At 40.3% G+C, this 72,089-nt stretch overlaps 2 protein-coding genes across 3 annotated transcripts; one reads left to right on the top strand and one right to left on the bottom strand.

Annotated features, from left to right (window-relative positions):
* The first annotated feature begins 15,890 nt into the window (after positions 1–15,890).
* On the top strand, positions 15,891–30,424 carry LOC131251697 (ubiquitin-like protein ATG12). 2 transcript variants are annotated; one of them, XM_058252585.1, is made up of 5 exons: positions 15,891–15,992; positions 16,093–16,151; positions 25,957–26,025; positions 26,134–26,196; positions 29,907–30,424. In XM_058252585.1, the coding sequence occupies exons 1-5, from the start codon at positions 15,959–15,961 to the stop codon at positions 29,964–29,966; spliced, it is 285 nt and encodes a 94-aa protein (XP_058108568.1). In that variant the 5' UTR covers positions 15,891–15,958; the 3' UTR covers positions 29,967–30,424. The 2 variants fall into 2 exon arrangements, with proteins under 2 accessions (XP_058108568.1, XP_058108569.1); XM_058252586.1 differs by lacking the exons at positions 25,957–26,025; positions 26,134–26,196.
* Positions 30,425–55,163: 24,739 nt separating this feature from the next.
* Positions 55,164–57,176, bottom strand: LOC131251696 (transcription factor MYB3-like). The gene is made up of 3 exons (XM_058252584.1): positions 56,950–57,176; positions 56,723–56,852; positions 55,164–56,176 (listed from the first exon to the last, which is right to left on the bottom strand). Exons 1-3 carry the CDS (start codon positions 57,086–57,088, stop codon positions 55,771–55,773), a joined length of 675 nt encoding a protein of 224 aa, XP_058108567.1. The 5' UTR covers positions 57,089–57,176; the 3' UTR covers positions 55,164–55,770.
* Between the last annotated feature and the right edge of the window lie 14,913 nt (positions 57,177–72,089).

Genomic DNA, 72,089 nt, shown 5'->3' with positions numbered 1-72,089 from the left:
TAGAGTGCAAGAAAAGTGATCCCATCCCAAATGTACACTGTACTGAACTAGAATATGATGAGTATTGGGATGACGATCATGAATGTGCAGCCCCAGTTCCCCTGGAATTAATCTCAAGTTTGGTCCAGGTCAATGATCAAGAAGTGCACGAAGTGAGCGGTCATAATGAGCTACTCCACTCACCTGACATATCTGATTTAAAAGTAGATGAGCTCATTACAACTAACCCTTCTATCTCTTGTAAGACATGTTTGGACCACTCCCTTGAATTACATGATGATATGATTCGGGAGATGGACGAGTCACTCGATACGACTCTGGAATTTAAAACCACACAGTTGAGGCCACCATCTGAACTATTGAATTTTGACGATTCACTGCCTCTTCTGAATAGTATCAATGAACAGAGTCCACACATTAATACTTCGTCTACTGACCCTTTATCTGTCTGTGCAAGGCTGGAGCAAGAGAGCATGCGCCCATCCACTTCAAAAGACAATGGAATCCTTTGGCTTATCATCACAAATTTCGATGCAGGAGACGAGTCACTCTCAGTTGACTTTTCCACATCTTTGAACTCATGCTTGGCACACCTTGTGGATTCCAACGACCTCATAATACAAGAAAAGGTGGACTCCTTGCATGACACTATCTCGGTGGTTGTCACGGACCAAGTGCACCCTTACTCTGAAGCCCCTTCTTCCTTAGATCTTAATGGTTTACCATTAAGGGAGGAAGAGCTGAAAATTGAACCGAAGTCTGAAACTTCGAAATATGTTGAGGCTACATCACTTCCTGAAAACCTTTCCGAATCTCATTTACTTGTAGTCTCTGATTCACCATGGGATACTAACTTTGAAACTTTTTCTATCACAGGTGAATCAGATATCCTTTGGATACCTCAAGCGTTTCAATGAAATTTTCTTTATGAGGTACATAAGTTTCTCTGGAAAGTCATGCTCCAGGGCGTCCAAGCCTATTGCAAAAAGGGCTTTTAGATGATCCTGTTGAGGAACTTACTGAGAAACTTATTAAGATATTGGCCGGAAGAGGAACCTTGCGGCGTGATCGAGTAGTTTTTTCTTGCTTTCATAGGATTAGGGTAGTTTGCTTTAAGCTGTTCTAGGATAGACGGTTTTATGCCATTAGGTTAGTTTGCTTCATGCATTGTTTTAGGATAGTTTTCTTTCATGTTTTCACTCTCGTGCTGACATGCTCTCACACTGCGATCTTTTGAAAAATTTCTCTCGTTCCTTCATTCAGGTATTATCTTCCCCTCACTTCTCATTTACTTTCATCGTCCCATGTGCATTGCATGCTCATATCTTTTACATTGAGGACAATGTAGGTTTTAGGTTGGGGGTGGGAGATTAGGTAACCTAATCAGTGTTTTCTTGGTCTTGAGCAAAAAAAAATTGTGAAATTTTTTGGAATTTCTTGTGAATTCGAAGTGATTTTGACGGCCATTTAGGGCACTTAGAATTTCAAGATACGTGATTTATGACTCTTGGATTCAGTATTTGTTAGATTTCACGGTTAAGTTTGAATTGTTAATCCAGAATTAGAAATTGTAAACATTGATTGAGTCATGATTTCACATGTCACATCTCACTTTCACATTAAGGTTTCAGTTTGATATTGAAGGGTTAACTTGGTAATCACTAAGCATGTAAGGAACCAGCCTGGAACCTGAAAAATTTACCCGTCATGATCAATTGAAGAAAAAGAAAATACATAGCCAAAAAAAAAAAAACAGATATTTTTGGAAAGGGTTGGGCGAATAATCTTCACCATAGGTTTGCTCCCTATCGGTGTAGATTTAATTCCCCATGGATGATATGTGAAAAGGGTTGGGTGTACAGTCTTCACCATAGGTTTGTTCCCTATAGGTAAGGACTTGATTCCCCTCCTTGGAGTGATCTATGAGACACATTTTAGTTTAGGTTTTGGGTGTCCTGAATGCTCTTATTGGTTACCAATGATATTATGAAATAACAAATTGAATCTTAATGTTGATAAGCCGAGATTACACTATACACCCATGGATCTTACTGTGCGCTTGAGGCCAGGAGAAAATAATGCCCAACATTCATGAATCCTAGAATTCTCGTATCTGGGTTATTTTGAAAAATTCACTCGAGCATATGGAAATTATCCTGTAGTTCTCAACTTATTTTTCGCATACTTTGCTCGGGACTAGCAAAATGCTGGTTGGGGGTTGTGTTGAGGGTCGAATATTGTATATTAGACTCCATTTATTGTCTGATTTTATGTACATGATAACGCTTAATGTCGTAATTTAATCGTGTTTTTGTTGCAGGATGTAATAAGGAGCGTTGATTGAAAAAGAGTATCAAAAGCGTGGATTTGACGCTCCGAAGTCACCAGAGCAAGGGACGGACTCCAGAGGACCAATATTGAAAAATTTACACGCCAGGGATTCGAAGAAATCAAGTCATTCACGTTAAAGAGGCCCGAAACTGGTGAAGAATGCAAGATCACAGGGTTCCCACCATCCGATTGGCTCGAAACGTCATACATGGCTGGGGACCATAAATAAACCATAAATATTAAATTTTAACCATTGAATATCTCTAGAAGTGGGCCAACGGACAGATCAGCCCATTAATCTCCAATTTTAGGCCCACGTACAATATGGATATGCTTCAAAATTGGCCTCGACGGTTTAAATAAGATGAGAAACAAGATGGACAAATTGGCTTTCTGAAGAACATCACAGTGGATTCCATATGTATAATGTGTGTACATAGTGTACACACGCCCGCCGAGCACCGGACCGAGTAAGGCAGGTCAACAGGCGCTGACCCACGTCTTCCCCTCAAGACGGTAGTTGTCATTTTCGGCTTCCTGCGTAACAAACGGACGCTGTCCGTTTTGTGAAAGTCAGTGGGCCACCTCTATCATCTGTACGTATGATCCAAGTCATCCATCTTGTAGAGGGCCTCGAAAGGATCGAACCCATACTGAAATTTTACGCCCAGGAATACACACGTGCGCGATACAGAGGCCACAAGCGGATTGCATTGCAACGTTCAAATCGATTTTAGCGTGATTGCTTCTCTGGACCGCATCAATGGACATTCAAAACCATCCATTTGTGAACGAAATTTCATCCTGAATCCAATGGACGGGGTGGATTTCCCTGAAAACACTTATGTGGGGCCCACCGATCACATCAGAGAAGGACGTGAGTAGGCTTACGCACGTCCGTGAAAAGCAACTTTTCCAGGCGGTTGCGGCCCACCATCTTTGATCAGATAGAAGATCTGATCCGTCCATTGTGTAGGCTATCAAAAACAGTCCCAGGGGACGTTGATATTACAGACAAAGTGCAAGGAATAAGGGAGTTTGAATGCCCCGAACTTTGCTGCAAAAAGTTGTTACGCGATGTTGCTGCGAAAGCCTCACCGACCGACTCCAGCTGCCCACCGCCCTCCAGCAGCTATAAAAGGGATTGTGGACGTGCATGCAAGGAAGTTTTTCTTTAGTTTTTCTATTTTAGTTTCTTCTTTCTTTCTTTTGAGAATTAGTTAATCATGCTTGTGGTTAGCTAACCTCTTAGCTAGGGCTAAGAGGTGAAGCTTGTGGTGTGATGGGTAGTGTTCTACTAGTTTGATTCATGTTATGAACTGATTTGATTCTGGTTTGATTATTAAGGAATGCCTTTAGTTGTTAATGGTTTGTTGTGACTAAAATTACAATAGATCTGCGATGGCTTGAGTATTTCCTTTTGCTCTTTGTGATTATAAAGTCAGGAAGCTCTGTTGTTTACTATCATCTCCTGGACATGGTTAGATGACGGCACCCTTCCTACCGTTCATACATCTCTCAGATTGAAGTAGATTGGTTTAATTTTGTTGTTTGCTTTGTCTCATGGGCATGGTTTTGTGATGGAATCCATTCTAATTTACTTAAATCTTATCTCTCTAAAACTAGATCAAAAGACGTTCAGATTTGATTTTCAGGTTATATCTTCCAACTGGATGAAGATGAGACTCGAAGTCTAGTTGAGTTCATGAATCGACCGTAGATCTCCCTGATCTCTACAAGTGGACCCTCTGAATCCCTAGTTTTCCTACCTTTGAATTCTACATATTTTAGTTTACTATTTCACCATTATTCTTCAAATCCACCTGATTTAGATTTCATCTTTTTCTAGTTCTAGTTCTAGTTATTTTCAGCTTACGTACAGGTTTCAGTCCCTTGGAATTCGACCTCGGTCTCACCAAGTTTATTACTACATCACAACCCTATACTTGGGGAGTGAACAGTCCATAGTCCTTGGACTAGGTAAGCAAATATTATAGTACTCCACTGTTTTCATTTAAACCATAAAAATTTCTCTTCCCTTTTCCATGTGGGACTATTCTAAAAAACCCCACAAAAGCTTTTTTACAAAACTTTTTTTAATATATTTTATATATTTTTTATTTAAAATATATTTTATTAAATCACTTTATTTTTATAACAGATTTTTCAAAAACATATCGGTGAACCCTACCCAACATCATTGAGTAGGAAGTTCATGCGAAAGGCTTTAACTGGAAATCCGCGTCCGGTACTATTTGGACGGAAGTGGATTGGCTGGTTTACCACACACTAGCTGGTGTAGATACATGTCATGCGAAGATGAAGACGAGCGCCAACGCTCATCATGTTTTAAGTTGTATGAACAGTTCAAATGGACTGCACCAAAAAAAGTAGTAAGGATAATGATTTTCACCATTAAAAAATTTATAGGGCCCACGGTAATGTTTATTTTCCATCCAATCTGTTAATAAGGTAAAATATGCATGGATGAAGAGGAAAAACAAATTTCATATGGATCGGAAACTTCTGTGACCTGTAAAAGGGTTTCAATGGTAGACGTTCAATCCCTCACTGCCTTTTGCAGTGTGGTCCACTTGATCTTTAGATCTATCTTATTTTTCTGCTCAAGTCTTTAAGACAAGCTCGCCAAATGGATGGACGGTTTGGACATAACACATACCTCATGATGGCACCCACAGAATCATATACATCGACCAATCCGCTTCAGTACAAATAGGAGGCAGATTGGCTACTGACAGGTTGAGTAGCGAAATTGGCTATCCCAGTGATGCCACCGAGTTCTGTGGGCTCAATATGACGTATGTATGTACTTTATCTACACCATCCATCTATTCGGAGATATAATTTTAGGGCATGAGTTAAAGAATGAGGCAGATCCAAATATGTAGTTGACCCACCACAAAAATTAGTGGGGAGATCAAATGTCAGCTTGATCAAAAACTTTTGTCACCTATTTAAATTTTTAATGGTGGGCATCACTCTACCTACTGTTTTCTATGGTGAGGTCCACTAGAGCTTTGGATTTGACTCATTCTTTAGATCTTTACCTAAAATCATCTTTCCAAATGTATGGACGGTATAGATACAAAACATACATAATGATGGGGCCACAGAACTTGGTGGCGTTACTTTAGTAGCGAGTCTCGCTACTCAACCTGTCAGTATCCCATCCGCATCCACAGAAACGGATTGTCTACTCCCCTGCCACCAGGCCCTGGCCAATGGTCGGTGCTATGCGGGCCCCACCAGGATGTATGTGTTTCATCTATGCCGTCCATCTATGTTTCTAAATCATTTTAGGGCTTGTTTGGATTTGCGGTTACAGGTGTATTGTATGGTATTAATGGGACTGATGTGACATGAACAGTGTTTGGTTCGGAGTAGCCGACCATGGAATATCACATGCGCAAACACAGCGTCGAGCCAAAACTTCTCACCGACGGTATTGTACTATCAGAGGCCTTCACTGCCATCTGTACACTCTCTTCATTGTGTTGTAAACATATGCTGGCGAATTTCAAAAACTGTAAGAGTTTTATCTCCATGAGGAGAACGGGTGATTTTCTTCACCACCTCCTCCATAGATCATCTCCGAGAGTCTGCCTATCGCCATCCAACTCCGAACCGGCCCTTCCGAAGATCCCTCTGTACATACAGTGGACATTATAACTCTCTGCAAGATTGCCCATTGCAAATCGAGCCATCGTGCATCTCATTCCTTTTGCAGAAAGCCAATCCATCAGGTACGATCATCTCCCTCCTGGAAATCGGGTTGGCTATATCCAACAACCTGTAACGATGATTGGAAAAAAGGTTTTATCTTGCATGGGCCTCTTCGATGCAAGGCCCCTCTTATTGGCGTGTATGCGGTCTCACTTATACACCCGGGACTGTCTACACCCTATTCCAGCACCCTCTATGCCTATACCGCCAATGGGAGGGAAATCTTATGTCCTCCAAATCCAACTTGGGATTTCACAGTGCCTTGCTAGTAAGTGTCGATGTTTTGAAAGGACGGGTGCTTGCTCTGCTGTATCAGGTAGATGAGATGACTTTAGACTATAAGATTTCAGAATTTGAAAACTTTATTCTTTTATAAAACCCTCTTTATAATATACCAACCCTTGAATAAGCTCTTCAAAATCATCTGTTAGAAAGGGAAGTTTTCCGTTCTCAGTAGGCTCTGCATCATCCGATCAGATTTGAAATAGAGGTATTACTCTTTCAAAACCCTTTTATATGCAAAACACACTATTTTATTGTTTTCAAATCGATTTCCTTAGGCCTTTTAAAGATGATTATCTCTTCATAATATCTAATCCATATTCAGCATCAATTTCCCTGTTATATGAATGGGTTGTTCACTGTATGATGTCTCTTCATTACAGTTAATAATGCATTTGTTAAATTATGGCCGCAAGGTTATAGGTGGCATACTTAAAGAGATTCAATGCCACCTTCAAGCCTTGCAGCTTCTACCATATATTGGTCAGTGCTGGTAGATTTAGTGCTGGTAGGTTCATCCATTTACATGCTTGTGTGTTAACAGAGACTCATGGCTTGCCACCTTGGAACTTTTAAGCTTCTAAATTAACTTCACGCTTTTAATGACTGATGTGTGTACTGAGAATTTGTAAATACAACTTCTGACAGTTGCATGTTAACAGGTTTGTTGTATCAATTTGTGAATTAGCAAGTTAAAAGTTTATCTGCTGAAATTATTTGATGTCCATACTCAACTTTTATGTATTCATCTCAACTTTCTGTATATCACCAATTTCAAAAAAATAATTGTTTACAGGCTATCAATGCCTATACAATCTCGACTATAATGGAAGTGTTTGTTGTATAATCATTTCATGTTTCAGAAGATATAAATTTACTGTCTATTTTAATTCCCATTCAGATCTTTTTTGAATTCTATTGAACTACAGTAGCTTCCGAAAGTGAGGAAAATTTCGATGAAAGGTCCTCTGGCAATGAATGGACTGAGAGTGAAATAGTTGCTGCAATTACAGCTATTGTAGCTTTAGTATGTGTAATCGGAGCGGCTGAATACTATCGTCGGTACTGTATAAAGGCAAACCCCAATGGTGGTCACATTGAAAGGGATAAATTCATCAGCCGAATAGTACGTAAGAGCGATAGTGACTGTCTTGCGCAGCTGAGGATGGGCAAGGGCCATTTTTTTGAATTATGTTTGCTGTTGAGAGATTGGAATCTACTTTTTGATAGCAGGAGATGCAGTATGGAGGAGTAGGTTATAATGTTTCTTCATACTATCGGACATAATGTATGTAATCGTGTCATTAGTCATCGTTTTACAAGATCTGATGAGACTGTAAGCAGACAATTTACTAGAGCGTTGGATGCTATAATCGGTCTATGTCTAGAGCACGTGAAGTTTTCTGAATTACACACACCCAAGGAAATATCCGACAACCCTCTATGGAGCCCATACTTTCAGGTATTGTGAGTGGATATATTGGAGCAATTACTAAATTTTAACTTGAGAGAATGAATTGATCATGTGACACGCTTTTGATTGTAGGATTGTATCGGGGCCCTAGATAGTACCCATATCCAGGCTTATTTGCCAAAAGAATTAAGCTTAACATTCAGAAATAGGAAAGGATTTTTGTCACAGAATGTTTTGGTCGCATGTACGTTTGATATGAAATTTGTAAACGTACTTGCTGGTTAGGATGGATCCACATCCGATGCTCATATGTAACAAAATGCACTAACTCGTCGCCCCGATTATTTTCTTATTCCACATGGTAATTGGCTATAGGGGGTGATTGTTTACATTATAAGTGTTTATGTATATAATTCAACTGAAACATATCTTGTGATGTGTAGGAAAATATTATGTTGTTGATATTGGATATGCACATTCGCCTGGATTTATGGTACCATATCGAGGTGTGCAATATCACCTAAACGAGTTTCGTACTGGAAGGAAGCCTGCCAATAAAAAGAAACTTTTCAATTATCGTCACGCACAATTGCGAAATGTCATAGAGCGTACATTTGGGCTTCTAAAAGGCCGCTTTCCTATTCTACATACTCTTCCTAAGTTCAAGTTTATAATGCAAGTGAAAATTGTTATAGCTTGTTATGTCCTTCATAATTTCTCCGTATTTGTGGTGATGATAGACTGGCTGAGGAAGTTGAGGACAGTGGAGATAATACAGAGGATGTTTCGCCTTCCCCTGTAGATGTAACTACGGTGGAAGAAGGATAAGCGTTAGCTCGGGTGACGGATCACGCACGTGATGATTAGACACGTAAGAGAGACAAGATAGCTGAGAGAATGTGGAATGATAGTCTTCCATGCACAAGACAACGTACTTAGACTTTCCTGGTTTATGTAATAATCTACTTTATTCAAAGCAAGAATATTTTAACATATTTTCATCATATTCTTGATACTGATACAGTTTATTTATGATGAATATCATTTGTGTCTATCTATGATTGATATAGTCGTGCATTAGTTGGCTTTAGCTGTCATATTTCTATTAACATTTTCTGCTTGTAGGTTCAATGAACTTTTTAAGGAGCACATTAAAGGACACGAAGAAGAAAGAAGTAGAGTCATCACCTGGTAAGAATGTTGTTGTGTCGAACCAGTGCCCCAGCTCACCTGCTAAAAAAAGTGGCACTAAAAAAAAAAAGCAAACTCTCTCAAGGACCCGGCCATCACCAAAAAATGTCTCTCAACCGAGGCATACTTTAGGTGGTTCAAGTAAAGTAAGTAGAATTTAATGAATAGATAGCATGAATAACGCATTAGTTGATGCATTGGTGGAACATGTGAATCTGGGCCTCAAAAGTGACATCTGGTTTAAACCCGAAGCTTATAAAGCCACGATTAAAGAGATAGACGATACTTGTGGGATATTGTTGGAGAACCGTCATATTTTGAATCAGTTCCGGACCTTAAAGAGGCTATATTGGGTAATAAAGGACATGCTCAATGCCTAAGGATTTAGATGGGACGAAGACTACAAGATGATGATTGCTACCGAGGATGTATGGGAAGGATACATTGTGGTATGAATTGATTTTATAATTGCTTTATAAATTTTTACGAACTGATTTTTTATAAATGATTACAATATTTTATCGTTGTGTGTATAGACCCACCCCTATGCCGAACGGGTTCGAGGTAAACATGTGGAAAGATGGGACGACCTCGCCTTCATGTTTGACAATGATTTTTCCCCGGCGAGTTTGCGAGTAGGGCATATTCTTCTCCCATATCTGGGAAACGGCACGGCCGTGATGAAATGAACTCCGATGATGACTCGGAGGAGGAGCCCTGCTAGACTGTGCGTCTCTCATCCTCAGATGAGGATGATCGGAGGGCAACTCCCCAAGTTCACGGTGGTCAGGGATCATTAAATCGGGCAAAGCGAGCAAACAGAAGCCCAATGGAAGCCACCTCATTTTCTCGTCATAGTCGCGCTGATGAGAGTGATATAAGCCGTCGGAAGAGTAAACCGAGTGAACACATCGGGGACAGGATGGGTGAGGTCGCAGAAGCCGTGAACAACCTGACCATTACAATGGCGAAGGGAAAAAGTATGACGTGTGTGCAACGTCTGTTGGGTATCCTTGAGGAGGTGGATGGTCTTTCCAATGAAGACTAAATTCGGGCTGCAAGGGTGTTGCAGACCGATATAGTCAGTGCAATTTTTTTATGAAGCTGGGACATGAACGACGAAAGGAATGGATAGAGAAAGTTATCCTTCCTCGCTGTGGCCCGGAATGAAAATGGGCCTTTTATTTTTTTATGGACTATTATGTTGTGGGGATACCTTTTTTTTTATGCGTTTCTGGTGGATACTGTTTCAACCGAGTCTGGAATGCTCGGTTTGGTGGGTTAACCTTTTGGCAACTCTATGGATGATATGATTGCTGCTGGAGCAGCAATTAAAACTTTAAACTCTTGGACTGCTATATATTGAATCTACACTACTTCTTTATGTTGCAGGTTCTGACTTTAACTGCTATGCGATATTCTGATTCAAATTCTAACTTGATACAGTTGTCATTATTCAGTAGTAATTTCTTTTGAATTAATATGTTAGAGGATTTCTGACTTTCACTGATCCAGAATGCTCTGTCTCTATTTGATATATAAGTGGACATAATAGAACTCTTCTGTATGGCCTAATCATGACAGATTATTGTTGAATTACTTGTTCTGATTCAGGATTTTACTTATACAAACTAGCTTTTTGTTTTTCTGAAATTTAAACTTACAATGATATCACTGGAGTAGATGTATTTGAAAACTGGCAATTTTTCAGATATGCTCTTTACCTCGATCATATATTTTTGGATTATACAACGCTCTGCTGATTATGATTCAATTATCTATTTTCGTGTAAATCACCTGGTTTACTTCGGGCTTATTGTAAGAAAATTCAGATTATTACTAGTAATGATTCTGTTATTGAGAAGGTTATACTGTTGAATGTCAATACGAATATTTAATTTTGGACTAATACACTTTTCTCTTGAATTAATCTTGATAGATTATTTTTGAATTCGAGGCCTTGAAATCCGAAGCTCTCATGTGTTTGAAAATATATCCAGGTGGTAAGGAGATTTTACAATTTTGTCCATGTGTGAACAAGTTCTGTGGGACATTGTTAACGTGAACATTTCATTTTATTTGCAAAGGTGGCTGTGGGGATCAATTTCTAACTTGTTTGCCAAAGAAACGACATTTGCTGCCCACATCTTCGAAAGATAGGTAATATTGAAATTATATAGTACAATTAGAGGCAAAAGGAAGATGAATGTTTTTTTTTTCCAGATATCTTACTGATTAAGGCATTAATTAATGCTTGTAGCGGAATGAAGCATAAGTATTATATGGTGTTTATGGGGAGGAATTCCAGGATCTATGCAACATGAGATGATTGCAATGCTCAAGTTCACGGTTTCAGTGGATGCAAACACAAGTCGTTTCCGACTTTTGAAGATGCTACGAATGCCTGAAATCAGTATCAGGTATTTAGGATACTATTTATTTTACATGTAGAAAAATTTTGTTAATCAAAGTAGTGAAGATTACATCATATCCATTTCTTGATTGACAGAATTTTTTAATGTTTACTATATCATTTAGGCTTCTTTCCTCGATCGAACGGCGCTACATACAACTGGAAGTGTCACTGTTCGTGCATCTCATCATCCCTCAACAATGGACAGTGACAACTGTGTAGCTGCTCTCACAGGTCAAACCCAAATCGACACTAAGAATGTCCGGGAAGTTGCCAACGCTGAGAGGGTGACCGTTGCTGATGTTGGAGACGAACCATGCATGGCTCCGCTTCTTCATTTGCTGCTTGGATTGTTAATTTTTTATGCCGGTATCAAGTTGTTATTTCGGTTCTAGTATATGTGTGGATGAGGAGAATGAATCAACTATATATATTTTGTTTTTTTTTGTAAACATCATGGTTAGGTCCTCTAATTGTATCATGGACTATTTTCCAAAGACATTCAAATCGGGTTGGATAAACCGATCACAAATTCACAGATGAAGTTTTTGAACTATTTTGGTAATTAATTTTTAAAATTTCCATATGGTGAAATATATTCACTGTTATTTGATGTTCAGCATGGATAAGCGACGAACGATCAGGATTCTTCACTGTTCAAGAAATTGTGCCATTTGAGTTGACATCCACGCCGTTAAGGACGCCAATCGAGCAGGGTGATAATGGACAAATGATCAGGATCATTCCAAATGACTGGTAACCCATGTGGGGCTCACGGTCTTCTCAGTCGTGAATGTTTTCCCAGCATCTAGGCGTAGTTTGGAGTCAAGATTTCGTCCTTGTGTACCATGTGTTAGAATTAAGGAACCTCGATAATTTTTCATGACATCCATACCGTTAAACAAGTGAATCCAAGTTGGAGACAATGGATGAACGGTCATCATAAGGTTAATCAGTACGTGATGGACCGCTAGGATTAATCATAACAACAACACTGGGCCCCGCTTGACATCCATAGCGTTAATCAGGTGAATCCAAGCTGAGGACAATGGATGAACGGTCATCATTCATCAATCAGAATGTGATGGACCGCAGGGATTAATCAGAACAACAACACTAGGCCCCACCTGGGATAAAATGTATGAGAGTTTACCAATATGCTTCATAGTACACAGACTATCAATATTTATATGTATATATAATGTGTGACCCTTATACGTCGTTTCCAAACATTGATCTGTACAAGAAATTGTATACATGCTAGGACAATACCTCCTATCCAAACATTGGTTAGTGGCATGTTTCTGATGAATATATTTTAAATATCACCCAATGTATACATGAATAGTACCCAAATATAATACAATACACCCTAAACGCGAATCCAAACAGGCCCTTATGGTATAAGACCAAAAATGAGGTATATCCCAATCTCAAGTGGATCATGGATCACATTATAGGAAAACAGTGTTGAATGAACGTCGACCATTAAAAACTTTTTGGGGGCCATAAAAGTTTTGGATCAAGCTGATCTTTGTTTTTTCCTTTCATATGGGACTATATGACCTAATCAATAGATTAAATGTCAAATAAACAATACATTGGGCCTTATGAGAATTTTAATGGTGGATATCCAATTACTATTGTTTTCATGTGGTGTCGTTCACCTGAGATTTATATTCCTCTCATTTTTGGTATCTAAATCTTGAAATAATCTTTAAAAATGGATGAATGGAATGGATGAAACACATACATCATAGTGGGCTTAGAGAAGTGCCCCATGTTAAAAGTGGGATGTATAACGCAAGGAAGAAAATCTCTCATGCAGTGGATTACAAAAATAATAATCAGAGCGCATTCTTCGTTCCCCCATTAATCTATACTACCATGAAAATTTCAATATAAAAGACTCTTGTCACGGATAAATTTTAACATAAAATGGTGGAGCACTTTCTTTCTTCCACATTAACAAACACTACTAAACATAACCATTTTCCAAATTATTACAAAACTGAAGTGTTAACAAACAAGCCCTAAAGCTAATAAATCCAAGCTCCACCCCATTACAAATGAGATACCATACAAAGCTTGGGCAAATGACGTACGTTGGTGTTCAGCTTTCAATTTGTATATGTGATAAATTGATCTAATGCATCCACAATCCTTGCTTTGGATGGCTCAATCGAGCTAAGGATCCAAATCATAACCCGAGCATCCTTAATTTCCCACTTAGACAAAGCCTCGACACCTTGAGGTGTGGGAGCACTCCCATCAATATGACCCCACAATTCTTTTCCTTTAACAAATAATTTAAATTGAAACTCCCAAGCAGAATAATTTTTGCCAGTAAACCTAATATGGAACGATTCCAATTTATCCGATGACATGATGCAAGCAAGAGACAGAGAATATCCCACCAAAAAATTGTAACTTGCACCTTGAAAAAAAAATACATAAACAAATACGCACCAGAAAATATATTGCACCGAAAAGAAGCACACGGCACCAGAGATCTCCGAAAGCCATAACCAACTGAAAACAAGAGCCAAGAACTGAAAAACGCAACCGATGGTGCCAACAGCAAGAACCGAACCAAAAACACCCACTTTTGATGCCGACAGAAACCCAAGAACTAGAAAATATCAACAACAGCTCCGAAATCAACACCGGAACCACCCCGAGAAAGAAAGAAAAAATTCAAAAACAGGTAAGAATTTCAAACCTTGCTCTTGATACCATGTCAAAATAGAGAATACATAGAGAAATTTTGAAAAAAAACTGTCTTTGTCAGTTTAGTCACTTTCATTATATATTCAAATTCTATCTATACACGGAAGTATATACTATACACAGAGTCTAACTGACTCCTAATATTCAGCATCTATACGTGATAAGATAATCTGCACAACAAATATTAATAGAGTCCTAAACTGTATAAACTCTTAGAATTGTATACGGTAACATCCTAAAATTGTATACGATAATATGATGCACCCAAAATCTTTGAGATTGGAAGGTTCTTAGAGTAGAATATTTGGTTTCTTTTAGTTTTGTGTGTGAACAATTGTTGTATTTTATATCTTGACCATCTATTCTTGACCACATGTCAAGAGAGGTCTAGCTTCCAATATGAATGATTTTTGGTGCATGGCCAGTCAACAATAAGCTTCTAATACCGACTGCTTTGAGTGATGATGCACAACATAGTGGTGCTTTCAACTCTGGTTAGTAGCCCAGTTTAGATGGGTAATTTATATTGAGGTGGTTGTCACGCTTAAGAAATCCCTCTCCCTTTTCTTTCATGTGTAGATGTGCATGGGTGTGTACGATGAAGCCTAGTTTCAATAGGCTTATACATATGCTTTTTCCCACTACAGCTCGACTCAACTCGGTCCTTGAGCCTAATTGACCAACTCGGATCGATTCGATTAGCAGCTCGGGCAATTCAAGCCAAGTTCAAGCTTGTGCGGCATTTTCTTAAACACATGAAGTGCAACTTCAATTTCTCACAATATGCAAACCAAGAATAATAGTTTATAAGTATTTCATCAAACACTCAGTATACAACATCAAAATCAAGATACATGAATAGTTTTATCATGTAAAGTTTTTTTTTTTTTTTTTTTTAAATTTATTGGTAGTGATTTATTTCAAATCCATGTCTTCCTCGGTACCACCTAATCCCGCGGAGAATGAATGCACCCGAAACAACACTTCATTGAGTTATTTCATTAAACACTTGATGAGCAACATTAATATCAAAATAATTGGCTCACCAAATTGGTTTGATCTGAGTTCAATTCGAGCCCTAACAAGCTGGAAATCGGCTCAAAATTTTTTCAAGCTCCAAAAATCAACTGGACTCAGCTGGAAATCAATTTCTAACCTGGTGGAATTAAGCATTTTCAAGTCTAGTGGAGCGCGTTAACCGAGCTAACTTGGTTTGTCTACAATTCTAACTATACTCTAAGAAAGAGTAATAACTAAACGCCTTATTATTAAAGACTTTTTGGGCTCACCTTAATGTCTCAGGAGTATTTATTTTCTATCAAACATGTTCGTAAGATCACGTGAGCATTGATGACGGGAAAAAACAAATATCAACTTCTTACTTAACACTATTTCCGATGTTATGATCACCGGATAATTGGATCTGCTTATTTTTTGATATTGGAAAACGGATGCAATGTGGGTATAAAATAATACATAGATCAAGGTAGAACCTACAGTAAGGGCCACCCCGTCTGGGTGAGTCTAGGGTCTCACCTTATTCGCTCCCCCGACACAAGGACGAAGGAAGAAGTTTTCAATGATAGGTGTTCAATATCACTTCTTTCCGTGGTGTGATCTAATTGTGCTATGGATCTGCCTCATTTTTACTCCCATGCCATAGAATGATCTCGAAAAATGGATGTACGGTGGGGATATAACACATACATCATGGTGGGACCCACAAAACTTGGTGACGTAAACACACCACCAAGATCGGTGGTGCGTGTTACATCACGCAATCCGCTTCCCTGATACAAATAACTATTCTGCATTGCTTGTAGAAAAAAACAAGTAGTCTCTCGTTCTCGACCATGGCTGCAGAATCCCCTACTTCCGCCCGCAAAGGTCAGAATCTCCCTCCCTCCCCCTCTCTCTCTATCTGTATTAGGGTTAGGGTTTCTCATTTCCTGCAATCCTCATCACTGCTTTCATTGATTTTCTGCAGTGGTGGTCCACCTGCGGGCTACCGGTGACGCTCCAATACTCAAGCAAGCCAAATTCAAGGTTGTCCCGCACACCTCCAACTCCTTATTTATTTATGTTATTTATTTATATTTATATTTATATTTTTAAATAAAGGTCATCGTCGATATCCGTAACTCAATTACAAGCTTGAGCTATCGTCTTCCAGAAATTCAGAAAATCTGCTGCCTTTCGTTTCTGAAACTTCCGTTTTTCGATTCCAGCGAGATTATATTGAAGGGATGTCAGTATGCTAATTCATATGCATTTTTATGCATTTATGTTTCTAAGAGGATTTTGTGGTTTCATAACTGAAACAAAGATCAAGAGAAGGAAACTAATCGTAGTACGAAATTGAATGATCAAAATAGCAAAGGAAGATCCAAACGCAGCAAGCAGAAAGAAGAAGCGAAAGGCCGCAATACTGGATTTGTGTTCCACATCAAACTCAAAATTCAGAAATTCCAATAATCTTCCAAGAGTCACATGTAGGAATCTGCACAAACAGATAAAATCCCCCTCGAATCAGCTAACAAAGCCCCAAAACTGCAATCAGAAGTAATGTTTCTCAAAGCAACGTACTCGGTTATTGGTAAATTCATCCATTTAAGGGTTTTGGGGGGCATTTTTATGTAATTCTTGGGATGTTTCTTCCTCTGTATATTTGGGATCATGTCTTGCCATCCTTTTGCTTTTTTCCAAATAAAATTGCGTTACCCTTAAAAGAAAAGCTTCTAGAATATTTAGAGATGTATGGAAGATCCATATGTGTCACAATGTTCACAATTTGTTCAAAAGACAAAAGCTATGAGCTTAGGAATAGAGGAGCTTCATTCATTTGGGACTCAATTGTTGTAAAATTCTTCTCAATTTGTAATGCAAGTGTTCTTTTTCATTCATTGTCGTGGTATTAAAGTATTTTAGTCAAGTTCTTGTGTATAGCTTTTAATTGTGCACACAAGTGACGTATCACTTGAGCAGAGCATTGGTCATTGCGTGAATGCTGAAGAAGCCAGTGGCTAACAGGTTTTGGAAATTGGTTTCTTTTTTGTAAGGGACATATTGATTTGTGTCAAAGGCGGGTGTGTCCTGCAGAAGGTATGTTTATACTGTATTATGGTGGACAAGGCAAGGGATACTGTCTGTTCTATGGGGATGGAAGTGGGGCTAACGTTGCCTCCTATTCTTGTCACAAGGACGTGTGCAACATGATTGGAATAGAAGTGAACGATTCCTAAGAAGGGCTTCGTTATGTAACGACAACAGCCCCTTCTAGCGGAATGAGGAAGTGGAACCGTGGAGACTCTTTGTCGCTGTGGAAATCATAGCCCTTGTTTTCGAGGTTCAACATTCTGTTTTCTTTGAGATATCCTTGCGGGGTACTTGTTTTTCTTAGATGCAATGTTGTTTTCGCTTTGTTAAAATTTCTTCATTCATAGAAATATTTATGCAAAGTATCAAATTATGTAAATTAAATCATACAATCTAGCTCTAGCAAACACATACTTTGAAAGAGAGATGGATATTAAATAACTTTCAAAAGTGGATCATATACCAGCCAAATAGATTTCTTTCTACTTGGGAAGACATGATGATCAATATGTGAGGACTACAAGGTTATACTAGGAGAGAGTTTGATTGCGCAATATAGGTTAACGTTTATGGATGTTCACACTAGTAGATGGAAGAAATTGAGTGTTATTAATGGGTGTCCAAAAATTACGTGGTGGAATTTAAAAGGAGAGAACAATGTTATTTAAAAATAGCTTGATGGAGGAAAGAAAGTAGAAGATTGATGAAATGTTATGTGGAATGAAATGGCTGACTGCATTCGGAAAGTGATTTGACAAAGATATTTTAGGAGTATTTAGAGGGACAAGCCAACCATATAAGCAAACTTGGTGGTAGAATTATGATGTACAAAAAGCTATTAATGGGGAATGTTCATGTTTCAAATCCTGGCAAGGGACTAAAAGTGATGAAAATTCTGAACAACATAGAAATGCCTAAAGGTTAGTAAAAAAGTAGCGAGGCTAAACTTAAGGCTTTTGATGATCTCTATAATAGATTGGGGACAAAAGAAGGTGAGAAGGGTCTTCAAACTTGCAAAAATGAGAGAAAGTAGGAACCTGGATTAGCGTAGCCGACTGATGGGAAGGATCCGCCCAAGCGTATGCACCTCCAATATCCGCACAAGAACCACACAAAGTAGAAGAAGAAAGCCATAAATTTTCATTCAATTTAAATGTGCCTTTATACTACTCATCCCAAGCCTCCTTCATACTATTGATCCCAAGCCTTTATATAAGCTTTGAAACATATGTAAAAGGAAAACTCATAATGTTATTGGCAAACAATGGCTTATTACAAATATGGAAAATAAATAAAAAAAAGATTTGACTAGTGGATTATTTATAGCTTGCTGATTGATTTCACTAGCTAACTACCTAAATAGGAGGATTGAGCCTCCTTATTGATGGGCCAACTATTGGGCTTGGGTTTGACCCATAGATTGTGAGCCCAGATAGCCTGCATCAGTCCTCCCCCACTTGAAAGAACTCAACTCCGGTGAGTTAATGGCTTGATATTGCTCATAGAGGTCAAGATTCTGACGTTGAAAATCAATAGTTGTGATCCATGTAGCATTAAAGAGAGGTTGTTCTTGCCAATGGACAAGAAACTTTGGTAACCACCTTAGCGCATGGAGACGATTTATGATGCAGGCTAATTTGGGCCCACAATTCATGGGCCAAGCCCAAGCCCAACAATCGTCTCATCAATAAGGAGGCCCAAGCCTCCTATTTAGGTAGTTATCTAGTGAAATCAATCAGCGAGGGATGGAAGGAGCCATCAACTCAAATGATGTCGGAGACCCTAGATACTTTCATAGGAATGAAATATTTAAAGTGAAAGAAGCTTTGAGAAAGATGAAAATAGGAAAGGCCTTCAGACCAAGTGATATATTAATAGAGGTTCAGAAGCATATGTGAGATCTCAGGTTGTTTTGATTGACAAGTTCCTCAATAATATTATAAGATTGAAGAAAATGCTAGACAATTGGAGGAAACCTTGGTACCTATTTATAAGAATAAATGATACATATAGAGCTGTACAAATTATTGTAGGATTAAACTTATGAGCCATTTATGAAACTTTGGGAGAGACTGATTGGGCAAAGACTAAGGGATGAGATGAATATGTTAGAAAATCAATTTGGTTTCATGCTAGGGAGGTCTACTATTGAAGTTATCTTCCTACTTAGACAATTAATGGAGAAATATATGGAGAGGAATGATCTCCACATGGTTGTTATTGACTTAGAGAAAGCATATTATAGGGTTCTTAGAGAGTTAATTTGGAGTGTATTGATGATTAAGGATATATATTGACTTGACTAAGGAGTTTCAAGAAGATATATTGACTTGATTAAGGAGTTTCAAGAAGATATATTGACATGATTAAAGATTTGTATGGGGGAGTAGTCACAATTGTGAGAACCACTACTAGAGAGAACAATGAGTTCCCAATTATTGTACACTTGCACCAAGGGTCAGATTGAGCCCTTACCTTTTCGCATTGATTATAGATGTGTTAATGGGTTATTTGTGGGAAGAGATCCAATGGCGCATGTTGTTTCTAGATGACATAGTTTTGATTGACAAAATGATTGGTGGGGGGGCATGCACAAATATCGTAATGTATTGCCGATATATATGATACATCGATGCATTATGATGTTTTGCCAAAAACCCTTCATAAAATTCCTCTGTAATGACAATACATGCAATACATTGCAATATGTATCGATGATACCTTGTGATACATTCCCTCACCGAAAATTTAGAAAAAATTAGCAAAAACCCCACAAAATCCATTTTCTCCCAAATTTGTTTGTGTGAATATGCTTTCATACCTATATTATAGGACTTATGAATTATATGAACTCATTTTGGATATAATTGTATCACTTCTGTTAGAAAGCACATAGTTGAAGACGCTATACAAAGGAAATGTGCTGGGCAACTTGTTTTTTTGTGATATTTTGAGTTCTAAGTGTGTAATCTTGTCTCTTTCAGCATATCCTAAAGTTCTATTGAAAAATTCCACCATTTCCCAATCTTTTCCTCAAGCAGCGAGACATTCCCTGATACATGCAATATCCATATGTTTGTATATACGTGCATTGATACTAATATTTAAATCACTGGTCATGTCCAATGGAGACCAAGAACCATGCCGGTTAGGAGTGAGTTGGTGAAAGTTGAAGGCTCTAAAAGTGCTAGGGGAAGGCCCAAATGGTTGTGGGTGGAGGTAGTAAGAAAAGATTTGATGACCTATTGATGCAGGACAATTAATCACCTGTTCCAAAGGCTCGAACTGATAGAGTGTGGCGAATCAATCCCTTTATCTCACAGCCGAGCCCCACATCCATGGGTTAGGTCTTCGGTAGAACCCCCCTCGCGGGCCCCAAATCACATGGGTTTTTCCCCTTCGTGGGCCCTACATTACATGGGTTCCGTAATGCAGGGACATTTTCACACCGGGCTCGAGTGGGGTCGCCGTGGGGTGTAGGGGTACACTCGGGGTGGGCGGGGCCCACGGGGGAGGTCTCGTGTTTGAGACTCTTCACCGGGGATGATTAATGCGCATTTCACACTAGGCTCGAGTAGGGTAGCCTGTGGGATGCAGGGACACACTCGAGGTGGGCGGCTCGTGTGAGGCGGTGTCCACGTGATTTGGTGCCCAAGAGGGGGGTTCGGCCAAGGGTCTAAGCCATGAGATGTGGAGCCTGGGCTATAAGATAAAGGGATTAATTCGCCAAGCGCTAATAGTTTGAGCTTTTAGAGCAAGTGGTTAATTGTCCTGCACTAAATTGGTATCAGAGCGGGAGGTCTCGTATTCGATACTCCTCACCGGGGGTTATTAATGCAGGGGCATTTTCACACTGGGTTCGAATGTGGTCGCTTGTGGGGTGTAGGGTTACACTTGGGGTGGGCGGGGCCCACGGGGGAGGTCTTGTGTTCGAGACTCCTCACTGGGGGTGATTAATGCGTATTTCACACCGGGCTCGAGTAGGGTAGCCTGTGGGATGCGGGGACACACTCGGGGTGGGCGGCCCGTGTGAGGCGGTGCCCATGTGATTTGGTGCCCACGAGGGGGTTTCGGCCGAGGTCCTAACCCATGAGATGTAGGGTCTGGGCTATGAGATAAATGGATTAATTCGCCAAACTCTAATAGTTCGAGCTTTTAGAGCAAGTGGTTAATTGTCTTGCATCATTCCGCCTCACACGAGCCACAAATCACATGAGTTCTACCCCCTCGTGGGTCCCACATCACATGGGTTCCGCCTTACACGATTACATGGGTTCTGCCCCCTTGTGGGCCCCACATCACATTGTTTCCGCCTTACACGGGCTGCCCACCCGGAGTGTGCCCTCGCCCCTTCGTGGGGGTCTCACATCACATGGTTTTCGTCTCACACGAGCCACCCGCTTCACCCGACCCCCAAATCACACGTGTTCTGCCCCCTCGTGGGCCCCACATCACATGGGTTCCGCTTCACATGGGCCGCCCACCCCGAGTGTGCCCCTGCCCCTTCATGGGTCCCACATCACATGGGTTCTGCCTCACACAAGCCACCTGCCTCACATGGGCTCCAAATCACATGGGTTTTGCCTCACATGGGCCGTCCACCCCGAGTGTTCCCCCACATCCCACAGGCCACCCTACTCAAGTCCGGTATGAAAATGCCCCTGCATTACCTATGGTCTAATTGAAGTTATGGCCCTTGATAGATCGGTATGAAAAAACAAGACTCATGATACCCAACCCTAATTAATTGTGATAAGGCTTAGATGATGATGATCATTTTTGGTTTGGGTTTCAAGGCCTCACCTTGTTGAAAGCCTGTGGAGTCTTGATGCCTATCAATCTTTCTTAGTCCTGTTGTAGATGGAAAAATCACTTATTGACACAATCTTTACTTTAGAGTTGCATGTTTGGCATGGCTTGTAAAGCAAGCAAGACACTTAAATAGTGTAGGTGACCAATCCCCTTGCAGGCCATCACACACACACACACACACACACACACACACACACACATGCATGCACACACAAGGAAAGAAAAGAAAAAAAAAAGAAAAGAAAAGAAGAAAAGTGATGCATCCATCAAGAATAGACAATCCCCTTTTTTCTTTTTTTGCATTTTTGGTACCTTGCAAATAACTTATACACGGTAAAATCATATATATAACCTTAGGGTAAGACATGGCTAGTACTAGGTTTGTTTTTGTGGGCAGTTGCCTGGCCTTAAGGTGAGCCTAGGTCATTACGCAATCACATAAAAACCTTTTTTTGAAGAATAAGACATATTAAACGAGAAAAGGAGTTATCAAGGGAGAACGAAAGAATTCCAATAGAAATCAACCGTGCTAATATTCTCCTTGGCCAAAGCATCGGCATTGTAGTTTGCCCTGTTTCACATGTGGAGAAGCAGATGATTATCCTAGAAGCCAACTCCCTAATCTCGTAGAAAGTAGAGGACATTTTCCAAGGCTTCAAACTGAAAGGAAGAGGGCCACCAAATTTTGTTGGCAAAATTCGCCTCCACAAATCAAGGAAACAGAAAAAAATATATTTGGGAAAATTCCTTAAAGCTTTCACAATGAGTGAGAGCCTCCACCATGTTCGCTTCTTTCCTTGCAGCTAGGCCTCATTCACAATTAATGGGGCCATGTCACCTTTAGTCACCCAACCAACAAACCCAAGGGCCCAAGTTTCCAAGAGAGGAGCCTTCAAAATTCAACTTCCACACCCTTGATGGTGGCTTTTCCAGCCACAGACAAGCCTGGACCTCCTTACCTTTCTATTTGCTACCAAGAGCCAATCTTTACGAAGATCCAAAGCCACAATCCCATGGAAATTCCAGACAGTCAAGAGCCCATTTCATGACACTAGACATGATCGTTTTGGCAAATTTATTAGTTGGAAGCATTCTCAAAGATCAACTATTTGTATCCATCCACACTTCCCAGCATAAAGCATAAGCAGTCATGTGCCAAAGGATCCTTCCTCTCACTGTAAACAGACACCACCCAACTTTGGAAGAGTCCCTAAGTTTTTCGTGGAAGACCCATTGGTGGCAGAGAATTGATCTCATTGCCAGGCAATGTAAGGAAGTCTTCGAATCTCCAGCTCCTATCCAAATAGCCACCGCCACTTGCAAAGCAAGCTCCTATTTCAGTATCTTATTCTTTCTACCCCTCGGCCTCCCTCTTTATTCTTTTGAACCTCCTTCCAATCTATCAAATCATATTTATGCCTTCCTCCCTGCTCTTCCCATAGAAAATTTCCTTTAGTTTCTCAAGGCATTTGGCCAGTGGCCATGGAGGGTGAAAGTTTGAATAGAGATCAATAGTAGACCAAAAGGTTTGGGAAAGTTTCTTTGATGAGGGCAACGTGGCCCCCAAAATATACATCATTTCCATGTTGCAAGCCCCCCTTTTCTTTCAAATTGTTCAATAATCGGGTCCCACAAGGCTTTCGAGTAACAATTTCCTTCCAATGGAAAACCCATATACATCACTTGAAACTGTTCCATTTTCATACCATGAGCTGGCTAACCCACCAATGCTCCTTTGGTCTCGCACCCATCAAGTGGGATGGATAAACCCTTCCTTGCAGTAGAGGTGAGAGTAGTAGTCCAAAATATGAAGCTTGTTTTTGTCCTGGTCTTCAATTATGTTGTCTTCCTCTAAATTTTTGGATAGAATTGATCTTTGCATTAGCAATCTGGTGAAAGAAATGTTTTCATCAACCACTTTGAGCCAAAGTGCTCTCGATCTCAGCCTTCACGTGATTTTCTCTGAAGCCAAAACATGGACATACTGATGTCACATAATTCTTTCTTGCCTTTCTTCTTCACACAATGGAGATATTTGCAAGAATCTCCTATCCTCCGCCCTTCTGAAGTTTTTCGCATTCCACACTTTCACTTCTTTTTGATAGCTTGTAATTTTTTTTAACCCTCTAAAATCCACCCAACCTTCCACCTTGAGCTTCAATCACCATGTCTCCAGCTTGCAAAATTTGTAGGTACTAGCCATCTGTTTTCAAATCTAAAGGGGTGTGGTTCCCAAATCCCAAGAGGTATGCCCCAGAACAAGAACAACGGGAATGTGATCAAGGCTGATTTTGGCAAAGCCTCCTGCAACACCTGGAAATGTTCGTCCCACTACCGATAAATGAGAAATCTGGCAAGTGGCACCAATGTACTCATAATTCCTGGTTATTGATCTATTCATGTTGTGAGGATCCACTTCAAATCCTCCATAAATGTGTTAATAATGGAAATGGGAAACTCTTCTATCCATAACTCTTCCACCCCCACAGCATCTTGTTCCAAATTACAGTAATACTCCCTGAGGGCTCCTCTGGTGAGGTTGAACAGACCACCCAGGGTTCCTTATACCCCACACCTCTTCAGTCTTTTGGTCATCGATGCTCTGCAGCTTTGATTACCTAAAAACCTTGTGCGACCGTGCTACATCTATAAAGCCCAGGAGATAGAGAGAAGTTGCCTAGGCTTAGGCAAATCAACTCCATCAACGTTCAAACATTGGAGCCTACATGATGTACAAGCATGTCCTTGATGTGCTTATGTGACTAATTGTAGGCCCATCTATCAACATATCATCTCATGTGCAAGCATCTGGGCCACCATGCGGAAATACACGGTGCAAAGATGCAAACTGTCAAGTTCAATGCACATGCATGTAACTACACATGCCTTTCACAAAACCAAAGGATGCTTATCATTTAAAAATATCTGTCATTACTAAAGATCCTTTTTCCTGATCCTTGTTTAAATAATCTCATCTAATTTCATTGTTTAGACACCTACACTGACCATCTAATCTAGTCTGGATGAGTCTGATTAATTGTATTTTATTACATTAGATAGCAAGAATTGCAAGATCTGCCTATCACGTAGGGGTGTACATCGAGTCGAACCGAGTCGAGCTGGCCTCAGCCTGACTCGGCTCGGCTCGGTCCTCGAGCCTGACTGGCCAGCTCGGCTCAGTTCGGTCAGCAGCTCGGGCAAGTTCGAGCCGAGTTCGCCTGTGCAGCATTTTCACAAACACCTGGACTGCACCTTCAAACTCGTTGGTGATTTTCTTGGTGGGTCCTACAAAAGTAGCACATCAGCATAAAAGATATTACAGCAGCACAAGTGGTGCTGGCCGTTGCCTGTAATTAATCAGTTCTCATATAAAAATGGAGTTGCTGTCTGCTACTAAGTTGATAGCTGTACTGCTCGAAGTACTGAAAATTGGATTATTGAAGATCCGACTGTCCAAAGTACACAGCTGGAGGGCCTTTGTACTTTAAGAGTGAGACATTTTCCAACAAGGTGATTGGCCGATTCCCAGCTGGGTCCTATTGGCCAGGGCAAGGATTGTCTGGTGACACTGATATACATACCTTCCTTGCCTCAGCCACACTTTGTTGAGTCATTTCATCAAACACTTGGTGAGCAACATCTATATCAAAGTGACCAAGTCACTGAACTGGTTCGATCCGAGTTCGATTCGAGCTGGGTTCGATCCATGTTGAGTCGAGCTGGGGCCAGCTCGAACTCGGCTCAAACTCATTTTCGAGCTCAAAAAATCAGCTCGACTTGGCTCGAACTCAGCTTCGAACCGAGTCAAATCGAGCTTTTTCGAGTTGAGTCGAGCGAGCTAACCGAGCTAGCTTGGTTTGTGTACACCCTTACTATCACATAGTGATCAGTCTGTCATTCATAAGGCCTGATACATGTATGTTAATGATTCTTGAATTGGCAGATAGCTGGAACTGACAAGTTTGCCAAGGTCATTGACTTCCTTCGCCGGCAACTTCACAGGGACACATTGGTAAATATCTTCACAGAATATATATATATATATATATATATATATATATATATATATAAATCAATGCTGAGTGAAGAAATTCTAATCACTCTGTCGTTTACTTCACAGTTTGTGTATGTCAACAGTGCCTTTTCTCCAAACCCAGATGAACTGGTGATCGATCTATATAATGTAAGCTCTTGTACTACTTGCACTTCATTCTATTGTGCCTCTAGTCATCCTCGTAAATCTTCCCAGTTCCGCTCTCTCTACAAAAAAAGTGACAGATTGATTTTGGAAATGTTAAAATTGTAAAGCATATGGAGGTATATGGAGGGATGTTCACCTCTGTGGTTATCCTTCAACGGAGGGTAGAGTTACTGTCCATGTTTCATGTATGTGACACGTGGGAGAACATCTGGTCATACAATTTGAATCAGATCAGTTGGCTGCCTATTATTTTTGTATGGCATGCCTTGCGTGATGAGTAGATCACCTGAGTTTTTGCAGGTGATCTTCATGGCAGGCCCACTTTCTTTCTGGCTCCAATATGCTACATAGGTGAAACATGCATCTGCCAAAGATGGATGGTAACTTAGTCTCCATTGAAGTCTATGCAAACTGGCCTCTTACATACCAGATTACAACACATACTTGTATTTATAACTATATTCTGACATTACATCTAAAGGTATATAATGTTTCCTTTGATGTATTAACAAAGACTAGAGGCAGGTCTGGTAAGGGGGAACATTGATTGAAGAGCCTGAAAATAGGATGAGAGGAGAACCTAGAATTACTCTGATTGAAGGGTGGGAAGGGATATGTAGGCTTTTCTACCGAGTATAGGTAAGGGTGGCAATGGGCCAGGTAGCCCGCCTGACCCAATGGGCCCTACCAGCTTTGGGCGGCTTGGACCTTCTAGCTTGGTCCATAATTCAGGCTTGGGCCTCGCATGCATGGCTCGATCAATTTTTGGGCTGGGCTTGTGCTCAAGTCATTTTAGCCTGTCCAGTGTCCACCCAACTTTCTATATACATGTCATATCCTCCATGTATTGCATTGCAATCCTTGGTTAGGCAACCAATCCATATTGAAAATCCTTAAAAAAAAAAAAAAAAAAACCAATCCATTTTGAATGTAGACCACTGGTTTCACTTTCATTCCTCTAAGATGTCTATTTCTTTGTGCATTTGTGGTCCACTTCATCAACAGATAAATTATGAACATTAAAGTGGGAAATATAGCTTTTATCAATTTTCAGGCTGGGCCGGCGCCCAACCAATTTTCTTTGGGCTTGGCATTGGGCCTTCTGTGCTAGTTCCATGGTGGGCTGGGTCTCAGGTCTCAAGTCTTGGATTGGGCCCAGGCCTGGCCTGGTCTGGGCTGCCTGGTCCAAACCCAGTCCATTGACACCCCGTATAGGGCCTCAGATAAGGTCATTGGCAAGACACCATTTGTGAAGTGAACCCCAAATAGTTGGGACAAGGGTGTGATGGTGATCCAATGATGATGATTATATTTCCTTATATATTGTTCCATGGTGGAAAAGGATTCATGTAGCCAATCTCAATTAGTTGGGTTAAGTGTTACATGATCATGATGATCATTTCATGGATGCATAGTTATCTGTGGAAGCCTTACCTGAGGCAGTATGCTAATTTCATTGTGGTGCACATAAGTGAAACACCTGGAGCAACTGTTTAGTATTCACACTGTTCATGTTCATTAAGTCGGATGTGTCATGAATTTGCCATGGTCAAAACTAGAAAGTTGCCTCTGATTGTATGGGCTTGACATCTAATAGGTTACCTACAAATGGATGGTAGGAAACAATCTTGGCAACGGTCAGCTTTGAATGTGAAAAGGGATCCTAATTATATATCCATTGCATGGTTAGGATCATCCAACCGTGCAATTCATGGACAGTGATCCATCAAAAATGGTAACCAGCTGATGAACAGCTCAGAACATGGACCACTATGCAATTGGTTCTGTTTGTGTGCAGCACCTGATATGTATATTGGTTCCCTGCATTCAGGCTAGAAATCTCTTAGTTAATATTAGTTTTTTATTTTATTTTTTTAAAAATTTTAAAATTTATTTATTTATTATTTATTTTTAATTTTTAATTTTAATGATCCTAAAAATCCTGTTCTTTTTATTTTTATTTTGTTAAAAAAGTGTTGACTATGAGTTCCCAAAAGGATCTTCTCATTGTATGGGTGATGGGAAAAATGACCAAAACGCCCTTAGGCTTACTATTTTAAAGTTTAGTCGAGCACTGTGTGGCCCAGATGGTGTGTTTGACATCCTACCTGTCCAATAGGTGCACCCCACCATGATGATCTTATGATAAAAAAAATGAGGCTGATCTAATCATCAGATGGATGACACATGATATTGGAGGTTTTTGGAAGGTGTTCATTGCTTCTATGATGTGGCCCACCTGATGGAGGTAATGGCCTGGTTTTTGGGAGCATGTGACCGTCATGGTGGGGTGCACCTGTTGGACAGGTTGGATGTCATGAACGCACCAAGTCCTCAGCTGAACTACATTAAAAAAGGATCAAGGGTATTATGGTCATTTCCCCCCCACCCATACGCCAGGCAATTATTTTGAGTGAGCAGTGAAGACTTTCTTTTTCTCCATAAAATCAGGATTATGGAAGATATTTTTTTCCCAACTTGGCTAGTGTGTGGGACACTTGAGCATTGCATAAGGTGGACCCCGCTGTGAATATGAACATAGGGAAAAGTTAGGATGGTCCACACATTGGGCAGGCCACATGCGTGCATTCATGCATTGAATGTAGACAGTCGGCAAAATTTTTTCCTCCTGTTTTTATCCATCCATTCACATTGTATAGGTTGGCCCACCTAATGAGCAGTCCAGCCTGTTTTTTTGCATAATTCATTTCACAGTAGGGACCACCGTCTTCACCACTCCACTGTCCCACACTAGCCAGGTTGGCACATGCCCTGCATGTAAAGGGTACATGTGGGGCTAGAACATCATATGCAAGAAACCATGCCATGGTCTTAGCTTAAGCTTTAATATCTGCATTTAACATTCATTGCAAGATTGATATGGAATCATGCCACACTATGTATTCCGAAACATTTTGCTTGGCCCACATGCATACACTTGGTCTGACATGTGGTGGACATCCAACCCATGCATCGGACTGGTCACTTCGTGCATGTAGCCATCCATTCATCAGGTGGGTGACATGCAGATGCATGTGTTAGACTGCCAATCGGCAGCTGTTAGACGGTCCATTGTCCAGATAACGTGTGACACACCTGCGCCCGCTTTTTCGAGACAGGTCTCTCAGTAATGCTTGGACATCCACCACGTGCCAGGTTGGCACATTGAGGGCCCGTTTGGCCGGTCGGATTGGAAGGGATTGGATGGCATTGGAAGGGATTGGAAGTCAAATCCTGGGATTGGCCTGGCGTGCCAAACAGAGTTGGTGATCTGATCCCAATCCAGGTATCTCAAGACAATCCGCTGACATCACCAACATTACATTTAAATCCCATCAAATCCACCCTAATCCTTCAAATTTACCTGGGACGTATTTGGTTTGAGGGATTAGAAGGGATGAGAAAGTTTAAAACCGGGATTGGCCGGGAGCACCCAATTTATAATCCTGATCTGAGATATCACGCTACATTATTACCTAGAAATCCATGCCATCCACCCTAATACCATTCAAACCCTTCCAATCCACCCGGCCAAACGGGCCCTGAGGCACTGATGGGTTTATGCTGTCTCCAATAACCTTCATTTTATTTATTTATTTATTTTCTTTTTATGTGAAGTGACATGTTTCTATGATTTACCTACACCCAAATTCATTTACCGATTATGTGACATTGTGCATTTGGAATTACAGAATTTTGGATTTGATGGGAAACTGGTGGTGAACTACGCTTGCTCCATGGCATGGGGCTGAGAGATGGTTGGGAAGCAGCTGAGCACCGTCTCTTTAATCCTGTAAATACAACCCATATATACTCTTTGGCGGCACTTCTGATCATGCAATAGTGGATTGCATGATGGTCCACAGTTGCAAGTGCAAGAAGGCAGACACGAAGGCAGGCCATCACCTTATCTTCGCCAGCCCATCTAACTTGCGAATGTTTCTCCTTCCTCTTAGTTATTTCTCTTCCTGTTTTTGAAATCAAGCATATTCACAAAGGAATGAATTAAAGTCAAAAAGAAAAAAAAAAAATACCGAAAGCTTCAAATACTACGAATGCTTCAAATACCACACATGCATGTCCCCACGCAGCATAAGAACATCATGAGCTTTATTTTTATTATTTTTATTTGTATTTGTAAATAAGAATTTTAACTGAGCAAATTTTTGAATGCTTCCTTTAAAAATCAGTTGGGAGATTGATTTTGTTACTGCTGTGTGGTCAACATTCTCTAGTGGTGTGTCAAATGATGCTTGATTGAAAAATATGGTGATCATGCTGTCTTGAGTTCTGGGCGGCATCATAGCGTGGGTCATGTGCCAATATCTACGTGATCAGATGATTATGGCCACCGAGCTGAGAGTGGGCAGTTACATCCAATGGGCACATTGAATGGTGGCCCAGTTGAGCTATTTGGGTCACCAGAAGGTACGTCCCACTTGTAAGCAAATTGATCGATGGGGAATTGTATGTTTCCTCTTCCAGAAAATGGTAGTTTGCTGAGATGCTGGATTCGGTAGTTTGCTGAGATGCTGGATTCGGTGTGGGGGACTGGATTTGGTGGTCGGATCTGTTGATATGGTGGGTTCCACTGTGGATGTGGGTGTGCCCCAGAAAATTTCCAGTCTCTGTTCTAAACCTTGGTTATGGTGGCATGTGCATGCGCACCATAACGTTTATTTTCCATCCAACCAGCCAATCGGAGCGAATTACAGCAATGGCTTTGCTGAATGCAGAAAAAACCGGATATTGGTGGGCTAGGATCTTCCCATATGGCTAGATATTGGCGGATCACCAAATCCATGGCTTGGATCACCAAATGTTGGGCCCCCCACATGTACATAATTCTTTTGCACCAGCAAGCTAACCTTTTTCTAGGGCGATCTATGAGGGGAGATTGTTGAGGCAATCATCTCTTAGATGGATCATATCTATGCCATTCTTCATGCTGGGCTTATCCTAGGAATAGGCTGGTCTTGTTATCATATAAGCCACTGATCTATTTCTTTCAAGGTTCCATTTTCTCATGCATGTTTTGTCCACTCAATCGGTGGGTGGGTATTTTTTTTTTTTGGCCTGGGCATGTTTATGGTGACCCACTTGATGAATTGCCTGGATCTTCTATGTGCAGCGTTGGCATGTGTGTGATGAAAATTGCTTCTTCAATCTCTCTTCGGGTTGCATCTTGGAGTTTGATTGTAGCAATTCATTAAAGATGGCTTTTCAAATAAATGCGACTGGACTTTTCAATTCTTCCTCATCCAGACCGGACTACAGTGCTTGTAGGAAGCCCATGCAACAAAAAGCCGTGGGGCCCACTTATGTCTGTATGACATTCACTCCTTGGGCCCAAGTGAGCCCAAAAATCTTGCAGATCCAAAACTCAAGTGGGCCCACCATTGAAATCTTCCTGGGGTCCACCATGCTTTTTACATTCCATCCAACCCGTTCATAAGGTTAGTCCTGATCCCAAACTTCGTTTCGCCCCAAGAGGGTTTCAGTGATAGGCATCTCCATCCCCACTGTTTCCTGTGGCGTGGGCCACTTGAATTTTGGATCTTCCTGATTTTGGGCTAGCGTCCGAACATGAATTGGCACTACTGATGCACGGAATGGATTTCAAACAGATAATGGTGGGCCCCACAGCTTTCTTTTAGATGGTCTGAATTAGCTGATCATAGTCCATCACGTTGAACCCAAAACCATGACCATAGAAAGTCACGCAGTTTGATAGTGGGATATTGATGTGTTCCTAACCATCTGATAAGTAGGGCCCGTCCTTGTGTAATCCAGACAATTGATCTGCCCCATCCCAAGGCGGATGGGGCGTGCCCTACATATCATCCGGACTGAAGATCCCAACCATCAATATTGGGACTCTTTTCAGTTTAACGTGGACAATTGTTGCGTTTCATCTTGACCGTTGATCAAGAAACAAATTAAGACAATGGATACGGAGTATGGATGACCTAACCATAAGCCCTACTTATCATAATGGAAAACACGTGTGTAATATGCACGTGCAGAGATGTGGGCCATGTATCCTGTAATTTCCTGCAAAGGGGTGCAAATGGGTCAGGGCAATTTATTGGATCCGACCTTTCAGTAAATGGGTTCGGATCCATATGAATTCCAATGTGACCTCACAAATTCAACCAGACTTTTAACGGGTCTGACAGCAAACCCTGACCCATTTGCAGCCCTATATAGGATCCATATCCACCCAACGACATTCTTTTTCTCTTTTGAGCATGTGAATACCTCCTGTTCAGTGATCCAGGCCATTGGTCAATTGGGTCCCACAGAACTGCATCACGCGTCAAAATATCTGCTTGACGAGAGGATCCTAACCATTCACCTTTTGGCTCGACATCATGGTTTTAAGACTAGGTTTGAGACGGGTGGTTGACTCTTTTAACCATTCTTCCAATACACGGTTGAGCAGATAAAGACCTCAGATTCGCAGCTCAGGCCGAACTTGGGAGATTTTCGGGGCATGGTCCATCCATGGTGGGATACATCTATCTAATAATTTGGATCATTGATCATGGGACCCACTTGAACCAACCGAAAACATTGAGTATGCTATGTGTATCCTCTATTGGAGCATGATGACACGTACCATACTGGGCCTGGTTTCCACAATCAGATGGCACTAGTGTTCCGAGTATCCGTGTCACTACACGTTTCATTTATTATTATCTCTGATTCCGAAAATACAAGAAAACATTTTAAAAATACGGAGAAAACTGTGGAATTTTTTAATTAAACTTTAAGAGATTCTAAGATACACGTGTTTATATATTTAAAATTTAAATAGTAGAAAAAAGACATATTTACGTATTTAGGTATCAAATAGTAAGTTTTTCTTTAATAGAACCTAAAAGTATGTATTAGTCTCAGGAAAATATTAGGGAAATATGGAGAAAATAGTGGATCCATCCAATCATTTATTTATGCATGCACATACATACAAACACACATGCATGATTGATTCATCAATCCATCCATCCTGTGAATGCACTCACGCAAGCGGTTGCCCTCACTTCTTTCATTTTTTTTCGATGTGTAAATAGAGTTGGGAAGGACCCGACTCGATCCAGCGGATTCGACTCGATCCGGCGGATTCGACTCGTCCGATTGAGTCGGATTCGACTCAACTGACTCGGTCGGATCCGACTCGACCCGAACCGAATGCTAGAGTTGAGTTCGGATCGAGTAGACTGAGTTGGATTCGAATCCCGACCGAGTCGAGTTCGGGTTACATAGTAACTTGATCCGACTCGAACCGAAACTCGATCCAGTCAGATCCAAACCAATCTAAAACCCAACTTGATTCGTGATGGGGCCCACGTTTTACACTTTTTTGTGGTCCAACAAACTATTAAAAATAGTCTTTAAAAATGACTTTACCGACAACTCTCCTCCGTTTCCCCCTTTCGATTTCCACCTTCTGTAACCGATCACTCTCTTTTACGAACTTCGCTAATCCGACGGAGCCCTTCTCTAGTACGTTCTTCGCCTCTGTTTTCTGCTATTTTCAGAAACCTAATATGATATGCTTGATTCTAATGTGGAGAGAAAACCTTTTTTTTATTTTTTTATTTTTTTATTTTTCAGTAATTTGCAGATCTTTTCTTGCTTGAAGTGTGTGATTTCTCCACAAATCATAAAAAAGAAAAAAAAATCAAAAAAATTCTATCTTTTAATGATCCGGTGACCCGATTCGAACCGTAGCGAACTTGATCCGACTTGGTATCTTTGACCGAGTCAGACTCGGTTCGGATTATCCTAGCCAACATCCGGTTCGGATCGAGTTAGGCCCATTGGACTTGGTCTCGAGTCGGATCGAGTTCGGGTCAGGGTTTTCACAATACCGGATCAAGTCGATGCCCACCTTTATGTGCAAATGGGATATAACGTTGACTTGGATGGAATATGTTTGACCAGAGCTGCGACTAGCCAAATGGAGCTCACAATCTATAGTTGGCTAGAAATCATAAACTCACTTTCGAGTATGGAGAATCATAAGATTCATCAACTCAAGTGACTCTTGTGATTTGGTTTGTGACTGTAGATTATGAGTAAAAGACTTTGGTGATAGAAAACGAAGGGGTTAATTACTCTTTTTTGCTTGCACAATGTGTGCTATTTACTTTACGAAATATTTTTGAAAAAAGTTTTTGGGGATTCGACAGAATTTTGGCATTGTTACATCTGGTTGTGCTTCACATAACCACAAAGGCCTGACAAACATGAATAATAACAAAAGAAATTATCTACTTTTATTTTGTAGAACCAAGTAGTTCTACTTAGGCAAATAAAATGAAAATGTAGTAAATAAAAATAAAATACAATTTAACCTCACATTGTAGTGCCAGAGATGTCGGGTAGGCAAAAATAAAATAAAAATGCAATCCTAGCCTTATATCATAGATCCAGAGACTTTGGGTAAACAAATAAAATAAAGAAAAATAAGAAAGAGTAATAGTAATAATAAAACAAAGGTGATTGTTACTGGAGTAGCATGGATGTGTGGAGTAGAATGTGATTTAAGTTGAGATATGAGAATAAAAATGAGAGATTAGATGATGATAATAATAAATATATTTTTCTTTTTGTAAAAAAGAAAAAGAAAAAAAAGGATGGTTTGATACCTCTAATTTCAACTATACTCTTGGCTTTAGTAAGTTCTTTAAGAGACTATTTTGGTCTTCTGGGTTGGGCAAGCCCTCAGTGTTATAGGGATTCTTCCAGACAGGTGAAACCTTGGACATAACCCCCGTGCCACTTTCTGAATCCTTTGAACTCCCCAGACTCTCCTTGCCCCCCCCCTTAATGCTTCTTGGGGGCTGCACGCTGAGCCCTTTAAATAAACTGCAACAAGGGTAGATGTCTGTATTTTAATACTTACTTTCTTTATAGTTATGAGGTTGGCGACTTGTGAGATGAGGAAAATGATTCTCTTGAATCATCAGTCCTTCGAGGGTCGATGATTTGTTTCATCCTTTTTTGCAACAATAGAGTCATGTATAGAGGATTTTCGAAGTTCAGGGGGTTTTGATGAGTGGTTGAGGTTCGTTCCTTGCTGTATTTGGCCACCGTTGCTCAAGTTTGATGGTTTTTCTGAGAGGTGCTAAGGTCCCTTTTTATATGACCCATTTGGATTTTTTATGACTTCTTGTCGACCAAATATGACTTTATCAAAGCCATGCATGGCCATGGTTTTTGGGTAACTCAGACAATAGGATAATATCTGATTTATTGAGTTACGGGCCCATCAATCCTATCCGTCAATCATTCTCGAGTCATGCTAAGGACTTTATTCATCCAATCCATCTGGATTTTTGTGACATTTTGGATCAGTCGGAAGTGGTTTTATAGAAATAATACATGTTTTAAATTTTCAAAAGGTCCAAGCAGTTTGGCCAGGATTGATGCTGTCAGACTCCTGATTTACCAATATGGTCCATCAGTCGTTTCCAGGATGTGCCAAAGATGCTTATCGCTTGACCCATTAAGATTTTCCATGGTGTTTGGGTCAACGGGAGATGGTTTTATTGAAGATATGCTGAAGCTCAAAGAGTAGTTTATTCGCATTTTGAGTGGAGTGTTTACACTTCCATCCATCCATCCATCACACATATACACATCCATTCATCCATCCATGCATGTGTGCACATACATACACACATACACACATCCATCTATCTATCCAACCATCCATCCATGCATGCACCCATCCATCCATCCATCCATTTATCCATGCACACACACCAATACACTTACAAACATGCATTGCATTATACAAAATGTGTCATGAAAAAAAATTAAAATATATTTTTTAATAAATAGATTTTTGACGATATCGATACATTGACGATATCACTGATACACTGGCGATACAAGCAACATTTGAAATATACGTAGTTGAAAATATTTGCGAGAGATACTTAGAATTTACTTAGTAAAAAATATTCATGATAAATTGACGATATCAATATCTTGGAGATACTTAGCTATATATCGGTAATAGTTGAAATTTCCAATATTGCCGATGTTATTGAAATTGCTATCATTGTTATTGGTATGGTGAGATGAAAATATAGATAATATCGAAGATCCTCCAAACAATTGATGACATGTGTGAGATGTAGTGTGCACTGTGAGCATGCCCTAAACCAACGTCAGTGTACGAGATAAACGGACGGTTAGAAAAGGAAGTCCAACCATTCAATTCAACCCACATTCCTAGTTAACTTGATGTGTGTGCGGTACCCTATTTTTGGCATACAATAATAGTGGATGCTGCCTGATTAAAGGCCTAAATATGTGACACGTGTACCATCCACCAGTGGGATCCATGCCCTATATGAGGGCTCTTGAGTTATGCTGGAATACATCCTAACATAAAGGTTTGCAAGAAGTTAATATAGTTACTTTGATTCTGGGACCATCTCTCAATCATCTGAACAATTTATGCGATGAACCTCACATTGGATCGCAGATTCAGTAAAATAAAAAATAAAATCTTATATTCATGTATTTCAACCGTTCAATCATTTGACTATTTTCTTTTGCACATGAAAATTTCCTTAACATTTGAATAATGAAAGGGATGAGTTATTTTAATTAGAGAATTTTTTGGTAACATCTGCTATACCATATTTCTGACCTTTCCTGAAGTAGTCAATTAAGGATAGACACATGTTATAGCAATGGAAAAATATAACATGTTAAGTATCTTAAATGAGACTTGGAGTGCTTTGCAAAGAATCACGATTGACTGGATGATAAGATAGGGAGCCGCCGAGAAGTATTTAAAAGCTAACCAAATGGCCGAGAGGCATCTAGTAAAGTGTGGCCGAGTGGAAAGATGTGGTCAAGCGGCATCCAAACTCGGAAGTGGAAAGCAGTCGAGCGGAAGAGGAGCGGTCAGAGGAACGCGAAAAGCAATTGAACGAAAAAGGAACGGTCAGAGGGACAGACATCAAGAAAGGAAGGAAGGATCTGCAAGGCTGACATGGCGACTCCTCAACTATTATAACCTTGGATTGAAGGAGAGAAACATATGAAGGAGAGCAACAGGAGAAATCTATAAATAGTAGAGAAAATCAAAAGAACAAAACATCCAACACACAATGAAATAAAAAAAATCTATCTTTTATCTCAGTTTATCCCAGGAGTAGCGATAATCTTGTAGCGGTAATTCTTAGTTATAATTAAATCTACGCTCAGATGTTGGATTTGTCTTTTATCTAATATCAACCAGTTATTTTAAGAGGCACATTCTTGTACTTGCTCGTAGTGACCGATTGTATGTTTTTTCGTTTGTTTGATTGCATTGGTATACTTAAAAGTCCATTCTTGTGAAAGGCAAAGCGCAACCCACTTTTGAAAGAAGAACCCCACCCTTCGATTATCGCCTGATCATTACAAAATTCTATAAGTGGCTGAGTAGGCGACCGATCTTCTCAAAATTTGGTCATATTTGTTCATATTGGATGTATCCGCTCGTTTCTCGGTGCTTGGGGTCAAAGTTAATTGGTTTAAATCGAGCCACTATATCAAATTTGGCACACCCACACTCACTACATGTGACAGAAAACAAATCAAGTGCCAATAATTTTTGGCACACCCGGTGGGACTATGAGTAGTAGTATACTAACCGGTGCTTTAATCTTGTGAAATCATAAGCCAAAGATAGGTTCATCAAGCACCTAAGAAGTTAAGTTTGCTACAAAATCCGATGCCATTTCCATTAAACCTAAATAGGGCATCCTCATCTCAGGTTGAACCTCTTGAAATTTTATATGTCAAAATGCTCAATATGTAACGATGAATTCAATATATCATCGAAAACTCTAGGTAGATGGATGACCAGTCATATCGAAAACTTGAATCATATGATGTCTCTCTTTGCCGAAAGAACACCTGTGGTGACTCAGCAACAAATTGATACTAGTTCTATCAAAAATTTGAAATCGATACCCCCCAGTACAACCAAAACCGCAAGCACCTCCTCTATGATGGAACTTGCCTCCTACTCTAATACAGGAATTGTAGAATCTTTCGCCACTTGCTGAGTTTAGGTGACCAGAATTGAAGGTTAGAAATGTCATTCCTAGAAAAGGAAACCAAGTTATACCTGGGGGATAGATTTTCCTTAGGAATCCATAGTATTATGGAAGACTAAACTAGGTAGGTTTGGAACCGCTACCAATGGCTAAACCACACAATTTGGATTGTGACCGAATCATATAATTGGTCTAAGAAGTAGCAGGCGAAGTTCTCGGCCGAACTACCACTCTGGTATACCATAAGCCTTATTCGAAATGGATTGATTGTCAGTCTCCATTGCCACAGCCGAATTTACCGTTTTTCGACCAAAGCGGCCAAGTTTGACTAAGATGGCTGACTTTGATGTTTTTTTTTTTAAAAAAAAAAAAAAAAAAAAAAACCAAGATGGCCGAATTCGACCATGATGATTGAATCTGATGTTTTTCGACCAAGATGACTGAGTTCGACCAAGTAGCCGAATTTGATGTTTTTCAACCAAGATGATTGAATTCGACCAATATGACTAACTTTGATGTTTTTTGACCAAGACCAAGATGATTGAGTTCGACTAAGATGGCTGAGTGTGATAAAGATGACCAACTTTAATGTTTTTCGTTCAAGACGACCAAATTTGACTAAGATGGCCAAAATTGATGTTTTTGCCTAGCACATTTATTACGTCGAATGACGAATCAAAATTGCTCTTACCTTTTCAAGCCAAAGCGAAGCTACATGGGGGTAATGTTATATCCTATTTTTGACCGTTCTGAAGTAGTAAATCATGGATGTACATGTGTTATAGCGAGGTAAAGATATAACATGCTAACGATCTTCAAGGATACTTAAAGTGCTTTTTACAGAATCACACCTGGCAGGATGATAAGAAAGAGTTGCCGAGAGGTATTTAAAAGCAAATCAAGTGGTCGAGAGACATCGAGCAAGGTGTAGCCGAGAGGAAAGATGCGGTTGAAAGATGTCCAGAAGCGAAACGAGCCACTGAGAGGCCCCAGAAGTGAAAAACGATCAAGCGGAAGAGGAACGGTCAGTGGGACACGTATCAAGAAAGGAAGGATTTGGAAGGCTGACGTGGCGACTCTTCAGCTATCATAACTGTTAGATTGAATGAGAGGAACGTATGAATGAGAGCAGTAAGAGAAATCTATAACTAATAGAGGAAATCAACAAAACAAAATAAAACATCCAACACAATCAAATAAAAAAAAATCTGTATTTTATTTTAGTTTATTCTAGGAGTGACGATAATCAAGTAGTGGTAATTCTTAACCATAGTTTTTAATTGTAATTCGAATATACGGTCACACACTGGATTTGTCTTTTATCTAATATCAAGTAGTTCTTTTAAGAGACACATTCTTGCATCATCTTTTAGCGACCAATCATGAGTTTCTTGTGTAAGGCAAACTACATCCCACTTTCACAAGAAGAACCCCACCGTCTGATTATCGCTTGATCATTACAGAATAACCTACCAATTATCGCTTGATCATTACAAAATTATGTAAGTGGCTGAGTAGCGACCAATCTTCTTATAATCTTATGTATCTGTTTATTTTCGGTGCTTGGGGTCAAAGTTGATCAGTTTGAATAGATGATGTAGAGCGGGTCACAGATAATTTCATGGCCAAGATGGATTCGAAAAGGGCCGATCGGAGACGGAGGTGATTTGGACCGTTGGAGCTTAAAACGGACGTATCTTGCAAACCGGAATGAGTTATAAGACATACATTATATGATTTTGAGGTAGGACGAGCTACTTTAGCCACCAAACTTGGATATGTCGCATTGCCCATGCCGAATTTGCGAGATTCCATCAGATCGACGGTCGAAATCCCTATTTATTTTCATTTTTACTATTTTTAGTAAGTTTTAATTTGATTATAACTCTTCGTACATTGGGCTTTAGGAGTTGTGTCCAACATGAAAAGTGCTTAGAAAAATTAGGGGAACATCATGGTTTGGTCAAATAGGACACTTACTAGTATGGCCAAAAACCATGCGCACTAGTAGGAGTCATGATTGTCTATAAATAGTAAGTTTTTACTATTTATAGCAAGTCGCGATTTTTAGGAGTTTTAGTTACATATGATTCTAAAACTTCCCCCTAGGGTTCGCAGCCTTATTTAAGGAGTTGTAAACTCATTTTTCATCATCAATAAAGTTATTTTGAATTTTTTAGAATTAATTTTTATTTTTCTTCGTGGATATGAGGTATTTCTGTGAGGAGTTCAGATATGGAGTTCCATAAATTCATTTATGTGAGGAGTTCAGAGAGCTCCATAAATTCGAAGTAATTATCCTCGAGAAAGATGGTGCTAGACCTCTGCATGCCCTTCCCTGCATCAATCGAGCTGATGCATTAATTCTGGCAAGCCCGCAAGCACTGAACTAAACGTGATAGAAAAGAAATGGAGTGGCAACAGAATCATCGCCGAAAATCCCATCATATGACGTTGAAATGGACCAGACCCAATTGCCCAAGTTCCTGATTATTTTATTGCCACACGTGGACAAGTATTCTAGAAAATATCAATGACTGTACACATTGAATCTAGAGTCATGCTTCAATCATCCAAACTCTTTATCGAATGGCCCCACCATAGACAGGACATATCAGTAAAATAAATAAATAAAAAATGAGTATTTCAACTCTATTCATCATTTGACTCTTTTGTTTTTTAATTATTGAATATGGACTATCTCCGTAACTCTTTTTAAGTCTAGTTATGAGAGCAGAGAAATTGAGAGGAGTGTTCTTCGCAGAACTAGAACTCAGTATATGAAGTGGAGATGTTATTCCCTCTCACATATCAATGCATGCCTGTTACACGCGCGGCCAACTGAGGGGAAAGATAGGCTGATGCTGGGTATAACACCACAACTGCAGTCCTGGGTAGTTTGGCAACTGGCTGAGGGTCTGCATAGTCCAATGAACGAGCCTAGCTTTTGACCGGGTCTGGACCTATTAGCTTGGCCTGTGGGCTGAGGTTGGGTTCCGCATTTACGACGCTGTTGATTTTTGGGCTGGGCTTGGGCACAAGTCATTTTAGCCCTAAGTCTTCTGTCCTACAAATATTTCGTTGCAATATTCCTTTAGGGAATGGATGAGCTTGCATGTAGACCGTTAGATTTGTTCCTCTAAATGTCTACTTCTCTTGCATATGTGGCCCACTTGATCACCTCAATTCCAAATTGTCCAAATAATGGCACCCCTGCATGTGCGGGTTGGAACTTCGCATGGGAACATACTGGGCAAGTGGAGGGACACTCACGCCATAAACAGGTCAGGAATGTATTAATTTGAGGGAACACTTGACCTCTCACTCTGATACTATGTCAAATAACCAATTACTCTAAAAGCTCGAGCCCTCAAAAGATGGTGTATTAATGTATATCAAGGGACTTTAATGTTATTGATTTCTTAAATCTGTCAGTAATAGGGTTTGTTGATGCCATCAACAGTTTGTTGATGCCATCAACAATCCACTCAATACCATCGAGCAAATGTCGATGCCATCGACAGATGCTCGATCCCATTGAGAAAATTAGAATAAATCCATATTGGTTGCTAGACTATTTTAGATGTTTTCTCGATGGCATTGAAGGAGGCTTCGATGCCACTGACAAGTCTTCGAGGGATGTCGATGCCATCGAAGGTTCAATCGAAGTTGTGTGCAGAATTGTGTTAGTGCTCGAGTTATTTCCTATTCTCATTGTTATAGTATATATATCGGGTGTAATCGGGATTAGGGCATGGGTTAAGGTGTATTAGGGTTTTCTAAAACGTTCCTAAGGGTTTAAGGGCATATATAGGGTTTGAAGGAGATTTGAGGCTTGTTCGAATCAGTAAGATCATCTATCTCTTGTAATTCTTCTTTCATAGTGCATTCCTTTTTTTTAATGTATTTTTTTAATTATTTCTTTTTTTTTTTTTTTCCAAAAAGCTGTATAATCGCTATACATTCGGGCTCTGTAGGCAAAAAACCTAACCGGAACCTATTATAGGACTGAAAACAAATTGTAAAACCTCAAGAGAAAAAAATAGGGCGAGAGATTATCTCCTAAGTGCGCCCAGCCTCGCCTTGTCAAGGAAAATCCTCCCCTTTAAGATTGTTGATGTCATCGATGAACGCGGAGAATTGCGAATCGCTTGTGTAATGTCCTGGATTCTCACTGTTTTGGATTTCTAAAAATCCTTGATTTTGTTTTTTGTAATTAACTTATAATATCACTTACTGACCATTAACACTCAATGCTAGTTTACACACGGGTGGTACCAGTAAAGAATCGCACAAGTCCAATTAATCAACTGTAGGAAGCTAACGAATCCGTCCGATCACTTGAACATCAAGTTTAGCCCCATGATTACTCACATAGGACCCAAATCTAATCGACCCATCGCTAACTAATCAAGACAATTATAACTAAATTAAAGATCTAACTAAAGTCGAGTCGGATAAGGCCCGAATCTTGACTAATAGACCAAATCAACCCCGTTACTCTTTTAGCTTAAAACTGACGATTTAGAGTAATCATGACCAAATCTCCACTTTCACTAGCTATAAATAGGCCACACTATGAACATAGTTAATCCAAACCCTAATCATTACCCACGAGAAATCTCAATACCTAATTCATTCTAGAAATGCCTCAATTTCCTAACAGGCTCTAGACTGCTCGTTAGTGGGCCACAAGTTCCAAAATTATAGAATAATATCCGTCTTACTGGGCTCGACGTCCCGCGGGAGTCGGACCTGGGTAGTGTCCAGAACCGTTCAACTTGAGCCGAAGGACGAGCATGAGAAGTGCAAATACCCTAAAGGAAGAAGTTAAAACTTAAGTGAATTGGGTTGTCCACTCTTATGCAAAGTTGAGAATTTCGGACCGTTGGTTTATGACCAAACTTCACACGTAAAGTAAGGATATTTCCTTGCTCATATCCGTATAGCCACGGCCCCGATCAACCATCAGTGACCGTTGAACAGACTTCTAATCATATTTGTCGATCGACGCATCCAAATGGTGGGCCGATCATGTCCATACGTAGATCATCGTTAAAGCTAACTATCCTACGGTGTATATCAATATGTACGCCCCATAGTGGGTCCTAGAGGTTAGAAAGACCTCCCATAGGGTGAGTATAGTAAAAAACTAGCCCTTGGGGCCATTTACACCAAATTTGGCACTATATAAGGGTTTCATTTGGGCACCCCTCTCCCCATACGAATTTACCCTAGAAGAAAGAAAGGGAGAAAGGGAGAAGAGAAAGAGGAGAAAAGAGGAGAAAGAGAGAGGGAGAGCTTGGAAGCATGAGGGTTTCTGCACCTTCACCCTCTCATCTCCTCTATAGCAACATTGTCCTTCATTAGTGTCGATTCGGCGACAATTAAAAGTAAGTATTGAGTTATGTTTGTAGGTTTAGGTCATGTGTTTAATTCTTTCTAATTCTTACAAGCTTGTATGCTTATTTAGGCATTTCAACGATGATTTCCTAACAACCTAACCCTATGGGCGCTGTGAATCTAGCAGTTCGTCACAAGCTGCGGACTATTATCCTTAGGTGATGTAGAGCGGGTCGCGGACAGTTACATGGCCAAGATGGATCAGAAAAGGCCCGGTCGACGACAGAAGTGATCCAGACCATCGAACCTTAAATCAGGCGTATCTTGCAATCCGGAATGAGTTATCTGACGTAAAATATATGATTTTGGGGTAGAACGAGCTACTGAAGCCAACCAACCCCGCTATGCCGGGTTGCGCAACCCGGAATTGCGAAAAACCCCTAGATCGATGGTCGTTTCCCCGTTTTAATTTCGTTTTTACTATAAATAGTAAGTTTTAGTTTGATTATAACTCTTCATCCGTCGGGCTTTAGGAGTTGCGCCCAACGTGAAAAGAGCTTAGAATAATTAAGAGAACGGTTTGGTGAAGCCAAATAGGACACTTACTATTTTTGGCCGAAAACCTTGCGCACTAGTAGACATCACGACCGTCTATAAATAGTAAGTTTACTATTTATAGTAAGTCGCGGATTCTAAGAGTTTGAGTTGTAGTTTGATTCTAATTTCTTTCCCATTGCTTGGTACCCCTATTTAAAGGGTTGTGAACTCGTTTTTATTGATCAATTAATCAATTTTGAATTTATTAGAATTTATTTCTATTTTCTGCTTTCTTTCCTCGTGGATTCGAGAAGTCTCTGTGAGGAGTCCAGAGAAGCTCTGTGGATTCGAAGTAATTATCCTCATCACGTTCATCCCTGCGTCAATTGGTATTAAAGCGAGGATTCCCCTCGGGCCGATGGCAAACAATGAAGGTATGAATCAAAATCCTGTGGACGGTGATCCAGGGATTCGTTATCTTTCAGAAAGAATGAAAGCTTTCCACCGGGAGAGTCAGTTGACCATGCAAGGGCTGCAGGCAACTCTCGACCGTCTTGTGGATGCGCTACTTCCGCCCCGAGCCCTAGGCAATGCTCCACCACCCGTGGTGGCTCCACCACCCATGGTTGCTGTACGACACAACCCTGATTTTCGTAGAGCACTACCAGTGGCAAATCGTAGGGCTACACCAGATGATGCAAGTTCTAGCGACGAGGACCTTAATGAGGGTTTTGCCCGACGACCAATCCATGGAGGTGATCATCTAGATCATGCTGAAAGAGACTATCGAGGTAAGGCTGAACTTCCTAGTTTTAACGGTTTATTATGTATAGAAGATTTTCTCGATTGGCTAGCCGAAGTAGAGAGATATTTTGATTACATGGACGTGCCAGATCATAAAAGGGTCAAATTGGTAGCGTTTAAATTAAAATCTGGTGCTTCTGCATGGTGGGAACAATTACAACTCTCACGAGCTCGCCAGAACAAGGCGCCCATCTCATCATGGCCACGGATGAGACGTCTTCTTCGATCTCAATTTCTCCCTAGTAATTATGAGCAGATATTATTCCAGCAATATCAAAATTGCAGGCAAGGAAATCGAACAGTCACAGATTACACTGAAGAATTCCAACGGCTGGTGATGTAGAACCTGTCACAGACACGTTCCTAGCATGGTTGAGCCAAAAGAAGATGGACTGTGAATTGACTATAACTTTTGATCCGGGTATCGTTACGGGGCACACAACCTATCAATCTTCACTGAAATGGGCCATCCGAGGTGAATCGACCCACAAAGTGGGTTGCATCTGTCCGTTTCGTTAGAAAAGGCGCGCTTTCAGCTCAAAAATGAATTTTTAGGAAAATTTTACTATTTTTAGTAATTCCGATTTTTTAAATATTTTTAGAGTTTTAGATTTTCTTTCCTTTTAGAAATAACTTTTAGTTATACTAGGACTCTTCTAGAGAAAGTTTATTTACAATTTTTATTTTTAAAAATTAGGCTTTAAAAGAGTTTTATTAGAATTAGGATTTTTATTAGAGTTAGAATTTTGCTATTTTTGGTAATTACAAATTTTAGTTTATTTTTTTCCTATATTAATGGTGTAAGGAGACACATTAGGGATTATCAATTATTCATCAATCAATTTCGAATTTATTAGAATTTATTTCTATTTTCTGCTTTCTTTCCTCGTGGATTCGAGAAGTCTCTGTGAGGAGTCCAGAGAAGTTCCGTGGATTCGGAATAGTTATCCTCTTGAGGAAGACGGTGCTCGACCTCACGTCCTCCCCTGCGTCAGTTTGGTATCAAAGCGAGGTTTCTCCTCGGATTGATGGCTTCTAGCGACGGGTCGGGCAACAATCCCATGAGCGGTGTTCCAGGGAATTTACCTTTAACGGCGGCAGCTTTTGAAGCAGCACGGCGAGAGAATCGGCAAGCCATGCAAAGGCTGCAGGCTTCCATTGATCGCATGACGGATCGTTTGGCAAAGGCCCAAGGCAGCTCCGTGTTCATGGTGGTGATCCACCATCAACAATTGCTAGAATTAGTAATCATATTGATTGTAGGGTTACGCTATCAGTGAACCACAAGATCCCTCCTAATAAAGTGGGATCTGGCGACATGATTTTACAGCATCCTAGACGAGCCATTGATCCGATGGATCAGATGGATCAAGAATTCAAGATGAAAGTCGATCTTCCTAGTTTTAATGGTCAACTCTACTTCAAGGACTTCCTCGATTGGTTGCTTAAAGTCGAATGTTTCTTCGACTACATGAACATAATGGAAGAAAAGAAAGTTAAACTCGTGGCCTACAAGTTGACGGGCAGAGCTTCAGATTGGTGGGAACAACTTCAACTCGAGCGAACGAGACGGATGAAGGCGCCAATCCGCATGTGGTCGCGGATGAAGAAGTTATTGTGCATGCAATTCTTTCCTACCAATTACGATAAGGTATTATTCCAACAAAATCAAAATTATTGGCAAGATAACCAATCATTAAAGGGTTATGCAGAGAAATCCTATTATTTGTCGGCGAGAGGTGACCGGGTCAAAACGGAGTTGCAACAAACCACAGGATTCATCAGTGGAAAACATGTAACCCCTATGGGAACGGTGAGCCAACTCAAGACTTCTAAAGTGGAGGGACAATCTTTTATGACTGAACAGGCCTTTGTTAAACAATCTGTGGAAACGGGAGACATATATGCAGTAGTTGAAGAGAAAAAATATGTGGAGCCTGTGAATATCCTAGAGGATTTGGAACCAGTATCGCAGGAGTTCAAGGGGGTTGTGCTCGATGAACTCCCTAATAAATAACCTCCCATGCGAGATATGCAAAATCACGTTGATCCCATCGCAGGGGCAAGTCCGCCTAATTGCCCACATTATTAGAAAAAATATGAAATCTTGAAAACAGATGTGAAGGAATTAATCGCTATTAGTCAAGTCAAGGAAAGCATGAGTATATGTATCGTATCGGCTCAAAAGTTTAATGCCAAGTACAAAAAAAAGTCTAATGAACATCGACGTCAGAAGTTATCTCAGACTCATGTGCCAAGTCTCTTGCGTAACTCGAGGACGAGTTTTTTTCAAGTGGAGGGGTCTGATGTAGAACCTGTCACAGACACGTTCCTAGCATGGTTGAGCCAAAAGAAGATGGACTGTGCATTGACTATAACTTTTGATCCGGGTATCGTTACGGGGCGCACAACCTATCAATCTTCACTGAAATGGGCCATCCGAGGTGAATCAACCCACAAAGTGGGTTGCATCTGTCCGTTTCGTCAGAAAAGGCGCGCTTTCAGCTCAAAAACGAATTTTTAGAAAAATTTTACTACTTTTAGTAATTCTGATTTTTTAAATATTTTTAGAGTTTTAGATTTTCTTTCCTTTTAGAAATAACTTTTAGTTATACTAGGACTCTTCTAGAGAAAGTTTATTTGCAATTTTTATTTTTAAAAATTAGGCTTTAAAAGAGTTTTATTAGAATTAGGATTTTTATTAGAGTTAGAATTTTGCTATTTTTGGTAATTACGAATTTTAGTTTATTTTTTTCCCTATATTAATGGTGTAAGGAGACACATTAGGGATTATCAATTATTCATCAATCAATTTCGAATTTATTAGAATTTATTTCTATTTTCTGCTTTTTTTCCTCGTGGATTCGAGAAGTCTCTGTGAGGAGTCCAGAGAAGTTCCGTGGATTCGGAATAGTTATCCTCTTGAGGAAGACGGTGCTCGACCTCACGTCCTCCCCTGCGTCAAAAAGACAATTATCAGCTTGACCCAAAACTTTTGCGACCCATTAATGATCAATTGCGACCGACAATTCAGGACCGAGTTCAGATGTACCCAGTCGGGACTATGGATGAAGCAGTTCAATTGGCGGGTAGGGGAGAAACACAACTTGCAAGAGCTCCTACTCGTCCATATCCTTCAACTCGACTCCCAATGACGGGTCCTACGCAGGATCCAGTGCTGCCATGAAGAAAAGACCCAGTACCTCAACTTCCTACAACCGCAAACCGTGATATGGGGAGCGGTTCATCCAGGCCTCAACGTGCAGCACCTACAACAGCGAGTCCGAGTAGGATTCCAAATCCTTATGCTTGGCCAAGGTCAAACAATTGTTACCGCTGTGGCCAACCAGGTCACTTATCAAACACTTGTCCTCAACATCCCGTAGCACACTTGACTATAAACGAAGGGGGCACTGAAGATGAGGCCGCAGAAGAAGACCATCGCTTTGATGAACATGAACAAATCACTGAAGAAATAGCAGGTGGCGATGAAATGACGGGCAATGATCGTGGCGAATTTCTAGTTGTGTACACTATCTCGTTTTCAATTGGTAAAAATTATAAAGATCAAATACTTTGTGACGTGGTCGATATGGAAGCTTGTCATATGTTACTCGGTCGACCCTGGCGTCGGACCGTGATGCGACCCATCGGGGACGAGATAATGTTTACGTATTCGTCAAGGATAATCGAAAAATAATCCTTGCCCTTATGGCACCAGAGAACCACCCTGAAGCCTCTAAAGTGGAGGGGAGTTCCCTCTTGACCATTCGGGATTTTATGGAAGAATCCAAGAAAACCGGCGAGGTATACGTTGTAGTGGTGAAGGGCGAGGAAGAGGAACCCTCAAACATCCCTCCAAGTTTAAGACTGTTGCTAAACGAATTCAAAGAAGTCTGGCCTGAGGATTTACCTGATGGATTGCCCCCCATGAGGGACATCCAACATCACATAGACCTCGTCCCTGGGGCTAGCCTGCCCAATCGCCCTCATTATCGAATGAGTCCGAAGGAGTGTGAGATACTTCAGGGGCAAGTGGAGGAATTGATCCGTAAGGGTCTCTTGAGAGAGAGCATGAGCCCATGTGCCGTACCAGCATTATTAACGCCAAAAAAAGATGGAAGCTGGCGCATGTGTGTCGACAACCGAGCAATCAACAAAATTACCATCAAATATCGGTTCCCAATACCACGGTTGGACGACATGCTCGATATGTTAGAAGGGGCCAAGGTGTTCTCTAAACTAGATCTAAGGAGAGGGTACCATCAGATTCCTATTCGACCCGGTGATGAGTGAAAAACGGTATTCAAGACCAAGGAAGGGTTGTATGAGTGACTGGTCATGCCCTTTGGCCTATCGAACACACCAAGTACTTTTATGCGTTTGATGAATCAAGTTCTAAAACCGTTCACTGGTCGATTTGTAGTAGTATATTTTGATGACATATTGATATATAGCCAGGATGAGGGGGAGCACAAGAAACATCTCAGGCAGGTGCTACAAGTCCTACAACTTAACAAGTTGTTCCTCAACTTGAAGAAGTGTAGTTTTTTAACTGACAACTTATTATTTTTAGGATTTGTTGTAACGTCCACAGGCATTCGTGTGGACGACGAAAAGGTGCGAGCTATTAGGGAATGGCCGATCCCGACAAACATTCATGAGGTGAGAAGTTTTCATGGGTTGGCGACTTTCTATCGTCGATTTGTGCGAGATTTTAGCACCATAGTCGCGCCTATAACAGATTGTATGAAAAAAAGACTGTTTCAGTGGACCGATAAAGCTGATAAGAGCTTTCATGAGATCAAGCATCGTTTATCTACAACACCGGTCTTGGTGCTTCCTAATTTTGACAAATTGTTTGAGGTTGAGTGTGACACTTCATACGTCGAAATTGGAGGAGTATTATCACAGGAAGGCAGGCCGGTAGCCTTCTACAGCGAGAAGCTCAGTGAAGCTCGAAAGAAGTGGTCGACTTATGAGCTTGAGTTGTACGCAGTTGTTCAGGCACTGCGACATTGGCGGCATTATCTGATTCAAAGAGAGTTTATTTTATACACTGACCATCAAGCATTAAAGTTTATTAATAGTCAGACTAACGTGAATCGTGTGCATGCTAGATGGGTTGCATTTTTACAGGAATTCACGTTCGTTCTGAAGCACAAGTCAGGGCAGCAGAACAAGGTGGCTGATGCACTTAGCCGTCGTGCATCACTACTAGTTACAATGAGCAACGAGGTAGTCGGCTTCGACTGTCTCAAGGAGCTGTATGCCGAGGATGAGGACTTCAAAGATTCTTGGATGAAGTGTCAAGAAGGTCACCCCAGTGACCTTCATATACAGGACGATTTTCTCTTCAAAGGGAATCGATTGTGCATCCCCCAAAGTTCTCTGAGGGAGCAGATTATTCAGGAGCTATATGGAGGTGGCCTTGGTGGACACCTGAGGCGAGACAAGACGCGAGCTCTTGTGGAAGAGCGGTATTACTGGCCGCAGTTAGTACGCGATGTGGGAAAGCCGTACAACGTTGTCATGTTTGTCAGACCTCCAAGGGGTAATCTCAGAATACGGGCCTCTACACCCCATTACCTGTGCCTAACGGTTCTTGGGAGGATTTATCAATGGACTTCATGCTTGGTCTCCCACGAACACAACGTGGCATGGATTCGGTGTTCGTGGTGGTAGATCGTTTCTCAAAGATGGCGCACTTTATCCCATGCAAGAAGACCCTCGATGCAACACACGTGGCGAATTTATTTTTCAGGGAGGTCGTTCGGTTACACGGGGTTCCTAAGACCATTACTTCCGATTGTGACACGAAGTTCATTAGCCACTTTTGGCAGACTTTATGGAATCGATTCGATACACGACTTCAATTCAGTAGTGCTTACCACTCACAGACTGATGGGCAGACCGAAGTTGTGAATCGCACGTTGGGAAACCTCCTTCGCTGTATTTCAGGAGAAAAACTGAAGCAGTGGAATTTGGCCTTATCTCAAGCAGAGTTTGCATTCAACAATATGGTGAACCGCTCGACAGGGAGATCACCGTTCCAGATTATTTACGGACGAGTGCCTCGCCACACACTTGACTTGGTCCCTCTGCCCAAGCACCCAGGCACGAGCATTGCAGCAGAACATATGGCAGACAAGATCATGGGCATCCATGCAGAAGTGCAGACCAAGCAACATGCTTCGAACGAGAAGTATAAGGAACAAGCGGACAAGCATCGGCGACAAAAAGTGTTCGAGGTAGGCGGCCGCGTTATGGTCCATTTGCGTAAAGAGAGATTTCCGATCAGGACGTACAACAAGTTGAAAAATAAGAAGATTGGACCGGTACCAATCATCCGAAAGATCAATGACAACGCTTATGTTGTTGATCTCCCAGATGACATGGCAATCTCACGGACTTTCAATGTCACGGACCTAACCGAGTATCATGAACCAGAGCATGACGAGAACTCGAGGACGAGTTCTTTTAAAGTGGAGGAGACTGATGTAGAGCGGGTCGCGGACAGTTACATGGCTAAGATGGATCAGAAAAGGCCCGGTCAACGACAGAAGTGATCCAGACCATCGAACCTTAAATCGGGCGTATCTTGCAATCCAGAATGAGTTATCTGACGTAAAATATATGATTTTGGGGTAGAACGAGCTACTGAAGCCAACCAACCCTGCTATGCTGGGTTGCGTAGCCCGGAATTGTAAAAAACCCCTGGATCGATGGTCGTTTTCCCGTTTTAATTTTATTTTTACTATAAATAGTAAGTTTTAGTCTGATTATAACTCTTCATCCGTCGGGCTTTAGGAGTTGCGCCCAATGTGAAAAGAGCTTAGAATAATTAGGAGAACGGTTTGGTGAAGCCAAATAGGACACTTACTATTTTTGGCCGAAAACCTTGCACACTAGTAGACATCACGACCGTCTATAAATAGTAAGTTTACTATTTGTAGTAAGTCGCGGATTCTAAGAGTTTGAGTTGTAGTTTGATTCTAATTTCTTTCCCATTGCTTGGTACCCCTATTTAAAGGGTTGTGAATGCGTTTTTATTGATCAATTAATCAATTTCGAATTTATTAGAATTTATTTCTATTTTCTGCTTTCTTTCCTCGTGGATTCGAGAAGTCTTTGTGAGGAGTCTAGAGAAGCTCCGTGGATTCGGAGTAATTATCCTCATCATGTTCATCCCTGCGTCATTAGGTGACAAATTACCAATTCTAGGATGAACTTAATGATTTTGGATGCTATATTGATATGCATGTGTAGATTTTAGGAGATTCTATCTAGGAACCTGTTTGATGTGTATGCCTAACATGCATGCAAAGATAAATTGATGTTTGATCAATCTGAAATGGTGTTTAGGCCTGAGAATTTTGCTACATGTTCAGCCTTGCATTTGATTTCCAGCATGATTTTCTATACTTTTGTATGTCTGCATTTCCTACATTGTGAATGGCATATGAAATTTTTGTCTCTTAGAAAAAAATCCAATTCCATGTGCATGTGTGTCTAATTTTTGCTGCTAGGGGTAGTTTGCATTCATTTTGATATTCTGAAAATTATGTCTTGACTGCTTATGTGTTATATTCTATGAATATTTGATGAGAAATCACGACTATCTTAATATGTTAAGAATTGAAGCCTTTTTATTTGGGTTGGTCAGGAACCTATAAATTATGAGGGCAGCCTCGTCGGTTGGGCCGTCCCCAGACTAGACTGACCAATTTGAGTGAACTCGTATATATGATAGTAGTGGGACTACATGGGTTGCTTTCACCCGATGTCGTGCGATACGTGCTCGCATAAGTTTAGGCGGTTGGGTCCATCAACTGACCAACCGTGTTTGTTAACCATATTTGCTCACGCCTATTTAGAACCTATAATACCCCTCGCCCACTGACACCCACTGACAACAACTAAAAATTGATCTATAGTCTCGTGAGCCGGACATGGTGGAATGAGACACTATGTTCGAGCTATCGGCCTATGCTGGGGTGACGAGCCTCCCCGTAGTGACCGCGAGCGATCTCGCTTCCCAGCACTCCCCACGTGCTTGCAATCGGGGGTGGGGACTCCGATGAGATTAAGGATCGCGGGGTCTTGGCCTCACACGTTGAGGGGTTTTGGCCTCACAAATAGATGAGGGCATTAATATTGTCGGGGTGTACTAGTTTTTCCAATCTGCTGGATGAACGAAATTAACTAAATACTCGGTTAACATTATTCATGTATCGCATTAGCTAAGATTTGGTGACTCGGCAGTTGAGGTCGCAATGAGGGAGTGTTGGTCATGCACGACCGTGAGACGAAGTCGCTCGAGGGAGTGTTGTGGGTGAGGTCATGCATCATGCATAACTCATGTATAGCCATTAACAAAGACTAGTTAGTGATTTATGAATTTATGCATTTCATTAAATTCATTATGGAATTGTTATTTGATGTAACTTATGGCTAATGACACCACTGAATTAGCTATTCACTTCCACTTTGGGATGGCGTTTTAAAACACCAACCAGGTACGTCATTAGATGTAGGTGAGGCAGAGTTTGACGAGCCGAGCGAGGTGAGCATGGATAGGGAAGATGAGCTTTCCTACGTCCAGCTTATGGGTGGATCACCGTAGACTGTGTGGGTTGTTTATGGGTTGTTGAGTAGAGATGTAGCGCACCATTTCTTTTGGACATTTCTTATATAAATTTTATCGGGCGACACCTTGTGCGACCCATTTGATATTCCTATAGACTTGTATTTCTTAGTCGCATTTATTTCAGTAGATTAGTTGTGGTTGTGGTTTACGTTCCAGCCGATTCCTTTATTGCTCATTTAAACTGATTTATGTTCAAATCACCATAATTAGGATATTAACGACACCTGAGAATTTGGAGGCCGAGTTCCTATACAGCCCCTAAAAACCCGGGGTGTTACAGAGATCTCGTTGCAATCAAGGTAACGCGAAGCAAGCTGAATACCTTTGGACTGGATGACATTCTCCATCGGGACCGCGTCGTGGAGAGCTTTCCAAGTTAGCAAGGAGATCTTTGGCGGCAGGAATGGGAACCACACTCTGTTGCACCATGCAACCCACGACCTACGAGATCTGCACGCTGCCCAGTTTGTGCCGTGGTTTTTTACCCCAATGGTATTTTCACATACAAATCCGATTGTTCTTGGTTGGGTTTGTTTGTGCCAATGCATGTATTTTGCTTGATTCCACTCTGTATGCTTCCGTGGTATTCAACATTTAACACTCCAACCTCTGTATTTTTTTTTTTTGTCTGCACTCTGTTAATCATACTTTGGCAGCTTTTGCACTCTTTATCTTGACAGTTGGATGTCCACCAATCAACCAGTTAATCACACTTTGGCTGCTTTTGGGCTATATTCCATCTACAGTGGCTTCAACTATTACGGCAGATACCATTGATGAGGTCCACCACGAATCGAGAATCAGATTCTACCTGAACCTTGTGGAGGCCCAAGTTCATCATACTGTTATTAATACTACAGGAAAACATCAGCAAATAAAGAGAATATACGGTGCAAGAGAAGCACGTGGGAGTTACCATTGCAGTGAAAACCAATTGCTCAACACTATCTATTTGGAAAAGCATTCCATTGCATAATCGCTTCGACCGTATGTGTAGGTGATTGTTTAAAGATAATATTAAATATCCACCACCATAGATTTAAGTGTATGTGAAAATGAGTATGAGAAAAAATATAAAATATTCATGCTTTGTCACACAATGATTAATACTGTAGGGAAACACAACCAAAGCATTCCACTAACAAATAAGGAGAATACACAATACAAGAGAAGCATTGCTCTTATACAATGAGCAAACAAGAAACATCACTTTTTTGTTTTGTTACAATCTTTTACCTTATAGTAAATTGAAGATAAGGACAGTGATGGAATAGAACAGCAGAACAACATTCATGTACCTCACAAACAAGAAACATCACTTATTTCTTCTCATCACGCGTCAAAAGAACATATGAAAAGCTATTACACCTTTTTTCTCCACCTCATAATACATGAGAAAATATTCTAGAAGAAAATCCTCTCCTTTTTCCTATCCACCTTACTAATAGAAATATGTAAAAATAATGACATTTTTATTGAAAAAATGTTACTCACTTAGGTGGGAGGCCAGTACCCCACAATCACTCCATTATTTGTACTAAATAAGAGTACTTCCTTGCACTGAGTAAGAGACATGCAGGTCACTTCACATCCATTCGAAAACCACGGGACCATGTGCGGTGTAATCTGAGAAACTTCTACCAGAAAAACTTCATTACTCGGGAAGGGCGATGGATGATACGCATGCACCTAGAAACTACTCAAAAATGTATATGTTTGGCATACAGGTGACTTAAATTGAACTGTCCAATTGATAGATTCTTCTTTAGATAAACAAAAATAATGTTTATCCGATTACCTGCCTGTTAGATAATTGGTGGACACTTATTTGACGGTCGATCAAAGTAAAAATTCAAGCGGACGGTTTATTTCAACCGATAGACGCCCCCATTAGAAGTTTGGATTGCTCAACCAATCTGATTTTGAGATTGTAACTTACAAACAGTGGGTTCTACAATTTAGTCAGCTGAATTTGAGTCACTTGTATGTCATGTCCAAGATTTCTGAGTGTCTGCATATCAAGCGTTTGCACATTATAGTAGTATCCAAGTTGCTATTCTACTACCAAAAGTAGAAAAAAGGGGGTGTGGTGAAAAAAAGTGGGGTGCGAGTAGTGGGGCCCACCTACAGTGGCTTGCAGTAAATTCAGGAAATAGAAGCAAGGCTTCTATTCCCTTCATTGCATGAGAATCCACACTCATCAGTCTCAAGGAATTCCTTCACCCAATCCAAATTCAAGGACCCTCTTTTTGATACAACAAACCCATCAAACCTGTCCATGGGATTCTCTTCACGAGGGCTCATGATGGGCCCCACATCCTGTGAGAAATCAAACAAGTCGTCCACATTGAATTCGTCCCTTGAATCTCCTCCCTTGAATGTGGGTCCCTTCTCACTCACCTCCCCAAGTTCCACCAGGAGACTTTTTTTGTTTGGGATGGGCCCCACCTTATCCTTTTGGTCTTTCATTCTCTTGCTCAAATGGGAATTCCAGTAGTTCTTGATTTCATTATCTGTTCTTCCTGGTAGCCTCCTTGCAATCAAAGACCACCTAAAGCACAAATCAATCCAAGTGTAAGAAATCCATGACAGATCAGTACTATGTCACAACTAGTGCACGATCTGGACCGTTCATCATGCGAGTGTCACAGTGGACTGTCTACTATCAGAAAATTACCCACAATGGACAATCCAACCCATTCAATTTGTGAACTCTTGCTATTTTGCATACTTCTCTACCATTCATTTGCAGGTTAGATATTGGACAGTCAGGATAATCCATTAGGTTAGGTACCTCTATTGTGGTTGATCCAAGGTGGTACCCATATTACGAACGGTCTAGATCATGAAATTTTGCGCCCCACGTGTCCAACTTATGATAAGTAGAATAGTTCTTGCAAGGGTGCACGGAAAAGATAACTTCGTGGGCTGCGTTTGGATGGACAAGTGAATTGAATTGCAAAGTAAATGCAATTTGGAGCCCGGGCACTTGATATGCATTCTAAATAAGGAAGGTAAAATTGGGTTCGTTCCACAATTGGACTACAAATCACAAATCAGTTTGATGGCGTGTCCAAACGCACTCTCAGTCACTGACCTGTTGCCTAAGAGCTTATGAAGCCTGATGATCAAGTCCTCTTCTTGATCTGATATGTTGCCTCTCTTGATGTTGGGCCTCAGATAATTCAACCATCGCAGCCTGCAACTCTTCCCACATCTATTCAAACCTGCGCGGACACCACACGACGGATATCATGATCAAGATCAAGATAATAATCTATTTCAGCACTTGGGTGTTTTGTTTTTATGAAATGAAGCTATAACCTGCTTTCGCCGGAACCGATCGCCACCTCTTCTCTCCATGGACAGCGATACACTGAGATAGTTTTTGATCTTCGTCGGCCGTCCATGCTCCTTTGTTAACGTACGGTTTGGCCGCTCCATCCATGATCTTTGGAGCCATTTCTGCTTTCTTTTTCTATGTTTCCTGAACTGAATTTCGACACTGGATAGAAGATTAAGGAGCCAGTTATAAAATGAATAAAAAAAATAAAAAAATAAAACAGTTGATATAGTGGCCTGTTTAGATGGATTCCTTCATCTACCCTTCTTGGGGTGGATAATATCCCAACTACCTCTTTGTAGGCTGTACGTTGGACATTTTTTGGGCCCACTCAAACCATAGTTTTAAAACGTGATGAATCAACTCGAGGCTCCTCCGAGTTAACTCGGACTGTGCTGGAGCTTCTAACCGGCAACCCAGATGTTGGTTTGTGATAATTCTGCTTTTTTTTTTTTTTTTTTTTTTTTTTTCTAATAGGGATTTTTACATGAAAATTCCTAACATATATGATAATACGAAAACGTGCTTTGAGGCTGGATATTTACCAAAATAATCCCCCGACAGTGACATAGGGTGAAAAGTCTACTTTGGCTTTGATGGGATAATCATTCAACATGAAACTAACGTCTCCACGTATGTGTTTCTGAGTTTCACTCAGACCACCAAATGCCTGAACTATTTTTAGGCAGGGGGCTCAAAAAACATCCCCATTCGTGATTCAGGTGGACCACATGATGACGCTATATTCCAAACTATTTTCTTGTATTGCATCTAGTGGTCCCAGTGAATGTCGCATAATTGTCGCAGTAGGCCCAATAAAAAATCAATCGTTGATGTCTCTCTCAACTGTTTCATTTGATAGACACATGAATTAAAGGACATCTAGCATATATATATATTTTTAGGCTATAAGTATAGGTGATTACATATCTAATAGTCACTCAACTGTTTCATTTGATAGACACATGAATTAAAGGACAGCTAGCCTTTTTTTTTTTTTTTTAGGCTATAAGTATTGGCACATATCTAATAGTCAGAGTAGATTTCATACTTGCATTAGGGTGGGCCCTACCAAAAATCGGCAAGGCATTGCTCTCGGACTCGGATTGCATGGTCTATCCATTTTGCTAGGTCATTAATGGGCATGGTACAAAAAATGATATCCAAATCTCAAGTGGACCACACCATAGGAAATAGTAGTGATTGAATGTCCAGCACTAAAACCTTCTTAAGGCCCACTGTAATATTTATTTTCCATCCAACCCATTGATTAGGTCACACAGACCTGGATGAAAGGAAAATACAAAGATCAACTTGATCTAAAACTTCTGTAGCCATGAAGATGTTTTTAATGGTGGGTGTTTAACCAGTACTGTTCCTATGGTAAGGTCCACTTAAGATCTTAACCTTTCTTGTTTCGGGCTCGTACCTTAAAATAATCTGAAAAATTGAATGGACGACGTGGATAAAACAAATACATCATGGTGGGGGCCCAGATAGCTTTTCCAGCATACTCTCTTGAAGGAGCCATGTGATTGCTATAAAATCTGAGGACACCCTAACCAATTTTTGGCCAGGCCCACCTTGATGTGCATGTGAAATCCACTCTAACCATTAGATATGTAATCCCACATTAGGTACAAGGAAATAATTATGCTTACTAGTGATTAATATAGGCCACTCCAAAGGAAACAGTTGAGAGATACATCTACTTTTGATTTTTTACAGGCCTTATCATGATGATTATGTAAAATCCACTTCAACCATTAGATGCGATACAAAAATTTAGTCACGGACCCAACAATCAGGTCAATTTGTGATTTAGGTGGGCCACACTAACTTAGAGGGTAGGCTTCGCCCTGTACACCTGTTTCAATTGTGTGGTTCACCTGAATCATAGATTGGATGGTTTTTGAGCCATACTTCAAAAATTAGATCACACAACTGATGATCAGAGTGAAATTCAGAAACACATTACGGTAGGGTCCACATACGATGGGGGTCCATGCAGCTACATATAGGTTTTCCTTCTCAAGGGTAAATTAATTAGACTTTTCACCTTGTGTCCGTACCGCTGGAGGACTGTTTTAGTAAATATCCTACGTTAAAGCATCTTCACATAATATCATGTATTAGGAGGAGTTTTGAGGTAAAAATCACTATAAAAGAAAATAAAAATGATTTTAAGTAATTTAAAGGGCATTTAAGTAAAACAATTACTTGATAGTAGTACCAGTTATTGTGGTCCCGATGTGATGTGTGCATCAAACCCACCCCATCCATTGCGGTTGGGCTTCGATGTTAGGCCATGGGCCAGAATTTAGTGTAAACGGAAACTTAGGTGAACCAAACTGTGGAGGACAAATGGGAGAGGACATTCAATCAATAAAACCTCCCCACATGTTTTGGGTGTTGTTGATGTATTAAATCTATCAATAACAGGGTCTGTTGATGCCATCGACACGTGCTCGATTTCATCGCGAAAATCTGAAAACTTCCTTGTTGGTTGCTGGATTTTATTTATTTATTTTTTATTTTTGCACCTTCCAACTTTGCACTTTGATTTGATTCCCAGAAAAAACCTACATTTGCTACTGTAACTAACTTTCGTTGCTAGAACATTTTAGTGTTGTTATTCGATGACACAACTTGTAGTAAAATGGTACTCGTAAAGGGAAGAAATAAATTATAATGAAGTTTTCTCTCCAATTGTGAAATATATGTCAATTAGAGTGCTATTGGCTATGATAGAAGAATCCAATTTAGAATTGGAGTAACTTAATGTGAAGATGACATTCCTTCATGAAAACTTGGAGGAAGTTATTTTCATGAAACAACTAGAACGATTCAAGGAGCTTGGTAAGGAAGATCACATGTGTCAGCTGAAGAAGTCATCGTGTGAGTTGAAGTAGTCTCTGAGATAGTGGTACAAGCAGTTCAATTCCTATATAGTGGATACTGGCTATATCAGATGTGAGTATTATTGTTATGTATATTACAGGGTGATTGAGGACAGGTCATACATTGTACTGATTTTATATGTTGATGACATGCTGATTGCTGTAAAAGACAAGAATGAGATATGCTTGCTTAAGTATCTGTTAAGAAAGGAATTTGATATGAATGATCTGGGTGCTGCGAAGAAGATCTTAGGTATGGATATTCACAAAGATAGAGATTTTAGGCTTGGATGTAAGTGAGTTTATTAAAAGAAATATGATAGGTATAAGGTTATACTAGTAGAGAAGGGTTATGCATAAAAGGAGGGTGTTGACTTCAGTGAGATTTTCATATGTGTAGTCAATCAGGTTTGTGTCGGCATTGGTTACCTAATACAATATTGAATTGGAATAGTTGGAAATTAAGATTGCTTTCATACATAGAGAATTGAAAGAGAAAATTTATATGAAGCAACCAGAAGGGTTCGAGGTACAAGATTTACAGGTTAAGGAGGTCATTGTATGACCTTAAGCAGTCTCTTACACAGTGGTACAAAAAGTTTGATTCTTTCACGATGAGCTAGCGGTTTACTAAAAGTAAAATTAATCACTGTATTTACTTTCAAGCACCGAGTGATGGAGAATTTATTATCCTAATATTGTATGTTGATAATATACTTTTTACCAGCCAAAACATGCCTGAGATCAACATATTCAAGACTTAATTATCTAGGACATTTGAGATGAAAGATCTGGAGGCTGCAAAGAGGATTCTTTGCATTGATATACATATGAACAGTGAAAGGAGCAGGTTATGATTGTCTCAGGAAGAGTATCTTGAGAAGATCCTACTCAAGTTTGGGATGGACAAGGCAAAATCAGTTAGCACTCCCAACATTGCTCACTTTTGGTTTTCTTTAGAACAGTGTCCTGCATCAAATGAAGAAAAGTAGTATATATCTTGTGTGCCCTACTCGAGCGCAGTTCACAGTTTGATGTATGCCATGGTCTATACGAGAGTAGATATTTTACATGCAGTGAGGTGTTATGAGCAGATACATATCTAACCCATCAAGCAATACTGAGAGGTAGTAAAGTGACCACTTCATTACATATGAGGTATAATGGACTATGTCTTGACATTTGAAAAATCTAAAGAGAAACTAGTAGGCTATGTAAACATCAATTATATTGGAAATGTAAACAATAGAAGGTCGACTTCTGAGTACCTGTTTGTACTAGCAGGTGGAGTGATCAACTGACTATCAAAACTTTACTCAGTGGCTGCTCTTTCCACGATCGAAGCAGAATATATGGTGGTGACGAAAGCATTTAAGGAAGCTGTTTGGTTGAGAGGTATGACAAATGAGTTGGGGCTTATTTTATTTTATTTTATTTATTTTTATTTTTAAAGAAAACTGTGATTTCATTCATATCATCAACAAAATTACATGGGACATAACTTTCAGGCACACACGGGCAGACAAAAAGAGGCCCATTTCGCCTATCATATGACTATACAGAGAAAGATGATGTAGAAGGAAGACAAATTATCTCTCCCTAAGCACTCCTATACCCGCTTTGTTGACGAAACAAAGTCCCCTAATCAACCTTGGGAGATCGGCCATCTTGTCCGCCCAAAATGATCCTTGATTGGCCGCTCCTAAACGAGCAAGGCCATCCGCCGGTCCATTGATTTCACGGGGAATAAGAGAAATGGAGAAATTTTCTTTCTTTTGCAGATTTTTTATTCTCGACATCTAGTAATCCCACTTCCAATGGAAGTGCGACGTCCCCTTAAAAGCTTCCACCATAAAGGAAGAGTCAGATTCAATGAGCACATCATGCAATCCCCGTGATATACTGAACTACATCGCATTGTGAAGGACCCGAAGTTCCACTTTGTTGTTTGAGGCATGTCGGTAACCCGAATAGAAAGCGAAAATGAGATCGTCATTGGCATTTCTACAAATGCCGCCACCCCCAGACGGGCCGGGGTTACCAGCTGCAGCCCCATCAATGTTAAATTTAACCCTGCCCGCCTGTGGTCTGGACCATTTAACTAACTGACAGGATCTAGGCAAAGGAGTTCTGTGATAGAAATCAAGGTGGAGGGCGATCGGGTTCAGAGCATGGGAACCATGGAAAAGCTTTCCCAGAAGCCATTTGACATTACCGATGACCTTGCTACTGGTAGGGACGATCCCATCATACTTGGCAGAACTTTTCACTTTCCATATTTCCCAGACAAAGAGACACGGAGTTATGCGGCGAAGAAGATGTGTTTCTCTACCAGGATGAATGGGGTTCCACCAGGAAGAGAAGAGATTGGCAGTTGTAGATGGAGAAGTGGGCTGGATACCGAAGATATCTATGAACTCTTTCCAGATGGTAGTTGTAATTGCCCCCTACAATTTCAGGTTGAGGGGAGAAGTTCTGCTCACTGACACAACATATGCACCTGGAGGCAAGGGAGATACCTCTCAACTGAATCCTATCATCCATGGGGACGGCCCAATGGAAGAGCCTCCAAAGGAAGATACAGATTTTGTTTGGGATTTTCTGATGCCAGATACACTTGGCCTAGTCGAGAACCTGCCTTGCAGATCTGCACACTGTCCAACCTGATTTAACAAGAAGCTATGCCTGTTGGGGCTTCAACAAGAAGCTATGCCAGTAAATTGTGACAACGAAAACACGATCAATTTGGTGAAGAACTTAGTATATCATTCTTGAATGAAACATATTGATGTCCATCATAACTTTATCCGACAGATGCTAGAGGAAGGTGGTGTTACTCTTGAGAAGATTTACATAAGTATAAAACTGATGAATATGCTTACGAAACTCGTTCCTTCAGAGAAGTTTAGGTTTTGCTCAACTTCTCTAGGCTTGGTGAAGGATGGATGAATACAAAGTATTCACAAGAAGTAATGATGAAGATATGATGGAGACAATTCCAGATGGATGAAGCAGCTTGGAATAGTGGAGCATGGAGATTGAAGCCACAATGGAGATTATTGAAATTGGTGCCTTCAATCTATGTTGAAATCGAGGATTTTGATCGATCGATTGAAGCCTCAATCAAATCTAGAAAATTTTGAATTTTTAAGTTTTGTCTTTGGATGGTTTTGGATATGTCGATCGATCGAACATGGGGGCTTGATCGATCGAGATAATTATGAAAAATCATGTTAGCTCTCTAGACACTTTTGAGTATGCTCGATTAATCAAACATTGTGGCGTCGATCAATCGAAGGTTATCGATCAAAGTTGTTTAATCGAAGTCGATCAATTCCATATAAATAGTTGTGTTCTCTGTTCATGCTCAAATTTTCTATCTCTATGCTTGTTTAATTCATGTATGGATCACGTCTGGGTGATGCTTCTGTGTCCAACTGTAACACCCCGACTTTTCGAACCTCAAAAACCTGGGTGTTAGCTAAGGATGCCACACATGTGTAGCTTTTTACAGTAATCAGAGTGCAATGAATTTAGAAGCAACTATGGTGAACCATTTCATAGCAAATCATATCTAAATCCTAGTCCACTCAGTTGGGGACTATTAGTACAAATCATAAAATTTGAATGTTTCAAGAGTCAATAACTAGGAAAGAAATAAATGCAACTATTGATTGAGCCCATAAAACTCCGCTGCTTCCTGACGGGGCTCCTCTTCATAGAAGTCTTCTTCCAATCCTGTGGGATTTGCATCCACGTCCGCCCCATAAGCACCCTCATCTACTCCTACATCATCTGTATGGTTATATATTCAAAGGATGAGTGGCCAGGTCAGTGGGAACTCCCCTTAAGATTACACACCACCGCATTAATTAAGCGTTGTTCCAGATAATAAAATATTCAAAACAGTTCACAAATGCGATCTTATTTAAGTGCGTAAATGCATGAGTGCACGTCAACTGGGGATGCACATCCAGTTGGCCAAATGAATGGAATTTTCAAACAGTTAGTCCATTCATGCAAGAGAATGGGCCTTTCAAATAGTCAGCTCATTCAACTTGCAAGGTAGTGGGCCTTTCAAACAGTCTGCTCACTTAAGCAATGAATGGGCCTTTCAAATAGTTAGCTCATTCATACCTGGGGATGGGCCTTTCAAACAATTAGCTCATCCCAAATAGGGGAATGGACCTTTCAAATAGTCGGTCCATTTAGGCAAGAGAATAGGCCTTTTAAACAGTTGGCTCATTCAACTTGAAAGGGAATGGGTCTTTCAAACAGTCAACCCATCCAAGTAAGATAGTGGGCCTTTCAAACAGTCAGCTCACTTAAGTAATGAATGAGCCTTTCAAATAGTCAGCTTATTCATGCTAGGGGATGGGCCTTTCAAATAGTTGGCTCATCCCTAATAAGAAAATGGACCTTTCAAACAGTTAGTCCATTTAAAAATAGAAGTGCCATGAATGCATGATTAATCCCAGCCATTATTATTCCAATTTGCAAGCAGCCAATTTAGGTAGACATTCAAATAAGTGTAATGGTTCAAGGTTTACAAGCATGCATTTTATAAATATCCTTTAAGCATGAATTGACATACCACATATATATGTTTCCATAAAATAAGTATTGAGCATGTAATTAAATTCAATAACTAACGCTAATAGTTTTGAAAACAGAGTTATCAATTATTAGATAAAATTAGAGTTGAACTAATACATGAGTTAACATGGAAGAGGAAAGCTCAAGGGGTAGAATCCTCACCTTGGGAATTGTTTCTCTTAACGGTGTTGTTTAGTGTGTGTGCTTCTTAAGGTTGAGCCTTATCTGCTCTCCCTATGATTGGAGTGAGGTGGTTGATTTATGTCAGCCTTTAATAGGGATTGCCTGTCTAGACAAAGACATAATCATGTCTTAGACAACCGATTTAACCTTGGTAATCCTTAAGTGGTGGGGTATTTTTGAGGAGACAACTTACTGTGTTCAAGGCTGTTATAAAGAGATGATGGATCCCACCACACTTGGCTAGAGATCTAGCTTGCCATTTCTCCTAAATGTTGCCGTCCATATGAACATAGTCAGATTAGTCTTATTTGATATGTTATGTATTTAATGGCCTACAAACTACCCATTGGAATAATGAGCCTTATAACGAAGTATACCTAAAGGTTTAGCTCAAGTTAGGGGCTGAGACGTAGGGTCCTTGTTTCTGGAGGTATTGTTGCTGCCCGAGTTGGGCCGGGTTGGTGCAATCGAGTCAATCTGGCCGAGTCAACTCGGCTGGGATCGAACCAATCCCCTAGCCTTCTTCCTTCTTTCCAGCGGTGGCTGTTGGACTTAAGATCTGGTTGAAAGAGCTATGTTGTGTCGTGTTAATGGTCGAATATGCCGCTGAAATAATCGTAAACTTATGTCAGCTTATACGACTCGAGATGAGTCGACTCGGTCAGTTCTAAAAGCACGACCCACCCCTGTTTGGCCGTGAATGTAGCTGGCCTGGCTTGAGGTTTTTCTAGCGTGGGGTGAGGAGGAGCTGCTCGAACTCAGCAGCATTTGGATGAAGCTAAGTCCGACCAGAATGAGTCAGGACTTGTTCGAACCAGACCGGACTCGGTCTAGGACTGCCGTCATTGGAAAGAAGGGCGTGTACACGGCCCACACCAATCCTCCTTCCTCTCTTATTTCATCTCCCGTTTCCTCTCCAATTCCTCCCGCTCCTTTCTCCCTTTCCTATAATGCTGCCTCCGGCCTGCACTGACCCAACTCGTTTCGGTTTAAACGGTCGACTTGGTGCGGTGTGTTGGGACTCAAATATTGCATAATTTTCCCTATTTATATCTTGATTTTATGAACATGAATCCGCTCAATATTCTATTTTACTCATGCATGTGTTGCAAGGTGAATTTAAGTGCTTGGATTGAAAAAGGGTATTAAAAGCATGAATTTGATGCTTAAGAATCACTAAGGCAAGGGATGGATCTTAGGAGACCAAGATTGAAGAATTCACATACCAAAGATCTAAGAAAATCAAGTGAAGAATGAAGAAAATTGAAGATCTGAAGTGAAGATTCCTAAAATCGTCCTGAAAAAGTGTATTCTGAAGCTCTGAGGTCTATTTTGGAAAACTGCACAGCAGGAAATCTTTTTTAAACAAATTGCGCAACAATAAGTCTATTTTGGAAAGCTGTGAATATTTGAGGTGGTTTCTAGGGTTTTTCAACTTTGTACGAAAATTGGAGTTCCTTACTTATAAATAGGGCTTCCCAGGGCATTCCTAAGCATCATTCAAGGCATCCCAAAGTAAGATTTAGGGTTTTCAAAGAGTTTTTAATTTATTAAAGTTTTATAAATTATTATTTTTAGATCTTTTTTATTTGCATTTATTTCTTTCTTCTTGTTTTTTCTTTCTTATTTTAATTATGTTTTTTTAAGTTCCCTTTAGCCCAAGCTAGAAGGGAAGCACATGGGTTTAATAATTCTTTAAGTTATGATGATTGATTGTTTTAATGATGAGAAGAATGGTATATACATGTTTTCTATTGTTTAGGTTTTATTTTTTATCCTCTTGTGAGATTCATATGTTTCCATCATATGAGATCCACATTGATGGATAGGCTTACCTTAGATCAATCAGATTTCCTAAATAGGAGATGTTCTTAACCTGTTATATTTTATTGATTTTCATTATCTCATTGATATTGGATTCTTAAAATCAATGACGCTTGAGAATATATATCAATGGTGTAAATCCATGATTTTCTAATATTTTATATCACTTATTAAAATATCTAAACTGTTTTATTTTCCGATTAGGCTGACCATAGTGCTCAGATCTTAGTTGTATGTTGAGGATCAAATATTGCATATTAGACCTCACTTATTAGCTAGATTTACGAGCATGATACTGTTTAACGCCTTGTTTTAATCATGTCGTGATGCAAGGTGAATCTATGAGCGTGGACTGGAAAGGACGTTAAAAATATGGATTTAACACTCTGGCATCACCAAGGCATTGGACGGGACTCCAGGGGACCAAGATCGACGGAATTACATCACAAGGATCCGCAAAAATCGAGAAACTGAAGCTCAAGCGGCCTGAAAGTCAGCCAGAATGCAAGATCACTGGGTTTCCATCATCTGTTCGGCTCGAAACTTTATACATGGCTCGAGGACCAAAAACTAACCGTATACGTCAAATTTTAGCCATTGGATCCCTCTAGAAGTGGCCCAACCAACAGATTAGCCCATAAATCAGTGATTTGGGGGCAGCCTGATATCTGGATATACTCCAATTTTGGTCTCACCCCATTAAATTAGATGGGAAACCAGATGGACGATGTGGATTTTCCAAAGAAGCAAGGTGGGTCCCACTTTATGCGAGTGCGTGTGCACAACGCATGTACACTCACGGTGCATCAAACCGCATCAAACCGGTCAGCCACAGCTGACCCGCTCAAATTCAAGCTGCGGAAATTTTGCAACCTTGTTGCCAAACAGGGGCTGCGGACGAAGACTTGTGGGCCACCACCTTCGATCAAGTGGGCAATCTGGACCGTCCATTCGTTCCTCAAGGTAAAAATGACCGTAAACAGGAGGTTCTTCCAGCCCCATCCTTGGTCACACAGGAAAATAGTGTTCAAACGCAGGTTGGATGGCAAGATGGGAAATCAAGTGGACCACGTCAGAAGCAATCCAAAACCGATCAATTCTGAACGATTTCTTGAGACTAAGCTGATGGACGGCGTGGATTCATCAAACGTCAGCTGCAGTGGGCCCCACCGATCATCACAGATGGACGCGCGTTCGACGTTGTGGGGCGATGTACGGCCCAGATGACGATCGGAGCTCAGATCCGATCCGTCTAAAAGCTCACACAGCAGGTCTTCACCCTAGCCATGGAGAAATTTTTACTCCAAGGACGATTACTGTCTTGCAATCACATTCCAAACGCAAGTCGGTTTGCGTTTCTACGAACGCGGTTTGAGTAGCTGGCTGCGTAAACTTTCAACGGATTCCAGCCATGAATGGGACTCTCTTCATACCTCGAAAATAAAGAGAGAATGCGGAGGAGGGCTGGTGATCTCGTTTTTGGTTTTTGAGAAAGCATTGAAGGAGGGATTGAAAGAGAAGCTGGAGCCGTGGAGCACGCTGGAGGAGGGAGATTGGCTGGACGTGGAGCAGGGAGAGAGATAGAGAGGAAAAGGTTTTTTTTCCTTTTTGTTTAAGGTTAGCCACATCATGACGGGCTAAACCTCTTAGCTAGGGCTAAGAGGTGAAGCTTGTAGTGAGATGGGAGACTCTATTTGTTGATTTAATTATTTAATTGTGAATTGAGCTTGATTGTGGTTTAATTATTAAGGGATGTTTGTAGTTTTTAATGGTCTATTGTGACTGAAATTACAATGGGTCTGTGATAGCTTTGAGCATGTTCCTTTCCTTTTATGTTTATGACGTCAGGAAGCCCTGTTGTTCACCATCGTCTCATGGGCATGGTCGGATGACGGTACCCTTCCTAACTTTCATGCACTATTGATTGGTTGGTAATTAGTTTAATCCTATTGTTTGCTTTGTCTCCTGGGCATGGTTAGATGATGGAATCCATTTTAATTCATATACCTTTCATCTCTTGAAAACCAGATCAAGTAAGTTCAGTTTAAATTCAATAATTCTTGATGCAGGCATAAGATCTCCCTGATCTCTACAAGTGGATCCTCTGAATCCCTAGTTTCCTTCCTCTGAATTTCTTAAGTTTTAGATAATTATTCCACAATTATTCCTTAAATTCTATTTGATTTAGATTACATCTTAGTCTAGTTATAGTTCTACTTAGTTTCAGATAACGTATAGGTATCAGTCCCTTGGGATTCGACCTCGGTCTCACCGAGTTTATTACTACATCACAACCCTATACTTGGGGAGTGAACATTGTATTATCCAAGTCATCATGATTTTGGAACATTAACCTATGTGTTGAACTTTGAAGCTTGGGTGTTATTTTATTCAGTTGAATTACATCCATTCAAAAATTCCAAAATCAAATCATCAGTTTAGTTTTGATTACTTAGTTTGTTTTGCATTTAATTTTTTCCTTATCGCAATTCATCTCCCTGTGGGATCGACCCTGTATTTACGGGATATTACTTACGAACCTCTGCACTTGGAGGCAAGCAATCAAGTTTTTGGCACCGTTGCTGGGGAGAAACTGAGATAGATTAGATCTGTGCAAGATAGCTAAGGTAAGTTCTTTTTTAAGGTAAGTTCTCTTCTCAACCCTTTAAAATTTCTGTAGATTTTCTTTTTTTTCTTTGAAAGTAAATTCAGTTGGGTCTTTCAAGTACTAACTATGACATAAGGTTGCCTTGCTTGGGATTTTATCACCCAAGTGCTATGGCTGTCCTACAGTTGTTGTTTGATCACAAAGATCATTCGCTAAATCTATTTTTCAGATTAGCATGGTTTAATTTCTGCATTAGTTTTACTTTTATTGATTTATTTATTTATTTTTTTCATGGATTGAACCCTCATGGTTGGCCTTGCCTCCTGGGTTGTTGATTTATTTTTATTTTGTGGATTGAACCCTCATGGTCGGCCCTGCCGCCTGGGTTGTTGATTTATTTTACTTTGTGGATTGAACCCTCATGGTCGGCCCTGTCGCCTGGGTTGTTGATTTATTTTGCTTTGTGGATTGAACCCTCATAGTTGGCCCTGCCGCCTGGGTTGTTGATTACATTTTTATTTTAATTTTAGGTATCATACTTGCTATTTGAATTAGTGGTATTTGTTGTGTGGTGTGGATGATTTATGTCCCGTTAGAGTAGAGATCAAAACAATCGACTCTCTTCCAAAGGTGGACTAGTTTCAAGCCTTGATCATTCACTTAGAAGAAGTACTCAACATCACTTGGATTCCATAGTAGACCCAGTTGATAATCCAAATCCAAATCTGCCAGATCCAACTATAAATCAAAATAGAGAAAATCAACCCAATCCTCCTCTTGAGGATGAAAATGAAGTTCATAGGAATGTGTTAAACTAACCACGGACTTTACGTGAACATTTACACCCTGAGAGATCAACTTTACCATCTTGCATAGTGTTCCCTGCTCATACAGGGAACATTGATTTTAAACCGGGTGTGATTCAATTGATTCCTAAATTTCATGTCTTAAATTCTAAAAGCCCCTACTTGCACCTCAAGGACTTTGAGGAAGTAATTACAATTTTACAAGTAAATAATGACAATAGGGATGTACTTAAGCTTAGGTTATTCTCATTTTCTCTAAAGGATTGGGCCAAAGCATGGTTCAACTCTCTAAGACCTAATATTATCACTACATAGCAAGCCTTAAGTAGAGAGTTTTTGAAAAAGTTCTTTCCTGAGCACAAAATAAATGCACTAAAATAAGAAATCATGTCATTCTCCTAAAACGAGAATGAACTGTTTTTTTAAACTTGGGAGCGTTTCAAAGACCTTCTAATTACTTATCCACATCATGGTTATGAACCGTGGCACGTGATTGATGCATTCCGAAAGGGGCTTACTATGGATACCCGTTAGTTCATAGAGATGATGTGTGGTGGAACCTTTCTTGACAAAGATCATAATGAGGCTTGAAATTTTCTAGATATGTTAGCAGAGAATACGCAGACATGGGATGTCTCTGCTAAATCAGACTAAACTAGACCCATTCCTAGAGAGAAAGCAGAGATGTATGTCTTAAGAGAGGAAGATGACCTTAATGTAAAATTCACTGCATTGGCTAGAAAGGTCGAAGCCTTAGAAATTAGGAAAGTTGATATGGTTAAAGCAAATGCTATAAATAACTATCAAAGGTCAGTTATGCAACCAATGGGAAACACGTACAATCCAAATTGGCGTAACCATCCCAATCTTAGTTGGAGGAATGGACCACAAATTAATGTGCCCAATGCACCTCAAATGGCTCCACAAAACAACTTCTTTGGGGCACCTAATAATGCACCATATGTGCCCCCACCAAAGCGATCATCTGTGGAGGATGCATTGACCGCATTCATAAACTCTCAAGCTCAAATGAATCAATCTTTAATCCAATCAAATTAGGAATTAAAGTCAACTGTGGCTAGGATTGAGACTCAACTAAATGTTAGGAAAAAAGGCACCCTTCCTTCTCAACCTGTGCCAAACCCTAGAAACACACATTTCATTAGAGACTCAAATCCAAGTGAGCTACATCATGACTAAGCTAAGGCCATCATTACCTTGAGAAGTGGAAAAGAGGTCGATAACAAGATAATACAACTGGTAGAAAAACCGGAGGATGAGCCACTATCTCAAGAAAATGATGAACCGACTATGGTTCAAGAGCCGCAACAGCAAAAGGATAAAGAGACTAAGTCATATGAGCCTCTAGTTCCGTTTCCATCTAGACTTCAGAATCCAACTGTCCCTATGAAATATCAAGAGGTGTTGGATGTGCTCCAAAAGGTTACTGCTAGTATTCCTTTACTTAATGCCATTAGACAAATTCCATCATATGCTAAATATCTTAAGGACTTGTGCACTGTAAAGAGGAAATTAAACATGCACAAAAAGGCCTTCCTTACTGAAAAAGTGAGCGCTATCATTCAGCAAAGGGTCCTACCCAAATACAAAGACCTATGAAGTCCCACTATTCCTTGTATTATTGGAAATTTTCAAATGGAGCATGCTTTGCTAGATTTGGGTGCAAGTGTCAACTTAGTACCTTATTCAGTTTACAAACAAATGGGGTTAGGCGAGCTTAAACCAACTACGATTACACTCCAGCTCACTGACCGCTCTATTAAGGTACCAAGGGAAATTTTAGAGGACATGTTAGTCCGAGTGGAGAAATTCTACTTCCCCATGGATTTTATTGTACTAGACATTGAATCATGTGTAAATGCTAGCGCTCAAGTTCCTATCATTTTAGGCCGCCCATTCCTAGCAACTTCAAATGCAATCATAAATTGCAGGAATAATGATGAACTTGTCTTTTGATAACATGACTCTAGAGCTAAATATTTTCAATCTATGTAAGCAGCCCATTGATAATAATGAAATCCATGAGCTGAATTACATGGACTGCTTGATAGAAGAAGAGGAATTGGAACCAAGTTTGACTAAGGAATTGATTCAAGTCATTGGGGACTTGAAAAATTCTGATTTAGAAAAAGTATTTACTAAAATTTGTGATGATAATGAGAGCACTACCACCCAGGACATTG

The sequence above is a fragment of the Magnolia sinica genome, chromosome 7 (genome assembly GCF_029962835.1).
Source record: "Magnolia sinica isolate HGM2019 chromosome 7, MsV1, whole genome shotgun sequence".
Classification (NCBI taxonomy): Eukaryota; Viridiplantae; Streptophyta; class Magnoliopsida; order Magnoliales; family Magnoliaceae; genus Magnolia; species Magnolia sinica.
The sequence above is the reverse complement of the archived record's forward strand: the minus strand, read 5'-3'. Positions and strand labels throughout refer to the sequence as shown.

What these genes read in the sequence shown, in the direction of transcription:
- LOC131251697 (XM_058252585.1), top strand. Translation starts at nt 15,959, where the DNA reads ATGGCTGCAGAATCCCCTACTTCCGCCCGCAAAG. An exon ending in CCCTACTTCCGCCCGCAAAG is followed by an intron (nt 15,993 to 16,092) that starts GTCAGAATCTCC and finishes GATTTTCTGCAG; the next exon opens with TGGTGGTCCACCTGCGGGCT. An exon ending in TGGTGATCGATCTATATAAT is followed by an intron (nt 26,197 to 29,906) that starts GTAAGCTCTTGT and finishes TTGGAATTACAG; the next exon opens with AATTTTGGATTTGATGGGAA.
- LOC131251696 (XM_058252584.1), bottom strand. Translation starts at nt 57,088, where the DNA reads ATGGCTCCAAAGATCATGGATGGAGCGGCCAAACCGTACGTTAACAAA. An exon ending in ATCGGTTCCGGCGAAAGCAG is followed by an intron (nt 56,853 to 56,949) that starts GTTATAGCTTCA and finishes GTGTCCGCGCAG; the next exon opens with GTTTGAATAGATGTGGGAAG. An exon ending in CATAAGCTCTTAGGCAACAG is followed by an intron (nt 56,177 to 56,722) that starts GTCAGTGACTGA and finishes TTTGTGCTTTAG; the next exon opens with GTGGTCTTTGATTGCAAGGA.